We start from the raw sequence: 60,948 nt of genomic DNA, 5'->3' as shown, positions 1-60,948 counted from the left end.
CAACCATACCACATTCAAAGTCACTCAAAATCACCTTTCTTCCTCATTCTGATGCTTGGTTTGAACTTCAGCAGGTTGTCTTGACCATGTCTACATGCCTAAATACACTGAGTTGCTGCCATATATATATATATATATATTGAACTTGAAAATGGCGCCGCACTAGTGGCAGCCTGTTGCAGCAGCTCCTGCTCACCGTCGAGCCTTTTCCTAACTAGTTTTCGTTCTTTACTACTTTCTTACATTTATTCTTACGGGGTTGTGCTCCTGATTGATCGGTGCACAATGGAGACCAAAGTTGCTGTACTTGTTCTCGTCTTTCTCTTGCTTTTTTCACTGTTCTCGACCGGATCTGGGGACCCCGTACGCGGCCCTGGTCCCATTGTTTACAGTAGGGATCAGCTGCTGGCGCTCCGTGGCAACACGGTGCTGCCCCATGAGAGACCCGATGTTCCCCGCGAGTTGAAGAGGAGGAGGCGGGGTAGCCGTGCCGGAGCTGATCGCCGCGCCAGGAAGAGGAGATACAGACCCGTCCTCCCGTCCATCATCATGGGGAATGTGAGATCTCTTCCCAATAAGATGGACGAGCTATCGGCGCTGACCCGGCACCAAAGGGAATACCGGGAGTGCAGCATCATGATGTTTACGGAAACATGGCTGACTACGCCGATTCCAGATATGGCCGCGCACCTGGACGGCTTCAAACTGCTGCGGGCGGACAGGACGAGGGAGAGCGGTAAGAGGAAAGGAGGAGGGCTGGCAGTGTTTGTGAATGATAGATGGTGTAACTCTGGGCACATCACTATTAAAGAACAACTCTGCTGTAGGGACATTGAACTGTTAGCCGTTAGCATGAGGCCATATTACCTGCCGCGGGAATTCTCGCACGTTATCGCGATAGCTGCATATATTCCCCCCTCTGCTAACGCTGAGACAGCCTGTGATATCCTCCACACTGTCACAAGCAGGCTGCAGACAGAGCACCCACAGGCCCTGCTTCTTATCTCTGGGGACTTTAATCATGCCTCTCCATCCTCCACTCTGCCCACATTCACCCAGTATGTTACATGCTGCACCAGAGACAATAAGATTCTGGATTTGTGTTATGCCAACACCAAGGAGGCATACACTGCATCACCCCTCCCTCCTCTGGGAAGATCTGACCACAACCTAGTCCAACTTCTGCCTGTGTACAAACCTCTTGTGCAGAGGCAACCAGCTGTGTCCCGCACAGTGAAGAGATGGTCCGTTGAAGGAGACGAGGCTCTGAAGGACTGTTTTGACACAACTGTATGGGAGGAACTATGTGATTCTCATGGAGAGGACATCGATAGTCTCACAGACTGCATAACTGACTACATTAACTTCTGTGTGGAAAACACTGTACCCACCAGGACTGTACGGTGTTTTTCCAACAATAAACCGTGGATAAATCCCGACATAAAGGTTCTCCTTAAGGAGAAGAAGAGGGCCTTTAAGTCAGGAAACAAGGGGGAGCTGAAGGTTGTGCAGAAGAGGCTGAGAAGGAAGATCAGAGAGGGGAAAAACACCTACAGGAGGAAGATGGAGGAACAACTGCAGCAAAAGAACGTCAGTGGAGTCTGGAGAGGCCTGAACACCATCTCTGGCCACAAGGAACCTGACTCCCAAGCTGTGGGGGATCAGAAGTGGGCAAATGACCTCAACATATTCTTCAACAGATTTGATCAGTCATGTGTCCCTCCCTCAACTCAGTCCTCCATGCTGCAGCCCCCCTCCTCCGCACCCAATGCACACTGGCCCAGCCCCTCCCCCACCACCCCCATCTCCTCCTCCTCTCTCTCTACAACACTCAACTCACAGCCAGCCCCCTCTGCTCATCTCACAAACCCAACCCCCCCACCCACACCCTCCATCACACAGCCCCACTGCTCCAACCTGTCAGTCACAACAACCCAAGTGAGAAACCAGCTCCGGAGGATCAAGGAAAGGAAGGCCGCAGGTCCTGATGGCATCAGCTCCAGTCTCCTCAAATCCTGCGCAGATCAGCTGTGCGGGATTGTTGAGCACATGTTCAATCTGAGCCTGAAGCTGGGGAGAGTGCCACAGTTGTGGAAAACATCCTGCATGGTACCTGTGCCCAAGACTACGCACCCCAAGGACCTCAGCAGCTACAGGCCAGTGGCACTTACATCCCACCTGATGAAGACCCTGGAGCGGCTGGTCCTTGTTCATCTCCGCCCCCTGGTGAGCCCATCGTTGGATCCACTTCAGTTTGCCTACCAGCCCGGCATCGGGGTGGATGACGCTGTCATATTCCTCCAACATCGAGCTCTCTCTCACTTGGAGAAACCTGGGAGTACTGTGAGAATCATGTTTTTTGATTTCTCCAGTGCTTTTAATACCATACAGCCTGCACTTTTGAGGGACAAGCTAGAGCACACTGGGGTGGACCACCACCTCATATACTGGATTGTGGATTATCTCACCAACCGTCCACAGTATGTGAGGACCCGGGACTGTGTGTCCGACATGGTCATCTGCAGCATCGGGGCCCCGCAGGGAACAGTCCTGGCTCCGTTCCTCTTCACCCTCTATACTGCAGACTTTTCATACAACACATCCACTTGCCACCTGCAGAAGTTCTCTGATGACTCTGCAATTGTTGGCCTCATCACAGATGGGGATGACAGAGAGTACAGAGAACTGACACAGAATTTTGTGGACTGGTGCCAGCGGAACCGCCTCCAGATCAACGCAGGGAAAACCAAAGAACTGGTGGTGGACCTCCGCAGACGAGCACACTGCCCCCCAACACAGATGAACATACAGGGAACGGACATTGAGGTGGTGACATCTTATAAGTACCTGGGTGTTCATCTGAACAATAAACTGGACTGGACCCACAACACAACCGCACTTTACAAGAAAGGCCAGAGCAGACTTTATCTGCTCAGGAGACTGAGGTCTTTTGGAGTGCAGGGGGCACTCCTAAAGACCTTTTATGACACAGTAGTGGCATCAGCCATTTTCTATGGGGTGGTCTGCTGGGGGAGCAGCATCCCGATGGCTGACAGGAAGAGACTCAACAAACTGATCAAGAAGGCCAGCTCTGTACTGGGATGCCCCCTAGACTCAGTGGAGGTGGTGGGTGAGAGGAGGATGATAGCTAAACTGCTATCTATAATCGAGAACGACTCCCACCCCCTGCAGGACACTTTAACAGCACTGGAGAGCTCCTTCAGCAATAGACTCCTTCACCCAAAGTGTGTGAAGGAACGTTATCGCAGGTCCTTCCTCCCTGCAGCCGTCAGACTTTACAACCAGCAGTGCTCACAGTAGACCACACACACACACCAAGTCTTACAAACTGACTGCACTATAATGTACCTCAACTGTGTGTTCCTATGTGCAATATCAATACTCCAACCAGGTGTATTATCATCCAGTGTGCAATATCTGTACCAAAATCCCTAACTCAATGTGCAATATCCATAATCCCCCTATGCCATGGTGTAAATTGTAAATAATGTATTATTTGCTGTTACCATATATACCTTATATATTTTTCCCAGTTATATTTCCCTGTTTATATTGCTTGCTGCTATTTATTGTCTCTTTTTGCTGTTGATTTTACTATTTTTGCTATACACTTTGCTGCTGTAACACTGAAAATTTCCCTACTGTGGGACTAATAAAGGAATATCTTATCTTATCTTATATGTATATATATACATATATATATATATATATATATATATATATATATATATATATACATATATATATATATATATATATATGTATACACACACACACACATATATACATATACATATATACATATAAACGCAGGGCTCAACAATAAGGACTGACCAATAGCCTGGAGTAACAACTCAAAACACTGGGAGTCCATCTCTGGCCAGAAGGCTCTTTGTTGTTACTTATAACTGCTAATAAATAAAACTATTTGTATGAAGGCACGTAGAATTCTAATTCATTTGTGCAACCCTGTCCGTGAAAACAACATAACATACCATAAATGTTGAATCCTGCCATCTGATGATCTTTCAACCATTGAAATATTTGTCTTTTTAGTCTCTTAATGTGACATAGCTATACTGTACATCTGTAGTAACAGCCAGAATAAAATGGTGTCTTCCATACTGTATGTTTAAGTGTACTGTTGTTTAAGTAAACATCTGTTTGGACTCTGGCTGTATTTGTGCATACTAAATATTTCAGGATGAGGAGAATTACATGTTACTGGGCCATCCTTTTACTGAGCCTTGTTACTTTCCAATGCAACATGTAAACTTCAAACAGAGGCTGTAGCTTTGGGACCCTTTGAGCTCTCTGGCCCCTGGCCCTGTAGACTTTTTAGTGATCTATTACTGCTGCCTGATGTGAATTCAACCTGATGTGGGAGAGATCACCGTAAGGAAATGATTTCAATCTAAGCAGGTTTCTGAACTTCACTGGGTTATGTGTTACCTAAGCACAGACAGTTCATTAATTTACACAAAACTACATGTCACACTTCATACAGAAGAGGAAACCTACAGTGCTAGGTCAAACTGAGAAGTCAGATACAGTACAGTATACTGGACACATACAGACATCTTTATCTGTGTTCAGGAAAAGAGCATGTGAAACAAATTTTGGTGTTGATGGCTCTGTTCAGCTTCTTCTGCCATGATATGCATAACGTCAATCATTTAAAAAAAAACACACATCTGTTGTGCATCCCTGCTCACTGACACACATTCATGACTTACTGGGATGCTTAAACAGAACAGAGCATTTGTAATGATAACACTAATACTTGCTATGCGTGCCTTTCCTACTCTGAAAAATCAAAATGTCTGCATTAACAAGTAGGAAGGCTTTTATAGCTGCAGAAACACTGCTGGTCCAACAACCCTGTCTCCTGGGAATTATATTTATACCTTACTATGGAAGAAATGTAAAAACAGGCCAGATTAAGTGTTCTATTAACATCATAAGGAAATGTTCATTAACATATCTGGAAAGTCGCAAAAATGTTAATAATCAACACTGAAATGTTCATCCACAATGTATTTCATTTATTTCCAGCAAAATATCTGATGTAGCTGTACAATATTTTCTTGTAGTATCAACTGCAGGACTTAACTTGTCATGGTTCTGTTCAGGCACAAATTTTGGGTAAGATTAAGGAAAGATTGTGGTCTTGGTTTAATTCAGAAAACATGCGCCATGACAAGGATGAGACATGTTTATTAGATTAAAAAACTACCAGGCTTTCCTAACATTAACCACACTGCAGACAGGACTCAGGATACTAACCATGGTATCTGACAGGCCTTTTCCACCAACATGGAACCGGCTACATTACTGTTCAAGCATCTAATTTTGACAGTTCTGAGAATTTCAACCAAAAATAACTTGGTTTAGAACCAGAAAAGCTGGTTCCCAGCTAGAACCAAAAAATAGCAGTTTTCCTTGGGGACCAAAGTGGGCATGCCATATTCTAGTGGTTGCTGAGCATTGTGCAACGCCCTCTGTTGATGACACCCTTGATTACAATGGTTCCACTCAAAACTGTTGCAAATATGGGCAGGTTCATTAAACAGCACAAAGGTTCAAAGAATCGTCAGTGGAACCAGTTCAAGCTAATTTGGGGGCAAAGGACCCACTGTGAGTCCTGTACTTTGTACAGCGACCATCCAGCCTCCTCACTACAACTTCTCTGAATTACATAGAAGCAGCACTTATTTCACTCAAAAAAGAGTGGACATTATTCAAGCAGCAATGACATTTACAAATGTATGTATATGGAGTTCAGGAACAAATTGTGCATTACTTTTAAAAGCAGGCTACTTTCTATAATACTTATCATACTAGCCCTCAAAGATTCTGCCCACCTGTAAAACTGTCTTATTGGTCAAAACATTCACATAATCATTCAATTATAACACTTTACTTAAAATAAATAAATTGATCAATTAATTTTTAGGCATACTTCTCTATTTTCATATTATCAAGAATATCACCACAGCAGATAGACTTGTGTGCCATCTTGTAGAGGAAAAATGCAGACAAGGAATTTGAAAATGGAACATAGAAAATATGCGCACATTAGCAATGGTATTGAGGAAGACAAATGTGCAGACAAAAATAGTTCACTGGTCGATATTTCAAACATTTAATTAAAAGATGACACCAGGATGTGAGTGCATAAGATATGCTATGCAACAGATATATTCATTGTCATGTAAAAAAATATGCAGGAAGCCACTTAAAATATAGCAACAGCCAAAGAAATCTTTATCATCAATTTAATTTGTCTGCATCCAGTAGAGATCAGTTTAGGATGTGTTGGACCTTGGTTGACACAAACACTGGAAAATTTTGTGTCCAAGAATGTAGAACTTCCCCCCCTTCCAATCTTGATGCCAACTATAGGTAAGGTGCATCTCTGCACTAGATGCACAAGATAGAATTGATATTAATCTTCTCTTTTGACAATGGTTCACAGCAACAAGCACCTCCTAACATGTTGGACTGTTCTTCTTTGTGCAATTTATTACTCCTTGAGGCCTTCCTCTCCTAAATACACCAACAAAAAAGAACAAACATGGAAGGAAAAAGCAATGAGGTTCTCTAGTGTGCAATGAGAAAACTGCAACCTTTAAGTGTACAAACTTGTGCAGCAAGAAGCTGCAAATACCATGTCAGTGATCAGTGACAAGAACAACACAACAATTAAGTCTTAGTCCTCTTCTCTTTCTCTTTCTTTTTCTTTTTCTCCTTCTTCTTTTTCTTTTTAGGTGATTTTGTTGTTTTTCCTTTGTCATTGTCACTACTATTACTACTTTCATCTTTTACATCTTTTTCTCTGCTGTCCTCCAAAGACTTTCCCTTGATGTCTGTGTCCTCTCCTTTGACTTTGGCCCTGGTCCCCTCCTCCTTGACTGTGATGTGTGGAAGAGGTGTCAGTCCACGGGACACTGTTATGAGCATCCTCTCCTTTCTCATCTCTTCTTTTAAGGAGATGTTTTCCTGCCCGGGCCTGTGGGTTCTGTCCTCATTGTTGTGTTTGCTTCTGTGATCACGCTCATCTCTCCAGTCTCCTCGGTAGTCTCTGTGACTGTTGTGGTCTTCTGAACCTCTATGGTAACCACAGTCTTTGTGACCTCTCCTGTCTGAGGGTTGTGGCTGTTGGTTACTGCTGCTGCTACTGCTAAAATGGTACAAGTGTCCTTTACTGTCTCCAGCATGCTTGTCCATCTGCTTTTTCTGCTAAAAAACAAAACAAACAAAAAAAAAAAACACCACACATTTAAGTAGAGTGTTAAAGTTAAAGAAAGTTAAAGAAACCAAAGAGTCTGTGGACACCATGAAAATATGGTGGTGCAGTGTAGTGCTACACTACACAATTAGTTTTTTATAGGCAACCGTAAGTAATGGAGCTAAAATGTAAAGTTTGTTTTTGTAAATGTTTGTCCCGGGAATAGAGGAAAGGTCATGGGGTTGATAAAAATCAAAAGATTTATAGCAATTACAGCGTCAATTTGACCAGCAAATTTCCTGGCAAACAGCCTTTTAAAGGTGAGGCTCTGTAACTTTGTACAAAAAAATCTGCCTTTTACAAATTCATAAGAAATAAAATACTCTCTTGCACAGTTCAACACTCTGAGGGCTTCTTATGCTATGGCATCACTCTGTCTGGTCTAACTAGAAGCTCATGGTAGCTAATGTTAGCAAATAAGCAGATTTAAGAAAATACTGCTAACTGTGTAACTGACTCTACCAAGTCAGTATGCTAACTTTAAGAGTAACACTACATGTTAGCATTTGCCATTATCCGGCCTCTTGCCAGTGGGCACTGTTAGGCATACTTTCGATAAATAAGGACTAAAAAGTGGACATTCTGGCCATACAACTCACACTATTGACATTTACATTCAGATTCATTTTGCACTACTTTTGCGAATATGACAGTATTCTAAAATTGATACAGGTCATCCAGTCTCAACTGGGGTTTTTAATGCAGTTTGTGACACAGCCTCTTGCCTGTTTACAGTCAGCTCTGTGCTGTGAACAAAGCAACAAGCCAACAATTTGTAAGGCTGGGGTAGAGATGCATGCACAAGCAAAAGAGAAACAAAGCTGACATTTTCAAGAAGACTGACTGAATGAATGAATGAATGAATGAATGAATGAATGAATGAAGTGTGGGGCTGTATTCACAAAGTCTAAGCCCACCACCAGTGGAAAACTTTGAAAAAATAGTATTTTGTCACAAAGAAGCAAACTGGAAGCATCTCCAGCTGTTCCACTCTCCATGACTAGAGTATGAACAGCTACATGTAAACAGGAATATTGGTGAAATATTAACTTCCATTAGCCTCATGCAAGAACCTTTTCTCTTACTTTTTGTATACAGTAGGTGTGTACAAACTTCATATAACTGTGTAATTGAGCCACCTCTGCATATTGGAATACACACGAATAATTGTGAATAAGCATAATTAATGCCACAATAATAATTAATAATAACAATAATACCACAGTATGCTACCAATGCTATGCCTCAGGCCCCATATGTTAGGAAGTGTTTATCTTCTTTTTGCAGAGATAAATAAAGAAAAGTAGGATTTTAACACCTTCAGCAGTGGAATTAAGGGACCTGCTAATAGTGCTATTAATACTGTGTTACCTGATGACTGTGCTGTCAATAACATAAATTAGAAATGGTTCGATATTAAAATGGCTTAAAATTTCTTGCCACAGAAAGGTGACTACAATGTGAGGAGGGGGTCAAAGGAAAGTCTTCATCACAGAGATGGAGGACAGAAAAAGTGCCATAATAGGTGATGCTGAACTGTCAGTCATTCTAACAGAGGATGTTCCCTGTAACTTCATAAGCCTGCATGTACACCAGACAGTAAGTAACAGTTTTCAAATTCAAAACATCTTCAAACTGATGAAATTTAAATCTTTGGTTTGGATAACAACATACTAACACACATGCACATGACTCTGAGGTTATACGATTATTATAAAACTTTGTTATATATTGCAGTAGATTGTACATATTTTTACATAATTCCATTTTCTTATTATTTTCTATGCTCACATATTTTCTATACCTAAATGGAAGCATCTGTAACGTGAACAATTTCCCCACAGGGATCAATAAAATATTACTCATTCTGATTTATGAGGGACACAGAGGAAGAACGTCTGCAGAGAAAGAAAACTTCTGTGGAAACTAGAGGCCAAGCTGGATGAAAAGAAAGAACACAAGCTGCCTACTGATGCAGATGTGTTAACTGTAAGCCCATGCTCATGCTCCCACAGAGCAACTCCTGCTATGAGTAGGACTGCATTACAACAACAACACAACCGGAGGATCTTTGAGAATCAGATGATGGCAGCACCTCACATACAGTCTGCATCACCAACTATCCAGAGGTCCCTGCTGCACTGAATGCTGCTGTCCTATGGACTGTCTTCAATTTTCCAAGAATAAATTGGAAAAAATGTCCCAGACCAGAAGGGTCCAGTGATGGTTTATCTTCAAAGCAAGTTTTTGGCTCCGACTTAATTTTATTGCAATATGACTATTAGACAACCTCAGTTTGTATTCAGTGTTTACTGTATAAATTGTGACTAGGACACTTGTTTGTTCACTTAAAATATACATGCACCACCTTTGAAATCTTTAGGACAATAAAGTTTGCTTTCAGTTTGATCTCATAACTTTCTTACCAAAACAGCTGGTTTGCAGTATGATACAGTTTGCAGTACAATCAGGTAGTCTTATTTGTAGGAATATGGAAATGCTACTGTTGACAAAATATAGTGCCAAAATAAAGGGCTGTCTGATGGCAAAGTAAAGCAGTGATGAAATTAAAAATATAGAGTATACATAAAAGGATATTGATGTTTTAATAGGCTTTTACTGTTGTGGCTAAAATGTTTTTTCTGCTGAATGTCTGCAATAGTACAATGTTGAGCTTCGATGCCAGGACTTGTCTCTCCTTCTAACTGGGGCTGCATTGACTGTTATCTACTGCAGCTAATACACAGACATTTGGTAAGTACCTGATAGAATCCCACTTAAAAAAAAAAATCAGAACTATCAATTATATTTTCAGTATACTTCAAATGAACTAGTCAGTGTTCCTTCTGTTGCTAAAAGAATATGCTTTATATAACTATATTATATTTTTGTTTTTGGCAACATTTACTATAAACACCAAAATCATTATTCCATCTTATTTATTTTCTGATGTTCCAGCTTTCAGCTCAAAGCCCATTGGTTCATTTACATTTTTTCACATTTACATTTTTTCATCAGTGGATTAATCCAGATTTGGCATTCCAGTGAATATTTTGGGCAGCAGGTTGGTGTATGTTGGATAGAGTCAAAATAATCTACAGTGTGTATTACTGGCAATCAAGCATATGTGAGCCAGTACAACAGTGTGGCTCATGAATGTGTTTGTAATATGTTTCTGAACAACAATGGAGCTCTATGGTCCAGAAGAAAAGCACTATCAGGCTTGGATGCACAGGGATTTGCTGACAATTAAAAAAGTAAAACTAATATCACGTAACCTGTCCACACAGAGGTATGTAGGAAGTATACTTACAGTGCTAGAGTTACTATGGCTGTGGATGGCTGCATGATTTTCAGCACTATTTAAATCTCCAATGAACTCCTCACACTTCTGACAGTAAAACCCAATTACTGGTGTCAGAAAACTCAATCCTGGAAATGGACAAGGAAAGCAGTGAAGCATATAGAGTATTTTAGCATGTGGAAGACAATAAAGAACACTAAAGTACATGACTGGCAATGGACAAAACTGCTTTACCATCCTGTGTCAACAATCCCTCCAGTTCTTTCATCAAGGATTCCATTTTACTCATTCTGGCTTGTTTTTCTCTCTTCCTTTCCTCATCATTACCTGCCTGGAAAACACAAAAGACAATTTCAAAGTTAAAGGTTTTTATATGTTTATGTCTCTTTAATATGTTCAACTTTCTATCTCTGATGTTGGATAGTCAACGACAGCTTGGAAATTCTTTACCTTGCGTTTATCAGCTGATGTCTGAGATATACCACTGTCATCTCTTTTTGCCCGCTTCTGCTTTGTAGCTTAAGGAGGATAGAAAAACAACATAATCCTGTATTCTACATGAAAAGCATTTAATAATAAATACAGAGAAATCATCAGCTCTTTTACAATTTGAGGTATTGGGTACACCTCCTCATTCAGCTGTCACAAAATCTTATCTTTGACAGCTGTTGAGAAACAGATCCAAAATTAATTTAAACATTTTACATACACTGATACATCTTATAATTCTAAATGACTATTAGGCAAGTAAACACAACCCCAAATAAAATAGATTAGAACCATGTGTCCACACCTTTTACAGATCAGAACTCTTTATATCAGGTGGCTGTCACCATGTTGTGAGGCATTTGTTCTACATTTTACATACTTTTAACAAATCTCATGGAAAGACCATAACCAGCAATGTGTTAGGCCCTGTTCAGACCTCGTATTAGCATACTTTGTGGGAGATGTGATAACAAGAGGACAGCTCTTGAGCGCAGGTGTGAACGCACTCTGAATGCATTTAAAATCCGATCCCTCAGACCACATTCGGAGGTGGTCTGGCCACATGTAGCTCCATTCTTTTAGCAGTGTAAATGCATGTGTGGCCTGGGCCACACTGAAAAATCGCATACTCAACTGGACTCATTATGTCTCATTATAATGCAAATTAAAACACACTAGAAAGCCCAGGTTCCCTTAAAAATTAGACCAAGTGTACATTTGCATATATGCATGTGGAGACACATTGTGACGCCAATTGTGAACTCACATATTTGAAGCAGTCCACTTGTGATCAGATCACCAAGGAGGAATGGTAATATTAGGTCTGAACAGGCTCTTAGTCTTCCCAACACTGTGGTACTCAGGCCCAAGTCCATTCACAGGTACAAAACGGGTCACAAATATACAGGATTGTTTCATTAAAAAGGACCTTATGATTTTGTAAAACAGCTGGTTCCTTTTTAAACAAAAATGACTTCAACAAGCTGATCTTCAGGTTCTGAATAATGCACAGGATAATGTAGGACTGCGTAGTTTGGATTGACTCAAAATAAAATAGTGTTTGTGCTTGTGGTAATGAAGAAACCTGCCATCTAGGATAGGTGTTGTTGGTTTTGGTCTCTTCATGAGACATTTTGACAACTGGAAAAATATTGCCAGCCTTATCCTTTTAAGGTACAGCTGCAAGAAGAAGAACATTACACTTTGACGATGATAAACTATGGTAATTTTTACTCGAAATGGATAAACCTATATAGATCCAAACAGCGTGTCATGCAGCAGAAGTTAACAGACAGCAGTCATAGTACACACCCACTTTGCAATGTTTGTTTGTGCGGAGGTGAGGAGAAGTTGAAAGTAGCGTGGACATAACAAAAAGAGTGGAAGATGAGTGGAAGTGAGGAGAAAAGCGGTGGGGAAGGTGAAGAAGAACTCATGTTATCCTCAAAAACGGATGAAATTGTGGATAAAAAAGGTTACACAACGTCAGTCATTTGGAAATGGTTTGGCTACTTGAAAGGTGACAACGCACAGACAAAGACGGTATGCAAAATATGTCGTCAGTTGGTGCCAACCATCACTTGAAAAGGTGGCATCCCAGCGACTACACTGAGAGCATGAAAATCCGGCCCAAAACTGCAGCACGTCCCCCAACAAGTGTTACTCAATGGCCTAGCACTAATGCTGCTGGTTGTTTTAATTAGTTGTTTAAAAAACAAAGCTAGAGGTACCACTTCCCAAAAATGTAGCCAAAACTGGTGACTCAGGCATAAAAAAACAAAACAAAACTGGAGAATGTTTGCACTAGGTGATAGAAGGCGTACTGCTTCACTTTATTTTCCTTTTACACTAGAGGCCAATGCACAAAGCATGTTTGCTTGTTTACAGTGTTATTACAAATTGTGTGCACAATTCTTTACATTATATTACCTAATTTTATGTTAATAAACTATATTCTAAGTTCATCTAATGAATCATTTGGTTTCTTCAGGTGTCAGACTTTATCAGGATACTTTTCGAACTCACAGCATTATCAAATTATATATCGTGATAAATATCGATACCAATCATTACAGGAAAAATTATCGTGACAATATTTTTTTCCATATCGCGCAGCCCTATGCACAAATGATGACAGCCTGGCTGTCTTAGAAAATAATGAAACATCTTTTAACTCAATGCAGAGCACATTAAGACAGCAGTCATTAAAAAACATCAAAAATGTCATGATTATGTTTTTATCTTAAGCACTGTGTTGCATTTCCGAATGTACTGTTTGAGCTGATAATATTATTATTATTGGTTATAATAATAACAACAACAACAATAATAATAATAATAATAATTATTATTATTATTATTATTAAGTGTCCCTTTTCTGACTTCCTCCTCAGACACGGGCACCGCAGGTGTGTGTTTGCAGACTGATGAATGGGGGAAGGCAGCACTCAGCGCTGGTAGAAAGCAGGTGAATCAGAGAAATTAAAGTTATTCCCCGATTCTTTCACAGCAGCTAAGCTCTTAACGCAAATACACACCTCTGCACACCGCAGCAACACCTTATTCTATCTGAATGTGAAGTTACGACTTCACCGCTTCCTCCACACTTTTCTATGCAAACTTATTTCCATATATAGAAAAATGGGGGCATGGCAATATGCAGATTGTGGACAGTGGGTATGAGTCTGATAGTTTAGAATGATTCTGATTCACTTACATAGGCACAGTGGTAAGAACAAACTTGGCTGTTGGGTATGTTCCTTGAACATCAAGTTAGTGAATGAGGCCAAATGTGCTTTTGAAAAGCTTTGGCAAAGGCACATATTTGACAGATGCAATTTAAACGTAAAAGTAAAAATACATCCACTATTTTGACAATAATTGTTTGGATCACACCAAAAGGGTTGGGAACATGTCAAATATTAAAATCTATAATTCAACAAGTTCAATGATTAAGTGTTCTACAAGAACTTTTTCACTGGTTATATGTAACTGTCTTAATTTCATACTGACAACTCTATATGACTATCAGTCAACAAGACCATCAGCAAGATGACTGGCTACTCCTACATAGTTATTCTTAATACCTGCCACTGGGTCAGCCTCTGTTTGCATTTTCCAAGGCAAAGTTACAGTGAGTGGTATGTTAAAAGGTTAAAAGAAGCAGGAGTAGATTTTTCTTTAGATAATTTTTATTTTTGACTATATTTTTGAGTTGTGAAGGTGGAAACAACTACTTTCTCCATATGTGCCTCTAATATCTACAGAATATGAGTGTTTCTTGCAGCAGTGAATCTTTCATTCAATCTCACCTTTGATCAGTGACTGTAGAGACTCCAGAGCTTGCCGTACATTTGGGTCACTCAGTACTGGCAATGCTAAGTTTGCTGCTGTTGGGTCTAAGCCATGAATTGCAGGAGACAGCTGCTTCCCCTCCTTCTGTGCCTGCATCTTCACCATGAAATCACTGATGTCTGTTGTGCCCAGCCTTTTTAATATGTTCTTGATCTTCTCACACTCGGTGCTGTCCAAATTGGCAGAAACTAAGCTTGAGGAAGCCACTGGAAGGGGTTGCTTCAGATCAAGCAGATCGTCAAAGCTGCTGAATATGGATTGGTTCTGATGATGCTGTTGGCTGCCAAGAGCAAGACGATCCATTTCCTGTAGTTTGGCATGTTCTCCAATTGGTGAAAATGCTGCAAAAAGTGCTGTAGAGCACGTATTGGCTTGTTTTCCTCCATTGTCTTCATTCCCATATAAGAATGACTCTTCATCTTCAAGATCATCAGCTTTCTGCACTGTGGAGTCTTCTTGACTTTGTGCCTGGAGCCAAGAGAAGTCACTGCCTACTCTGTCATGAGGAAGGAGCATACTGTCGTTTTCCAAAATTGAATTCTCCTGACTGTCATGCTCCTGAGGTCTGTGCTCAGTAGACACACACTCCACTTTTTTGTTTTCATCCGAGGCCTGTGTAGATGACAACAATGACATACAATTAACATGGTAGCTCCTTCACTTTTTATTGTGCTTAACTACTAATGAAATGAAGGGAAACAGGAAAAAAAAAGGGGGGGGGGGGATAATGAGGTACAGCCAAGTCTATGGGTAATTATTTGTCATTTCCTCCCTCCTCAATCCTCACTCTAACTGAAACTTCTACTGGTCTGACATTTTGCTGGCCATCCCAAGTCCCTTTGGCTTGGAGGAGCGATAATAACCAGATAAACCAGAGCAGCCTTCACAGAAGTCCAGATTTTCATTCCAGAGTGTATCAGTCCCAAGTTTCATATTTTATTTGTTTTCTGATTCATCATCCAGTTAAAAATCTGTGTTAATTGCATGAATGTGATACTCAGGTTTCAGTTAATTTGCAGATTTGGTGGTCAGTTCATAAAAATTAACTTTATAATTAATAGCAGGTGGAAGCGTCTCTCCCTCAGGAGATAAGTGGTGCGCAGTTGCACACTTGGCATAGAAGCTGCACACAGGGAAATGTCTGTAGCATCTTTTCTAATCATTAAAGTAAATGATTAAAGAAATACTCAGACTTAAATACAACACACAGTAAAGAAAACACCTGGCATTTCTATTCTGAAATCTGAGAAAATAAATGGTTCAGATGGAGGCAGGTGGATGATTTAGGTAACACAAGGCGATTCAGATGAACTCTGCTCATCACTAGGGGTGAAATGACCCACGATTCAATACAATTTCCGATACTGGCTTCACAATACAATTTTTTCACAATTATTTTAATAGAATGAGCTTGCAGATATGAAATGAAATGCAGAAATGAATACAAATAAATGAAATCTCTTCAAATAAACTAAGGCTTGTATGTTTTCCTAGTTTGAAAATCTGCTTGTCAGTTTGCTTAGGCGGTGTTGACTTCCCACTATACTCCCAGGTGAAATGCTGCATCATGTTGGTTGTGCTACTTGTGTAGGTCATCACCCTCTTGCCATATCTGCACACAGCCTTATCTTGTCTGTGATCTTCTGGCCCCTTCATTTTTGAAGACAGGGGGCCCTATCCAATGCTGATCTAATGCGCAAGTGGAAAGTGCGAGGCGCAGTGCATTTGATTTATTCAAAGCGTGTCCAAATCCACCTTTGCCAGCTTGCGCCAGGGGTGCAGGGGTATCCTGTCCTGTCCCTTGCACCACCAGCGCACAACAAGATACACCTATCTGATGTGCTCAAGTGCTCTCATAAATTTGCCGAGTTTAGGCTGAACATGCAATAAGCTGTCCAGAAAGTTGGCTCTCATCACCTTTAAGAAGCAGGTACGCCAGGAGCGCAAGCGATGGCAGCATGATGACGGATTTACCAAAATGAAAAAAAGAGAAAAGATTTTCAAAGCAAGGAGACACATCTGATTCAAGGAGTGAAAGTGTGACAGTATGCAATACATCATCCTCACCCCTCCATCCCGCTACCACTACTGTGGGCACAGGAACCAGAATTTGAAAGTGTTTCTGAAGTTTGAAGTGGGCAAAATTAAGCATGGTATATCCAACCAACTCTGTCAGAAGCACACATACCTTTTTCTCTCCAGGTTCAGCCTGTTTCGCAGTCTTACACACTCTGCTCTTTAAAAATGGTATTGCGATTCATTTTTCATTGCAGCCGATTTCAGTCATCACACATTTGTATCGAATTTTAACTGTCTCACATTGTTACATCCTTACTAATCAGTAAAAATCACCATAGAAAACCTTCTTCTTTCGTTTAAAATAATTTTCTTCTCATGATTTCCCTCATTTTTTTATGATTATAATTTAAGGCACAGAGAAGAAGAGAGACTTTCTGTCAGTGAGAAACACTTACATCCTTTATCGTCATTTCAGTGTGAAGCTGATCATTCCTGAGCCTAGGGTTTGATGCAAGTTACATGATTTTAATATTCCTTGAAAGATTTAACTTGAACTAATGTGATCACATTCTGAGTTATTCAATAATGAATTCACAATCAGCATGTAAATAAACACAGGAATAAATACAGAGGCTTTCTGTCTCTGATCGAGAGACAGTCAGTATAAATACAGAACGCAGGTTGTTTTTCACATGTGCTAGGTTAGCAGGTTACAGGCTGCTGCTCTGACACTGACAACTGTGTGTCTTTATTAGTATTATACAAACTCCATCTGAAGTCTGTAGAGCTGTTACAACTGACTGAGACCTGATCCAGCTGTGATCAGCTGTCATTACAAACAGACGTCACTTCACGTTAAGCTTCAGAGGAAAGGATGCCTCGTGCCTCCTCAACCTTCATAATGCCACACTCAAGCCTTCAAAACCGTAGTCCACAAACATGTGAATGACTTCACAGCTTGTGCACACTTGGATGCTGTCCTTGACATCATACCACCTTGTCTTTATCCCACCCCCTTAGAGCTGCAGCCATCATGTTTTGAAGACAAGTAAAACAAATTAGGCTGCAAGCTCATTTGTAGCGCTGGATTAACTTTTCAATGACACTAGAAGCACTTCTATTTATGGCTTATACATGCTGATAGCTTGTATGGAGTTTTATACTAATAAGTGACTGAAACAGGACATTATGTAGAATGAATGATGAGCTCTACCTGAATAGTGAGGATGGCATCTTTCAGCGTGGGTAACCGCTCCTCCAGTTCTTTGCTGTTCATGACCAACTTTAAGCCCTCCAATAGACTGTTCCCTGTCAGATGGTTACTACTGCCAACACTGCTGCCACGGCTGTGGCTCCTCTTTCTTTTTTTGTCTTTGCAATAGCTCTTTTCAACACTGCTACTTCGTGACTTGGACCTCCGGACTCTGCTCTTGCTCTGTACATGACTCTTCTTCTTGCTTCGGCTATGGCTCCGACTTCGACTCCAATTGCGAGCCCTGCTTTTGCTTCTGACCCTGCTCTTACTTCTTCCTCGACTCTTCTCACGAGCACGGCTTTTGCTCCTTCCCCTGCTTCGACTGCGAGCTCGGCTTTTGGCTCGAGATCTGCCCCGGCTTTTGCCATGACTTCGACTTCGACTACGGCTTTTGCTCCTGGTAACATGCTTCTGGAACTCAGGGTCTGATTTGACAGCTTCTTTTAGGACACTAGCAGACTTAAATGCATCAGCCAGGTTGTATGCCATGTTCCCTTTGAGATAGGCTGGAAGAGGCTTGTTGGCTGCAATGCATCTCAGGAATTCCTCACCAGCTCGGTCACTGAAAATCAACAATGCATGTGTTTCAAACACCAGCAAAAAACAAAAAGTACATTCATGTTACTGTTCCAGCTTACACTTGTACAAAAAATTAACACACACACATATACCTGTTGTCTGGAGAATGATGTTCCACAGGAGTGGGATTCCACTGTGGGACCTGAGTATGCGACGGTTCTGCAGGAGGGCCGATCTGCTGCCTGCCTCCCACAGCAATCACTGTACTACGGTCTATGGAGAAGCTGCTACACTGGGGCTGAGAGTATTCAGAATTCATGTTATAGTTTTGTACAAGACATAACTGCAATAGCATGAGATAATATCTGATTCAAAATCATAAATAGTTTGTAAATGCAAGGGATAATTTTATGCCTTTAAAGGCTTTGCTTTTTAAATCTTTTTAAATCTTTGAGTATTAAGTGCAGTATATATGACAGTTCTGTGCGTGAACAGAGAATGTACGGTATGTTCTACAATTTGCAAGAGTCATACTGCCACTAAATGTAGCACTTTAGAGTAGTCAGTGTACAGCTTGTATAGCAGTATAGCTTTTCTATCCACTGAAAATTACTCAACACACAGCCATTATTGTCTAAATAGCTGGCAACACAAGTGAGTAAACCCTTAGTGATACCTGTACATGTCGTTCAAACACGCAAAGCCACCTGTCCTATTCATCATGTTCATGTTTTTGCCTGCTTGACTGGACCATACAAATTTGTGTGTCATGGATTAGAGCTGTTAAATTTGGTGCTTTGGGTACAACTCTCTCATATTGGCCAATGGATGTTCAACATGGGACCTCATGGCAAAGAACTCTCTAAGGATGTGAGAAACAGAATTGTTGCTCTCCACGAAGATGGCCTAGGCTATAAGAAGATTGGTAACACCCTGAAACTGAGCTACAGCTCAGTTGGCTTCAAAAAACAGATGCATGAGTGCTGTACACATTGCTGCAGAGGTTGAAGAAATGGGAGGTCGGCCTGTCAGTGCTCAGACCATATGCTGCACACTGCATAGAGTCTGTCTGCATGGCCATGGTCCCAGAAGGAAGCCTCTTCTGAAGCTGGCTCACAAGAAAGCCAAGAAGTTTGCTGAGGACAAGCAGTCCAAGAGCATGAATTACTGGAACCATGTCCTGTGGTCTGATGAGACTAAGATAAACTTGTTTGGCGCCCTGGTGAGGAGTACCGAGATAATTGTATCTTCCCTACAGTCAAACATGGCGGTGGTAGCATCATGGCCTGGGGCTGCATGAATGTTGCCGGCACTGGGGAGCTGCAGCTCATTGAGGAAAACATGAATTCCAACATGTACTGTGACATTCTGAAGCAGCGCATGATCTGACCTTCAGAAACTGGGCCACATAGCAGTTTTCCAATACGATAACAACCCCAAACACACCTCCAAGATGACAACTGCCTTGCTGAGGAAGCTGAAGGTGAAGGTGATGGAGTGGCCAAGCATGTCTCCAGACCTGAACCCAATTGAGCACCTGTGGGGCATCCTCAAGAGGAAGGTGGAGGAGTGCACCAGCTCCGTGAAGTCATCATGGAGGAGTGGAAGAGGATTCTAGTAACAACCTGTGCAGCCCTGGTGAACTCCATGCCCAAGAGGATTAAGGCAGTGCTAGATAATAATGGTGCTCACACAAAGTATTGACACTTTGGGCACAATTTGGACATGTTCACTGTGAGGTGTACTTACTTGTGTTGCCAGCTATTTAGACAATAATGGCTGTGTGTTGAGTTATTTTCAGAGGACAGTAAATCCATACTGCTATACAAGCTGTATACTGACTACTCTAAGTTACATCTAAGTTTCATTTCTATAGTATTGTCCCTTGAGAAGATATAATAAAATGGTTGCTGAATGTCTTCACGTGGCCTAGTGTTAAAATAACAACCAAAAAGTGCATTACATTGCCAAATATCATCTTGCAATAGTTGGGAGAATTCAAATGCTTAAGATTCGCAACATATATCAAAAGTGGAATCCAACTATCACGATTGTATCGTAACAGGAGAGAAATGTATCGTTCCAGTCCCAACGGTACTGGTGTAAAACTGAGACTGACCTCTGGTGGCATGAGCTGCTTACTACAAGACAGTGTTTCCCTACTAGTTTAACAGAAATTACTATCACAAGATATCTTAATTAAGAGCTGATAACCTTACAGAGCTTCAAAGCTACAAAAATGTGGAATTTATATTCTGTTTTAATGGATGTATATCATGTCTTCACTGTCACAAGAGAAAATGGTTCAAGGATGAGAAAACTTTGCCCACAGGACTAAAAGTGTTTATCTTCAAAAATTCTATTGTCAAAAACCTGGTGTTGGAAAAGTAATTGTCATCTTTTAATCAACATGGTCTTATATTTGGGCCCATACACATTTAAATTACTGATACTTAATACAATTCCAGTTGTTTCTCTCATATGTTGTACATAGTATACAATCATCATCTCACTGTGTATATTGTCTATAAGGTAAGCAATGTACTGCGGTGGTTAGCAACAAAATGTATCTTAGCCACTTGAAAAAGGACCAAGAAAAATTAATAACAGTTTAAGCATAAGCTATAGTTAGAATATTTTTACTGCTTTACCTTGCTATGAGCCAGCAGTTTATCAGCTGTGATGCAAGTCAAATATCATAATCTCTTGCTCAACCAGACTCACACAGCAAAAAGCAAAACCGGTTATTTTACCTCACTGAATAGGGAGTTGCTGGTCTTCTGCTGCCTCAGTTTGTTTGTGTTATTGTGTGACTTCACTGACCCCAATTAATCTTTTAAAACACTGAAGTCACACAATAACAAACAAACTCACCATTCAAGGCAACTCCCATGTTTTGCAAGGTAAAATGACTGATTTCACCAATGGAGTCTGGTGGCTTAGGTTTGAATGATATTTGGTTTATATAATGGCAGTTTCTTGATGGAAAAGGGTGTCTGACAGCATGATGAAGCATTAAAAATATTCTAAATATAGTGTACTCAGTATATGTTGCCGCTTCTATCTACAGCTTCTCAAAACTGTCAACCACCACCATTTATTTTAGGTAATACACTGACTACTGATCAAACCCTTGTCATTCATGCAATCCCACTTTAAAAATTCTGATCTATTATTTTAAAATACAGCTCTTCTGGTATATTGCGTTTACAGAGAAGCTCAAAACTAAAGAGATACTCTCCTGCTATCAAGGAGATATACTCAAGCATTTGAGTGTTTCCAAATATAGCTGGATTCAGGGTCACAGCAATGTTTTTATATAGTTTAATTTATGGTCAAGTAATACAACCATTGATAGCACCACATAATACTGACAGATATATTGTACATGAAGAAGCAATATTGTGCTATAACAGGACTGAAGACCAGCTTCTTCCCTCTGGCTGTGACACTGCTTAATTCATCTTCAACACTCTACCATATAAATTGGTTTGTTCTATATTTTGTATATATCTTTTCGTCACCAATCCGAGCAATGATAGAAGATTTGGCTTGTAGGGGACTATTCTGTGCAATTACCATGCTTACAATCTTTGAGTCCTGTGATAGACAGTAGGGCTGGGACAATACATGTATCTCCCGATTCGATGCCATCACAATACTTAGGTACTGATTCGATTTCACACGTGATATATTCAAGACAGTGTTGGTATAGAAAACAATAGAACTGCCTTCATTTTTTATTGTGACAAGCATTTGTAGCAGAGCAGTGGTACAATGTTCATGCATGAGACCAGAGAACACAGAAAAGACAAAATGGACCAGAGTAAAGAAAGACAGCAAAAAGGTTTTCTTTTCATTCTTTAATATATTTTGTAGTAACATTGTTGCATTCTCCTTGTGAGGTAAAACAAAACGCAGCCAAAGAAAGGTACTACCATAGGTTACGCACAGTATTCATAGTACATATAGTGTAAATGAAATAAAATATACAATGCATACCATATATGTGATGTAAGGCTGGGCGATATGGCAAACCCAGGATGCAGCAATGGGCCCCTGCAAAATGGTGCTAGGGTAAAATTGTTTTGGTGAAACATCTGCATGTGGAGAGACAACATCATATTTCTGCAAGTTTCTGTTTGTTTGATTAATTGACCATACCATCTCCCTTTTGTTGCACTAGATAATGAGCATTTTTGTTGTTAACAATGATCCTTAAGTCTGTTTCATTACCTCTGCTGTACTCTCAAATTACATTGCTGTCCAGATGGAGGAGCTCAGACCCACCCTCATACAAACAGACAGTGCTGGAGACAGGCAACAGGCAGACTACCCAAGTTTGTTTTTTTTAACTATGTGACAGACCAGATCTGTCCACAGAGTAAGAAATGTTTATCATCATAACTGAAACGGAGATCCTTTTATTGCCCACCCCTAATATGATACATTTGAAATTGTTAAGAGGATGTGCAAAAAAAGTCCTTATTTCATCAATAGTTAGTGTCATGAAAAATATTTAATCAACATTTCATATCCTGATTAGATCTGTTTTGTCTTTAAATACTGATTATTTAGAGTAAAATGATTTACAACTGTGCCTTTTTAGCCAACACCAAGTCGAAGATCAATGACATATCAATGAAGACCAGGGCGGTTTAAATAGACACCAAAAGTTACATGCATTATAAACACTGAAACCATGTCGATTATAAAACACAAACAAAAAATTTGAGGGGCAATTCCTCAATCAGGCTTTCAGCCAATCTGAGAGACCAAAATATCAGTTCTTAAAGGGTCAATTACACTTCAGCTTTGGTGAAATCCAATACAATGCTGATCAATAGCTATTCATCTTGACAGTGCTGGTTTGATCAGGACTTTGGGTTTGTAAAGCAAAATGGAAGCTGTGTTAGAGACATTATTTCCGACACTGATTTTACATATGACAGGGGAACAAGTGTGTCTATCATTGTAAACTTATTTCTTCCCCACACAGAAAATCAAATTGATTAGAAGCCACAAATCAAATCACATACATTTCTCCATGTCGGAATCAGTAATCACCAAATAAGCCTGAAAGTGAACCAGTCGTCTTTCTGTCCCTCTTTTTTCCAGCTCCAGAGGAATTCTGCAAACACCTTTCTGCATGGTCCACTGGCTTTGCTAATCCTTGATTCCTTTTTTACTGCAAAATACGGGAAGCAATGTAAAGGGCATTGTCTGTTAAACATTGTTGACTAGATATTAAATTAGTAAAAATATGTATCACATTATTATTGTTACTACTAAATTAATCACATAAAATAAGAGGTGGTAACTTGCAAACTTTTACAATAGTAATAGTAAAAAGTAATAATCTATACTAGAATCCAAAAAGTCTTTAAGATTGCGTAAAAGTTCACCTACATAATATGTGGAATGGAAAAGGCATAGCTCACAAACAATCTAGTCAATGTTTCTTCAAAAAGAAAAAAAAAGCTTTTACTGACCTTTTTGATGTAAGGCAGGTATATAAGCCACTGTGGCCAATGCAAGTAGTTGATCCATACAATACAGTATCTGTCGTATGCAACTGAAATGACTTGTGCTGTAGGGCTGGGCGGTATGACAAAATTTTCATATCGCGTTTTTTTTTTTTTAAATCATCGGTTTCACAGTATTTGAGGGTTGTTGTTTTTTTTCATGCAACAGTGTTCTTACCCACATTTTCTTCTAATGAGAACAGAAATACTGTTGATTGGCTTTAAATAGTTCATTTTACTGTCATAAGGATTGTATCATGTTTTTATTTCATGTCCAGACAGGTAAAAGCATGACCCCTTCAAAGTATGGTTACCATCACATGGACAACTATACTGTTAAACATCTCCACCCACGCTAGTTGACACCAGAAAGACTAGTCATTTAAAATATTTAAAAATGAAATATTTGTCAATATTTCATTCATGCATGATGCCAGTTATCTGTTGCAGCATGGCACTAGTCGGGGCTGTGGCACTGTCAGACAGCAGCCCCTCTCACCGAGCACGTATGAACCGATCGTCGTGGCAACACCAGATGTTTACATCAGCGAAGTCAGACAGATGAATGTAGACTGTGACAGAATAAGCTGATATATATTCACTCGACTGGAGAAACGTGCCCGCATTAAGCACATCCACAGACATAAACCTGCAGGTGGAGATGCTGCTGCTGCTACTAGCTGCTAACGTTAGCCACACTGTGTGTCAGGCTGGCAGCTAACGTTAGCTCTGTGTCCTTTACCTGCAGACACTGTGACCGTCTTCAATCTGAAAAGGTGAAGCGTTTAGTGAGTTGTTGTCATATTTTGTACATTAATGTGTAAGGTTTGTATTGCACAGCGCGAAGTAGCGTGCATTTCAGTGGCATTTAAAGTACATATTGGTGATTGTAGACTGTGATTAACGTCTTCAAATGGCTCTTTATACACAGTATTTTTTTCGGGCAGTGTTATTATAAATGTTATATGTTATTATAAATTAATAAATTCTGCTAAACTGCTTTTGTGTTTTCTTAGTGAGTAATCTAAATTAAATTTTGCATGTAATCAACAGGGAAATTAGTTTCCAGGAACATCCCTAGTGCACACGCTCAAGCAAGCACGCCTGTGGTGTTTGTGTGCAGCAGTTTAATGGGTCCCCACCGAATCACTTTCCTGCTGCGCACGTTCCGGACATTGTTTGGGCTATTCACTGGTATGGCGGTATATGAAAAATTCATATCATAACGAAAACAAAGACTGGTTTTCGGTACAAACCAGTATACCGCACAGGACTGTTCTGCCTTATGGTTGTCAGGAAAATGGCAAGACCGTACCTGCATGGTAGGCAGGATGCACTGATGAGGTCAATGCACAAGAAATGGTTCTGCGTTCCAACAGGACCATAATTCAGTTATTACTGCAAACAGGACTTGATAGCTTTGTAGTCACTTTTACATGGCTTGTCAGCTGGGGATCTTCTTAACAACTAATTTCCCGTAAACAGATTAGTAGAGTAAACAGTAGGGATGTAACGACACATTCAACTCATGATTCAATACAATTTTTTCTTTTTTCTTTTTTTTACATAATGAGCTTGCAGACAAACTATGACTGAAAAATATTCCTGGAATTACTTCTCAGAAAAAAAAACGTGTGAGGTAGGGTGTAGCTGCAAATCACAAAATAATGATGTATATTTAAAATGCATACATAGATAGATTATATATATATATATTTAAATATATAAAAACTACAATATATATTTTCTCTTATCTTTAACAAATTGAAGAGAATCCCTTTTATTTTTCATCTCTGTGGTAAACTGAGCAAAACAACCCATGTCCTCTTCTTTAAAGTGCAACTGAAATTATATTTTAATCTTATATAACAAAAAAGAAATAAACTCACATCAGTACAACTAAATGAATAACACAAATAAAATGAAATCTCTACAAATAAACAAACTAAGGCTTGCATGCTAGAGTGCAAATCTGCTTGTCAGTGTGGATTGTCCTTTTAACAGTTTCTTTGCTCAAGCAGTGTTGATTTTAGCTTCTCACTATGCTGCCAGGCGATATGCTGCATCATCTTGGTTGTGCTACTTGTGTAGATCACCACCCTACTGCAATATCTGCATGCAGCCTTAATCTTGTCTATGATCTTCTCGTCCTCTCCATTTTTGAAGACAGGGGGCCCTATATTACACCGATCACAAGCACATGTGGAAAGCATGAGGCACAATGGATTTAATTTATTCAAGGTGTGTCCAAATCAAGAAATCCAGAATTTGAAAGTGTTTCTGAAGTTTGTAGTGTGCAAAATTACACACGGTATATCCAACCAGCTCTGTCAGAGGCACACATACCTTTTTCTCTCCAGGTCAGGCCGGTCTGGCATCGTATTTCATTTTTCATTTCAACTGATTTCAGTTGTCACACATTTGTATCGATTTTCAACAGTCTCACGATGCATCGTTACTAGGGGCGTGTATCTCACTGACTGAGACGATTCGATACGTATCTCAATATATGTTCAATGATACGATATATTTTATAAATCTTTAAGTGGCCAACGATTCGGTTTGATATGATTCAGCTCTGTCACAATACGATACAATATGATGCAATACAAGACAATGCAATGTGTCAGTCTTTACATTTTGATTAAAGTAATGCTACATTTGTAGAGTGCTGTTGTTAGTTGCCAAAAAAATCCTGATAGTTTTACTAAATATAGTAACAGTAGAGACAGAGAGGGAGACTTTACAGTGATGTTTATATCTTATTATGAGTCTCATGTGTAAATGAGATTAGATAAATGAGAAACTTTAAAACTGTTTAAAACATCAGTATTTTTGCAGTAAGATGATCTGCTGCTCTGTTTCATATGAAGAGTGGTGTGGTTTTGATTAGTGTGGAGGAACAGTGATGCTCTGTGTTACCTGCTCTCACAGTGACATGACGTCTCTGTGGGTCAGACTTGTGTCTCTGCACTTCGCTGTCTGACACGTTTTGCATATACGATCTGCAGCATTGTTTTCTCATCTTTCTTATCAAACTCAAACTTAGTCTACACTTAAGCGTTACAAAAGTTTGGTGGCGCGCCGTGGTACAATGTTTTCAGCGCTGACTGTTATGAGCAAAAGAAGAGGAGACACAGGAGAGGGAGGAGGGAGCGCTTGTTTTGTGAGTGCAGCAGCAGGCGTCCAGCAAGAACGGTGCAGACAGAGACAGCGGGAGAGAGAAGACAGAGGAAAGATAACAGTGGCGGCTCCCTGATGCCAAAATTAAACGCATGCACATCCCAATGAGATGTATCGATACACTAGTGCTGCATCGATTTGTTTCCGATTCATGTTCAGCTTTTTACTGATGCAGGGCCGTCTGAATCGATGCACTTGTATCTAACACATTAAAGTCTGATGCATTGGACGCATGAGTGAATCGTTACACCCCTAATCGTTACATCCCTAGTAAACAGAATTATAAATTTAGACTAGTCCACTAGTAAGAACAAACATTTAAAACAATGCCTGTGCCAAATGTGGTCAGACTCAATTTAAATGGTTGTATGCCAGTTTCTTCTGACACAGCCTTCATACAACCTTGTCCTCATCTTCTGAACCAAAAACTGCCAAACATCTTGGATACAACACTTAACTGTACATTAATAAAATATCAATAACTGAGCCTGACTGATATGGGATTTTTGAAACTGATCTGGCAATTTAGCCAGCCTCGAAGACATATGCCGAACCACAGCCTCAGTTAAAGGAAAACTGTCTGCACTGATTTCGCGGATGGTGGAATAGGAGAAGAGGGTGGAATGGTTGGAGGATGCTAATAAGAAAATGGAGGTGTTGCTGGAAGCTAACCCTGCAGCCACCAAAGCAGAGATGGAGGACCTCTGTGATAAACTTGAAGATATGGAGAACTGCAACAGACAAAATAATCTACGATTTGTGGGTGTCCCAGAAGGTAAAGAAACCGGGGACATGACAGCTTTCATGCAGGAATTACTGTCATCGATCCTTGGATGGGATGAAAGTGTGCAGCCACCAGAGATCGATCGAGCACACAGAGCCCCGATTCCACGGCCAAACCCAGGGGAGAGACCCTTCAAAATCCCTCAAATTCAGGGAATGTAAGAAGGCTCTGTGGGAGCATAACATGAAGTTCGCTCTCCTCTACCCTGCTATCTTGAGGATTGACCACAATGGGATCCAGAAGTGCTTTGATGATCTGAAGCAAGCAATGGAATAGGTTCAGAAGACTCCAGTGTAAGGGTGGTTTGGAAATGATCAAGACCAAAACGAGAATACTCTCTGGACACTAGTTTAAGTGATGTGACACGATAATTAGGAGGAGGTATCTGGACTAAGCGGACAGACTCAGACTTAAGGTAGGACTATATCAATATATGTTTTCTCATTCCCCCTCCTCTCCCTCCTGGCTTTCATTGGACTTAGTGAATGCAGCATTTTATTTGAAGGTACCTCCTCATAATTTATGATGTACATAGAATTGATAAAGATGCTGTTGGTTTTCTGTAGGGTAAGTCACTGGTCAGTTGACGTTCATGGGCCGTAGGTTTTGTTGTGTTAGAAGGGGGAGCTCAGAGTTCAGTGTTAAGTGCTATATTTGGGAGTTAGGGTTCCTTAGGCTGGAGGAGTCTACATAGGCTGGCTGTTTTTCACATGTCTATTTTCAAAACTTGTTGATGATTGCAAAACTTGACAATTTGTGTATTCCTACTTGAGCCATGATTATTACAGTGTAGGATCTAGCCAAAGCTGAGGGGTTTTAACCCTTATTAATAAAATATTACAATTCAAATGCATCAGGCAAATTAAAGATGCCTCGCCACATACAGTTCGTTTAAAAAAACACCGATATTTTTGCTCGGCGGGGCGAACGGTTGGGGAACCTTCGGTCGTTCATTTACAATTTTGTCTGTTTGCTGTTGTATTTTTTACATAACGGTTGGAAACTCTCTCTCCTCCGCTCTCTGCGTTTGGGTGGGTGTGTCTGTACCAGTTCATGGGTGTCTGCTGTGAGAGAGGAGCGAGGGGGGAGACCCGCCCGTCACAGAGGAGAGGAGAAATGCATTGTAATGAATGCAATGAAACGATAGCAACGCATCCGATAAAAAGAACACCTGTTATAGGCCCTTTTAAAATATAAATTAAATAATGAAATTTAAAAAAATCTGCAACTTGAATTTCTGTGTGGGGGTCCTGTTGGCAGGGCATCTATTGGGAGGGCAGGGCGCCCTGCCAAATACACTATAGGGGAAACACTGGGAACTGTCCAATTTCACAAAAGACAGATCTCGACCGCCAGATAACCAATTATGAGTAATTTCAGAACTACCGAATGGAAAAGCCCCGGGGCCAGACAGCTTACGGGTGAATGTTTTAAACACTATGCCACTGAATTGACACCTTTACTACTTAGTATGTACAACGAGGCACTTGTAAAGGGGGAGCTTCCAGCTACTCTGTCAAAAGCTTTAATAACACTTGCTCTTAAAAAGGATCAAGATCCAGGTTACTGTAAGAACTATCGTCCGATTTCCCTTATTTCATTAGATACCAAGATTTTGTCCTTGCAAATAGGCTGAAGAAAGTAATGAGCTCAGTAGTGCATGAAGATCAGGTGGGGTTCATTCAAAAATGCAGTTCTGCAGACAATATTAGACGTTTTATCAATTTTATGTGGGCTGTCTCAAATTCCAATTCGCCGACTGCGGCTGTTTCGCTTGACACTGAAAAAGCGTTTGATAGGGTGGAATGGAGATTTTTGTTTACAACTTTACAAATTTTTGGATTTGGAGAAATTTTTATTAAGTGAGTATGTCTATTATATAATCATCCAGAAGCAGCAGTACAAACTAATGGGTATATCTCTTTATATTTTGAGTTGGGAAGAGGTACACGCCAGGGGTCACCACTTAACTCTCTGTATGTTTGGTGATGGAACCTCTTGCAGCTGCAGTAAGGGGTGATGATAATTCTCCAGGAGTGACGTATGTAGCACCCAATAATGTAATAATTTACTGAAAATGTAATAACGCCTGAAAATGTAATAAGTTTTGCACTTAACTCAATCGAAAATGTAATAAAACCCAATAATGTAATAAAATATTCTGACTGATATTGTAATAAGATTTTTACCGATAATGTAATACCTTAATACATTATTGGAGATTTATTACATTTTCAGGTGGGTCTTTTTAAAAAAAAAATCATAATGTAAAACTTGACAGATAATGTAATATAGAGGTCTATATTTTGTGTTTTGAGAATATAAGACTGTTAAATACACTGACTTTGAAACAAGAGAATAACTATTGCTTCCCTAAACATACTTTGCTCTCCACAGCTTTCCAACGAATGACTACCTCGTGAAAACAACCACAAACCAACAAAACAAATTTAAGTAACACTTCATTTGACGAGGGTATGCATAAGTATTCATAACACCAACACATTATTTAAAATTTGACATAAATATATCCTCTCATAAATGGTTATTATATCACTTTGAATGACGGGCGGCATGGCTCAGTGGGTAGAGTGGCCGTCTTGTAACCGTTGCTGGTTCGATCCTGGCCTGCAGAGCTCATGTTGAGGTGTCCCTGAGCAAGACACCGAACCCCTAACCGCTCCTGATGGGTCGTGGTTAACGTCTTGCATGGCAGCTCTTCCGCCATCAGTGTGTGACTGGGTGAATGTGATGTATAATGTAAAGCGCTTTGGGTATCGTTTCAGGTAAAGTAAAGCACTATATAAATACGGACCATTTACCATCTTCCTCTAGCCTATGTCAAGTGATAGTGGTCAGCTGACATACTGTGAGATTTACCTCTATAAGTACAGGTTTAATAAAAATGTCAGCATAAAAATGACAAAACATAATGACAACTGACTTGGTTATTTTTTAACTTTTGGGGTTTATATAAATTTTTGGGGTTTACACACACACACACACACACACACATATATATACAAGATATATACATATACATATATATATATATATATATATATATATATATACATATATATATATATATATATATATATATATATATATACATATATATATATATATATATATATATATACATACATATATATACACGATTTGCCATTATACAGTCACTATATTGTATAAATGATGCTTTTGATGTAGCTTGGACGCCGGCATCCTGGGAGAACACGATCAGGTCCTCTTTTAGGTGGTGGCTAGCCAAGAGAGACATTTCTCGCTTTATGTGACCACTTGGTAAGTGAGTACGCAATGTCTCAGCATCATTACCTTCAGATTTCTGTGATAACGTTTGATAATAGTTGGGTAATGGTAGGCTTTAGACGTTTTTTCAATTTTCAGTTAAAATAAAATTGAAAAATTATACATTTTATTGACCATGTGACTGCATATTAGCCTAGTTCTTGATGTTAACTTCTTGACACTTTAGCCAAGGCTTGGCTACTTCTATAAATAGCTTAAGACAGGGGTTCCCAACCTTTTTGTCACTGTGGTCTGTTCACAGGTGGTTCACAGGTGCACGGACCACAAGTTTTATTAATAAATTTATTTTTTCAATCATTATTAATTTTTCTAACTTTATAGGCCTAATGGTTTAGGTTAAGAAGCACTTAAGAAATCTGTTCACCTTAGTATGTTACTAGACTGTTTCTAGAATTGTTTGTCCTGTGCAATCACCTGTTGACTTTACACTTAATATAGAAGTGCCCGCTTCAGTTTTCAAGATAATTTAATCTTTATTTAAAGCCTACAGGTTAATCTCATAATATACTTTATGACTGACCACTTTGTCACTTGACATCTTACTGATGATAAAAGATAAAAGACTGATAAAAGTGAGACCATTCATGAGACCATTAATGAGTGAGGCCTATATTTATGTCAGGTGTCACATAATGTGTATGTGGGTGTTAGGAATGCTTATGTTATATCTTTACAAATGAAGTGTCACTGACTTGTTTTCATGAGGTAATGATATGTTGGAAAACTGTGAAGTGAAGAGGTACGTTTAGGGAAGTTACCTGGAGTCTCCAGTGCTGCTCAAAAACTATACCAGAATTCCAGCTCAGATATATCTGAGCTGGAATTCTGGTCACCAAAGGAGGTAAGTCCATCACACACTCAGCAGGACCAGGATGTCCCTGAGTATCTCCATGTGCATATAGCTGTATGGTATAGGTCTGCAATTCAGTCATTCTGTTGTTTCAAATCCAGTGTAGGCTATATAACAGTCTTGGATTCTCAAAACACAAAATATAGACCTCTATATTACATTATCTGTCAAGTTTTACATTATCATTTTAAAAAAAAAAAAAAAAGACCCACCTGAAAATGTAATAAATCTCCAATAATGTAATAAGGTATTACATTATCGGTAAAAATGTTATTACAATATCAGTCAGAATATTTTATTACATTATTGGTCAGGCCCGCCACTCCTAAATCCTAGCCGCCACTCCTTAAAATTTCTTTCTTTTTTTTCTTTCTTTTTTTTTTATTGTTGACGCAAATACACCACCGCCGCATCTCTCCACCTTCAAAACAGACTCCTGGCGGGTACTTGCGAGCACCAAGGTAAACTGCAGATAACTATCTTGCTCAGTATGGAAATATACTTGCGCGTGCTCATTTGCATGATTTTACAAGTTAAACAGACGTTCACAATATGTCGATGACCAGCTAACGTTACGTAACTTATCGGTAGTTTAAGTTAATTTGCCCCGGTGCCAACTCAGTGTCGCTAACGTGAGTAAACTAATTGATAGTATTAGGCTAACGTTAATATCTACACACCATTATGTAACAACTGACTGCATTTTTCAGATGAGTTTATTGAAATATTTCTATAAGAAGAGAAACGGAACGCCTGCCCCCGCTGCTGAAAAAAATCCTAGAGGAAACAATGTAATGGCTCTGTCCACAAACTATTGATGTTCGCAGGTGATATTCTTTCACTGGTTTCAGACCCCACAGTATCAGTACCCTCGTTGATGAACATAATAATTTTTTGAAGATCTCAGGACATAAGGTCAACTGGAATAAATCTGAGGCTTTACCATTAAAGTATTGTCCGACTACATTTTTCCAGGCTGGCAGATTCAAGGGGGCAATAGATTGGGGAATGACATGCAAAGCAAAGGGCCACATTTACCAGTCTTTTCCTGTGTTACAGTAAAGTCACATGATCTTCTGAACTTACCATACTGTTCTAGCCGGTCTGTTATTTGCCTAATATCAGAATTTGTGTAGCACCTACAATATTGTCACAGTACAATAGAGGTATTTGGCAGAGGTGGGACCAAGTCATTGCTTTGCAAGTCACAAGTAAGTCTCAAGTCTTTGCCCTCAAGTCCCGAGTCAAGTCCCAAGTCAAGAAGGGCAAGTCCCGAGTCAAGTTGCAAGTCCTACACTTTGAGTTTCAAGTCCTCATTTCAACAACAAAGTAATAATATATCAAATGTACACATGTCCTCAAAATCCTCATCTTTTTTTCAAGTCCTCTATATCAGGGGTGTCAAACTCACTCACAGAAGGGGCCAAAATTTAAAACACAGTCTAAGTCGCGGGCAAAAAAGGATTAACATTTATTGAACAGTCTAAAACTGACTGTTTTATTCAGAAAAATGAATTTGAACAGCCAGACTGCAACAACTTTTTCCTCAATAAAATAAGATTTTAAATATTTTTTTTCTTCAACAATAAAGGAAAGCAAGAATATTTCAGCTCAGAATATTTAAACTCACATATCCAGGTGGGGGTTACATTTGAAAATGCTTGCTTTTTGTCTGGACACAAGATATCGCACACTTTAATCATGCAAACCCTCAATGGCACTGCATTTGGCATAAAATATATGCTCATATAATAATATTACAAACCCATCAGCCCATCGGGTACAGATGAGCATATTGACCTGCTCAATTTAACATTAAGGCCAAAACGCACTGAGAACTTCAATAGAAAAGTCAACTATAGCTTCTATGGCGAACTGCAGGCTTCGGATTTAAAATTTAACACCACAGAACCAGCAGTATTTTAGGAAAAGGTTAAACTGCACACTGACGTAGGGGTGGGCGATATGGCAAAAATATCATATCACGATTTTTTTATTAGAAAATCATGATTTCGATTTTATCACGATCTTACATGTATTTATATTATGTATTATGCTATGTATTTAGATTTACATTTACTGTTTTTACTTTCTACTTTTTTTTTCAAGCACAAAGGTAAAAGTAAAGGGAGTAATGTCTGCAGAAACCACAAACAGAAGATGGAACTAACTCTTTTAACTGAAACAGTCACCAGAATGCTTTGTTAACATGTTAAAATCACAACACTTTTCTTCTGGAGCAGGACAGACGCTCCCAGACCCCCAACAGGGGACTGGTTTACCAACATGTGATCTTTTTCTCCTCTTACAAGTTTGCAGGTCTGTATTTAGTAATCAAAAAATACCAACAAGAATACCATTAAAGTACAACAACAGCAATAAAAATGTTGAATTTTCAAAAAAGGAAACAATAACATGCAAGACTTTTAAATTGTAATTAAGTAAAAACACTAATACCACAATGTAAAAATACCTAAGTAAAGAATGTGAGTATTTTTCCATCACAGCAGGTCAGTGATCAGTGTTTCAGTGACTCTCTGTGGATCAGTGAATAGTGTTTTATTTATGGCGGCCCGCCACATTAAAAACATCGACACCACGACATGATTTTCTATTTTTGGAGCTGCGCACCTTTTTCGCTCGTGTCTAGAAGGTAACGCTTTATTTGCGCAACTCTCACGAGATTTGTGTCCGTTATTTCTACTAAAATAATCAAACTCGTGCGATCTTTCGCAGGTCTAAGGTTCCCTTCTAGACACAACCCTCTCTGTCTCTCTACCAAACTACTGACAGCAGACTGTCTGTAAACAGCATGATGTTACACTGACTTTACACAGACTTTATTTGTGTGGGTTTGGTTTGTCACCAACTTTGGCATTTTTATTTTTTTAATCAGTCCAAGAGGACGACGGTATCAGTGATTGATTAGTGATCAGTCTGCCCTCCTCTCCTCCCTCACCTGTTCACTCTGCTGTGAGAAGATCTGAAAGTTTCTCACAGAGAAACACAGACTCTCCTGTTTTACGTATAGGCCTCCTTATACAGTTGTTTAATTTTATAAGTGCATCTGGTTGGTGTCGATGTCATCAACCATCACGTTAGTTTCTATTGTAATAAACTCCATTAACAACAGTCTCCTCCACACGCAGCTTCTCTGCAGTTGGTCTGTGCATTTCCTGATCAGCTAAACCAGCGGCAGAAAGACTAGAAAAGTTGCGCCAGTTAAAATAGAAGCGTCCTGTCAAAATTTAAAAACTCTTAATAATTTATTGGTTGTAAGTCCGGGTCCGTATAGGACGGCGTGTGGGTCTGGACTTGGAATGCGGTCCGCCTGTTAGGGACCCCTGATCTCCTCACTTTGGCAGATCGTCTACATCATGTGTCAAACTCAAGGCCCACGGGCCACATCTGGCCTGCGATTCAATTATATACGGCCCGCGAGCTAATTTCATGTGTCTATTATGAATGGCCCGTCGGTAAATAGCACTCCCACCACTCGTACTACAAGTCCCACAATGCACTGCGTCAGCTGCCGCGCAACTCGAGAAATAAATCAGCTTGCAGTCGCGAAGACGCGAGCTTCTGTCAAACGACAATGTAAACAGGTTTGTCTGTTTAGACAACTGAACAATTTTAATTTTAATTTGATTGGATGCTGTGCCTGCAGCTCGCACACACACACACACACAAATGCGCAGAGAGAGAGAGAGAGAGAGATGCAGAGCATTCGTAAGTGATAAACATTTTAATCTTTGTGTTTTGGTGAAAGTAGCAAGTCTTTTCAAGTCAAAGGGCTCAAGTCCAAGTGAAGTCACGAGTCATTGCTGTTCAAGTCCAAGTCATTTTGTCAAGTTGAGTCAAGTTGAAAGTCATCAAATTCATGACTCGAGTCTGACTCAAGTCCAAGTCATGTGACTCGAGTCCACACCTCTGGTATTTGGTCAAAAATAGTGTTATTTGATTTTGACAACATTGCCAAACCTATAGATATTCTGTATATTGCCGCATAGCCTAAAAATATTAAGATATTATTTGTAAGCAACTTGCCCAGCCCAAGTATGATTACAAATGGACAGCTACATTATCAGCAAACATCACAGTTTTATGATCTGTTTCTTTGGTGATAGCATAGTTACATCAGTGAAAAAAGTTATGGTCTGGATTTCACTCAAGGCGATGTGACGGCTTTTAAATCAGTTGCTCTTCACAGAGATGTGCTGCACACAGCAGCATCTGTCCTGTCTTTTCACTGCAACTCTACATTGAGATTTCGGGTTTTATAACTTATACAAAAGTAACAGTGACAGTAAAACTATGATGCTCACATGTGGTCCGCGGATCACATGCATGCTGAACCATAGAGGGCGATCCGTATGGGACACACATGCCCAAGATGCATGAAGGTCTGGGAATTTTCTCCTTTCTCCAACAAAGAAGTAGCTGATGTTGGTTACTATACTCACTATGTCACTATATTGTTTACTTATTTGTAAACTTTGACATGTTTGATGTCAATAAAAAGTCGTCTTCTTTCATAGACTTAGTGTAAATGGATCAATCTATTGAAACAATATATTCTAACATCTGCCAAATGTTGGCAGGTTGATGTACTTCACACATGGACTAGTCACCAGTACAGCAATGCTGCAACAAACTGACACAAAGAAACAACGTAACATATTGCATTTAAAGCTAACGTTGTGAGAATAAGATTCAAGACATTACTCACTTTTCTGATGAGTAATGTCAGTACAGTCACACAAACACACACAGGGTTTTTCCACTGGCATTTTTGGTCAAACTGTGTCACACTGATTTACATTTCAATTACTGCCTTTATTGCACAGAGCTGTGCCCAAGATGGACCTTCTCTTCTGCAGCTATTGATTTTTTCAGTAATCGAGTAATCAATCAATTATTCTGGTGATTAATCAAGTAATCAGAAAAGAAAGTGCGCAGTCCGCATTTTTTTCTATTATATTACTTTTGCATTATTTAAGAGCAATGGCAATACACAAAAGAGAAAATAAGAAAGGTCTCTTAAATTAACAACTATAAATTGCTGAAGTCTCTTTATGTTCAGCTCTCTACACCTTAACATCCTAAACTAAATCTGTATAAATGCAGTTTCTTCCCTCTGTAGCTGATTGTACTTTCAGATATCTGCTTTATTACACACAGCTTATTCTGCTAATCCATGCTCACTCATGATTACCTTGGTAAACTGTTGCATGCACACATGGAGGGTGTGCTGCTTGCAGGGCTGTCACTTTTCATTCGAGTTTTGGACATTCATTCGGACATGAGGTGAAAAGTTCATGTAATTACCTGTTCGAAATGTTGGCTGCAGACTCTATAGGTGCACCAGACAATCTGATGTAGTTTACCTTATGATCCAACAGAGGGCGCTCTATGAATTCACTATCATGTTGACCTATTGAATACTCTACTGACCTATCACTACACGAAGCTAATGTTAATGTGTTGTTTTGCTATGAAAATGGAGGCCAATAGTGAGCAAAGCCGCCCTGAAGACGATCACGATACCAAAACATCTGAGAAGCAGCTTGTGGAAGTATTTTGGGTTCTACACCGTGGATAGCAAAGTCACGGACAAAGACAAGGCTGTTTATCCACTTTGTAAAAAGCAGCCGTCTTACCCAGCATTTACACCAGGCGCGGCTGTGCCACGGAATGGCTGTGCCGCGGCACGCAGAGAAATAGATCCCATTCTAGTCAATACTGTAATTTACACCAGAAGCGCCGCAGCGCGTCTCAGCAGCGTCACAGAAGTGGCTCGGCGCTCCGCTCCGTGGAGAATACGCTCCGAGTCTATTTTTGCCGGATGGCGCGTCAATTGACACAGAGCTGGTCGATTGGGCAGGAAGTCAGGCACGGAAAACAGGGGAGAATCCGGTTGATTTTCAAAATAAAAGACCCCGTGCAGACTGGCGATCATAAAGACAGACAGAAAATAAACAATTTAACTATGTATCCTGCTTATCCATGCTAGAAGCACAAAGAGCAAGGAAAGAGGACTTAATCAACAAAATCAAAGCAAGTAAACATAATCAGACGGGCAAAATGCTTCGCTGCTGAAACGCTTCTGAAACGCTGCTGGTGTAAATTGAAGTCGTGTGCATGACGGAGCAAAACCGCGGCGCAGCCGTTCCATGGCACAGGTGCGCCTGGTGTAAATCCCGGGTTACTTTTCAACGACAACAAACCTGCAGGCTCACCTTCTAGCTTACCACCCAACTGAGGCAGCAGAGGCATCAACAATCAACTGTTTTTAGGCTTTCTACCTACTACAGCTTTAATGCTACATTTCCAATGAGGCACAAATGATAAATAATGAGTAGGCAGACCTTAACGTTGGCCAAGACACTATGCGCTACACTCTGCTAAAAGAATGTGGTCACCTGCAGCCCAGACAACCTCAAAATATGGTGTGCATGTTACTTGTGACTAGATCACCCAAGACACATGTTAATACCAGGTGTAAACAGGGCCGTCGGTGCAGTTAGACTGTAGGTGTGCTATCCTATTTTGATATAAAACTTAGTCACTATATTAACTGATATAACGATTGTTTATCTTGCTAGACAGAGAGGGCAGTGGTGGAATAAGACCTCAGAGCTTTTACTTACGTTTAAGTACAAACACTACACTGTAAAAATAAGCACAAATTTCTGCATTATTATTACATAGCTTTTCACTACCTTCAGATTGTCCAAACAGTACTTCTGATGAACCATTCGTCTTTCGATAGTCATAAATCATCTGATTTATAAATCATTATTATTATATTAATCATACTAGTGTCACAGGAACAACTATGACATTACTGCTAAGCCACAAGTCCCAATGAAAATACTTCCAAAACCAAATACAATCTTTAGGACACTTTTGTGATGTCATGTTACCTTTCTTGAGCACATGATCCACTTGGACCATGGTCCCTGAACAGGTTCAATTGCTGATATATTGGATAATTTTACTTTTGCCCACATATTGTAATGTCAGTGTTGGCACAAATAGGTAACCTTCCACCAGTGCTTCTCAAACAGTGGGGCAAGCCCCACTAGTTGGGCATTGTGCCACTGCAGAGGGTGCATTGATGACCAGAATATATGCTGTGAAACTAAGTTGCATGAATATGATTTATCTAAGAAAGATTAACAAAACAGAGTTTTCTGGTGCTACCATGCTGTCTTTTAACTCAATAAATTCAGCTTGGGCCCCTTTATATGAATTGATTCCTCTATTATTGCTAAAGGAAAAATATGTGGTATATTTACTGCACTAGAAGCATACAGGAGCAAGCTAGTTACAGTTGTTATTATAAACTAAAGAACCATCATTTACATATTAAATTTTGCAATAGTGATCTAACAATATAGTCATTTTTAGGTCCCTAAAGACAATGGACTTTTGGAGCTGGTGCTAGGGAATTTAAAAGTTATTACATCAATATATTGGCCAATAGTCGTCATTTATCTAGATGTAAAATCCAAAATGACATCAGGGTACTGAAGCAGTCAAATTTCACTGGTCATTTTAAATAATTATAGGCCTAAATAACTAAAAGTAAACTAAGCATAAATAGAACATCTTCAATTTATAAAAATAATTGTAGGCTACATAAAATGCAATAAAAATAGAAGGGGGAAAAAAAAAACTAAAAAAAAAAATCTACATTATGTTCTGTAAAACTATATCAGACAACATATATGCCAATACAGCACTAGGCCAATATTGGGCAGATATATCAACTGGGCTCCAATACTTTTGTTCATGAATTCAACGATGCAATATTCTGTGCAACAACAATTCAATGCAATATGCACTGCCATCAATACTGCATTTATGTATTTACACCTTACATTTCAATCAACCAAAACTATTATTTATTGTTGTTTAAGACTCTTGCATCTTACACGTCTTCATTAGTATACATCCATACACTTTAGTATTGCGATATTATATTTTGTGACACTGTATCAATTCTCAAAAACACTGCAAAACATGCAAAGATTGTGGCAGTGGTTCATTCTATTTAGTTCTTAAACCCTGACTGCTTGATGGCATCAGACCTCACTGCTATGTTCTAAACTCTTTTTTAAACTCAAATCATGTGCATATGGTGTTGTTCTTTATAATACAACAGGTTTCCTAAAATTAAATTTAAAAAATGGCAATATATCATCATAAAGTACCGCAATATATTGCTTTGTAGCTTGCTTGCCAATACACAGCCTTATTTTTTATGTCTGATCTCCATCATTATTGTTTTTATTTACACTGTTGTGTACACTGTTATGTTATATATATATATTATTGTAAATATATTTCTAGATACTAACTAATACTAATAGAGTACCTGGAACGTGACTCAATAATGTTCTGCTAGCATACTGCTAGCTAATCTATCCGTGAACTGGACCATTAGCGAGCACTGTCGGGTACGTACCCTGATGAAATGCCCTGTTGGTGGCCTGTTATGGAGAAAATCCGTGGCTGAGGCCGAAAATGGTCCACAAGGTCCATGGGGTCCAGGGAGAGGGATAACACAAGGCCCTCGGTGACTGAACGGTGGGCCATGGGGTCGTGGAGGTCCGAAAGGCGGCGGCCCGTGTGCAGGTTTACGCGGCCCATACATGTTGGTAGTGCAGACAGCCTGCTGACTCCGGAAGCGCAGAATGAAGAAACCAGCATAAAATTAAAACAGTTTCCCAGCAAATGTGTTCTGTGCGTGTACTTCTACCGGTTCCACTGGTTCCACTGTCCGCCCGTAGCTACCCCGCGAACACAACAGTACCACAGGAAGCAATCCTTCTTCTTCTTCGGTTTAAATGGCGGGCTACAAACCAACGTTAGGGTGCATGCCGCCGCCTACTGTATAGGAGTGTATAACGTCATGACTTCATATTAGGTTAATTTCAAGAGTCAAAAAAAAAAAACAAAACAAAAAAAAAAACCCATTATATTCTGAACGTTGAACCTGTTTCATATATGTACTTAAGTAAAGCCCTCTGAACCTGTGCCTGGTTCTCTCCTAACTCACCTAAGCCCTTTAGTGCTCCATTCCCTTCCCAATTTGACCACACTGTCCTTCAACCTTTTCCTTTTTGTGATGAAATCCACAATCAACAAATTTCACATTTATCTGATTCTACCTTTTTCATGATAAACATTGGACTATTTAATCCTGTATGTCCTAGTCTTATCCTAGAATAAGTGACATCATCTTTCCTACTCATTCCCTCTCAGCTTTTTAACTCTGACAGACTTTTGAATTTTGTAATTGTCCCTACCCTTTGTATCATTGTTCCATATTTCCTGCCATTTTGTCATAATTCCCTGACTGATGATTGATTTTGCTTCTCCTCTCCCAAAACAAAGTTCTAACACATTATTTTCCTTTTTGTTTAATGCACTTTTAGCCAGTTTGTCCACTGTCTCATTTCCCTTGATTTCCATATGTGCCGGAATCCAACAGAAGTGGACATCTATACCAAGATGCTGTGAATTCAGTAAAATCAAGCACACTTCCAGTAAAACTGTATACACAGATAGCTTGTTTGAAATTCTTTTGATGATGCCTATATCAAATTCAGGTGATGAATATGTCCACTCCTACATGCTCATTATTTGGGTGTTTAGATCCATCTGTAAAAATATGTAGATAGCTGTAATAATTGTTCTTAAGGTGCTTTTGAGCCAGATGTCCTATGTCAAGATTATTTTCTATTCACTCTGTTTTCTTGTCTAATATTTGCTGGTCTACTTTGGGTTGCAGATATATCCATGGAGGAATGCAGCTAATTATCACTGCTGGACTGTGTTGTACAGAATCTAATTTGTACTGTTTCACTTTCTTATTAATTTCCTACCCAAACCCTTTGCCGACAAATGTCATATACTCCCAACAATTCTGCAGAACAGATGAAGCTACATTTCAATTTCCTTCTCTTTGAATTCTTATCCAGTATGTTAAAGATAGTTTAATTCTTCTTAAATACAATGGCAGTTCACTGGATTCTACAAGCAGAGAGTTGATGGGTGTGGTTTTAACTGCTCCAAGACAAAGTCTTAATGTTTTATTTTTGTAAGTGACTTTTTGCAGCAACGTCATACATCATACATCCATAATCCAAGGTAGCTCTCAACAGAGCCCTGTATATTTGCAGTAATGCCTCTCTGTCAGCTCCCCATGTCAGGCCGGTCACACACCTCATGAGGTTTAACACTTTTTTACATTTGGTCTCAACTTTTCAAATATGATTTTTCCATGGATATTTATCATCAGTCCATAAACTGAGATACTTACACACTTTGACTCTTTCCATGGGCTTACTGTATAGGGTTAACCCCTGCTTGTTATCCATTTTCTTTTTAGTGACCAGCATATAACATGATTTTGAAACAGAGATTTTAAATCCCCAGTCATAAGACCATCTCTCTATCTCTCTATGCTTATTATTGCTTTCTGAATGCATTTTAACACATATGACAAGTTTTTCCCCCTTTTCCAGATTGCTCCATCATCTGCGTACAGCGAAGACTGTATACCTAACCCTGTATTCTCAAATATGTCATGGTCCAGTTGCTTGCTTAGTCCAGCCTAACATATTCATTTTAATTAACAGGCCTTCTCACCACATGGAATCATAAGCCTCCTCGAAGTCAAAGAAAACTATTGCCATCACTTCCTTCATATTCAGGGTCTTCTCAATGTCATTACTCACTTTAATTAATCTGTGGATCTTCCTTTCCTGAAGCCACTCTGATTACTCATTTTAACAGATGTTTAGTTTCTAAGAAATATGATAGCCCTTACCTCACATTTATGTAAATGGATGGAGAAAATGATTGTTTACAGGTTATTGGTTTTCAGCATTAGCTGCATCTTTTTCCGGTTTAACAAATGGTAAGATCAATGCCAACTTCCACTCATCAGGGAGTTTTCCTTCTGCCCAAATCTTATTGAAAAGTTTTAACACGATTTTTAGTGCTTCCTCGGGTAATTGTCTGAGCATGGCATAACTCAACTGGTCTGGTCCTGGAGCAGAATTCCTGCTGCCTTTTAATGCCCTCCTCATTTCCCTTAGTGCATAACAAAAATGTGGAATGTAACTCAGCTACACATATGGAATTCTTTCTTTTTCATTATCTTTTAACACTTATTTCTTCTTTCTTTTATGTATGTCTGGGAGAGACTTTTGCTCTCTATTAGAATATTTGCAAATGTTCATAGTGGTAACCATCTCAAAGTGTTTCTTTTAGCAGTTTTAATTATTTTACATGCTATGGCTCTTTTTTTTTTGTATTCAATCAGGTTGTCCACACTCAAGTTGTTTCTGAGATTTCTAAGAGCAGTATTCCTTTCTTTAATAGCTATACTATGTTCGTCATTCCACCATGGTACAGCTCTCTTATTTCCTTTTGTCATAGTTTTAGGAATACTCTTTGAGGCAGCTCTAATAATCATATTTGTAACTTCAGTAGTACATTCATCCACATTACCATCCATCTTAATGCTGCCAACCAATTCCCAGCAACATACTTTGAATTTATTCCACTGAGTCTCTGTAAAACACCATCTATATAAAGGAGCTCTTTCTTGGGTACATTTATCAGTTTCTACAGGTAAATATGATGGGAAAATGATCACTCCCTATGTGATCTTTGTATATTTCCCAGTCACATAAGCTAGCCATATTTGCAGAAACCAATTTTAAATCAATACAAGACATCTTATTCCTATTTATGTCTATTTGTGTCCCTCTACCATTGTTTAAGCATACAAGATTCCTTGTGTCTATCATTTCTTCCATCACTTCACCATTATTATCAGTATGATCAGTTCCCCATAAACTATTTTGTCTTCTCTGTGATTTTCTTCATCCACTGTTTCCTCAAACACTGCTGCAATTAGAGTATAGCAAGGGTTGTAGTAATTAATTATTTTGATTGGGCTTTGTATATTGTACACCTCAACAACTGTACATTCATGTTCATATGGAGAATTTATACTTCTAAATGCTAAATTGTTTTTAATGAATGTGATACAGCCACCCCCTTGGTTATTAGCTCTGTCACATCTGACTGAGTTGTATCCCATCATAACAAAGTCTAGATGGGGTCTCAACCATGTTTCCTGAATACAAATTATGTCTGGTTTGTCATCAAAATCTTTAATGACTTTCTTAAATTCCTGTCCATTTGCGATTAAACTTTTACTTGCTAGCCACATCATAGGTGAAAGGGTTTATCATTTCTCGTATTGTTTTGCACTTGAGATTCCAAGATATTCTTTAGCAGCTTCAGCAATTGTTTCAGTTCTCTCATTCCTATTGTTTTGTTTCAAACCAATGTAAGCCACTTTGCATATGAATGCAACAAAGTTCCTTTCTTTACCTTACACTTGTGGGAGAGCTCATGCTGGCCTGTCTGGTGCATCTCTCTGCTTCTTACAATAGGAGGACCAGTACTGTTAACAGTGTTACTCCTTTCAGTTCTGTTTTCCTTTGCTACTTGCACATTGTTAAGGCAAGGCAATTTTATTTATATAGCACCATTCATACACAAGGCAATTCAAGGTGCTTTACAGAACTTGAAAATACATTAAAATAAAAAAATTAAAGGAACATTAAAATTGCGTTTGAGATCATTAAAAACAAAAGCTAAAAGCAGGACAATAAATAGTTTAGAACATTACAGAAAATGCATTTAAAGAGCAAACAAAACAAAAGCAACAGGAGATAAATATAAAAACAATAGCTACAGATTATCCTAAAAATATGTAACATATCCACTTCACTGGTAAGCTGCAGTAAACAGTATTGTTTTAAACCCTGATTTAAATGAGCTGACAGTTTCAGCTGACCTCAGGTATTCTGGAAGTGTGTTCCACAGGTGGGGAGCACAGAAACTAAAGGCTGCTTCACCTTGTTTGGTTCTGATCCTGGGAACACTGCGTAAACCTGTTCCAGATGATCTGAGGGGTCTGGGTACTTCATAACGTACAAGTAAATCAGAGATGTATTTAGGCTCGAGACCATTTAGTGCTTTATAGACAAGTAACAAGATTTTAAAGTCTATCCTCTGACACACAGGAAGCCAGTGCAGTGATTTAAGCACTGGTATAATGTGCTCTACTCTCTTGGTGTTGGTGACTCTAGCAGCAGCATTCTGGACGAGTTGCAACTGTCTGATTGACTTTTTACTCAGACCTGTGAAGACACCGTCTGCTACTCCATTCATGAATAATCCCAGCCTTCATCCTCACTACCAAAAGTCATGATTATTACATTCACGATACAGTTGTTTGTAGTTACCCACGCGATCAATCCACTTCCTTCTTCCGACCAGTTCGCCCACTGTCCCAGGAAGCAATCCTTCTTCTTCTTGGTATTTTATGGCAGTTGGCAAACAATGTTCTGGTGCATTACCAACAACAACTGGTATGGAGTGTGGATCAAGGATCTAGCTTAAATGTACTAACTCTGATTGAAAAAAAACAAGAAAAAACTAAGAAAATTAGCCAAATAAACACAGCAGTTATATTCTCTTTATCAGATTTGTTCTCTACGGAGCCCCTCTGGTGACATTGGATGAAAAAAAAATAATGCGTGCCCACGCATTATTATCTCGTGGCCACGAGATAGTAATGCGTGGCCACGCATTTTTTTTTTTTTCATCCAATGTCACCATAGGGGCTCCAAGTCTCTCGCTAAGAATTACTCCATGCCTTGCCACAAGTGACTGAAGTATGTCATTGTAATTCATTCCTATATTAAAATAAAATGAAATTAAATCAGACTTGTCCATGATAAAACCAAGAGTCTGCATGGGATGACTACAATAACTATCTCGCGACCACGCATTAATTATCTCGTGGCCGCGCATTAACTATCTTGTGGCCACGCGTTATTATCTCGTGGCCACGAGATAGTAATGTGCGGCCACGCATTACTATCTCGTGGCCACGAGATACTAATATGTGGCCACGCATTTTTTTTTTTTTTCATCCAATGTCACCAGAGGGGCTCCGTAGTTCTCCTAGCAGTGCTTGATAACATTTCTCACTTGAACTTCTCTGTAAAATATCTCTTAAGTCCAAACTCAACTTAATTTCTTTAAGGTTTGATACAAGTTCCCTTCTCTCAACATCAAAACTTAGACAATAAAGTATAACATGTTCTCATCACTCCTACTTTTCAGTGAATTCTATAAAACCATCTGCCTGTTCTTTCCTCTTCCCATTGTTTTTGCCACCTTTGTTTTAACTTGTGCTTAATTTTGGTCTGTTTTACTAAAAGGAACTAATATGTCGATGTGGTTATTTGTTGTTGCTTCCTTTGCACACATGTCAGCTATCTCATTTCCTCTCAGTCGTAGGTGAGCTGGTATCCATATAAATGTTATGCTCAGTCTCATCGTTTGAATTCTGAATAATGTTTGTTGTATTTCCAGTAAAATATCCTGTCTGCTGTCGGAATGCCTGTATTTCATGCTGATGACTGATGAGCTGGAGTCAGAACAAATTACTGTTTTTAAACGTCTCACCTCACTGGACTGCTGATAATACAGCCATCATCTCCCCTGTGTACACAGATAACATGTCACTGATTCTCTTGCTTACTTTAATGTTGAATTCTGGAATTATAAATGAAATCCCCATTCTGTTATTTTCTAAATAATCTTTTATCAACTGTGGATGCAAAATAAATCCCTTCTCTTTTCTCTTTTTGTTGAGCAGTGTGAGGTCAACACTGGGTTCTGGAAGTATCCAAGGCTGTATCACTGAGAATGGAACTGTTGAACTGATGTTTATTAGGGCCCGAGCACTGCAGTGCAAGGCCCTATTGAAACTGCTTGGATTCTTCTTCTTATTATTATTATTCTGGCAAAAGTAAATAGCTTATTTGGAAGCTTTAGCATAAAATGTAACTCACCAAATTTGGCGGGCGTGACAGTCCCGGCGAAAAATTTCGTATTTTAAGGGTCTCACAAAAGGGCGGGGTGAAATGGCTCAATAGCTGCATGTTTCTCCGACATGCAAGAAAAACTTGGTACACAGATGTATGACACCAAGACGCACAAAAAAGCCTCTTAGAGCCATGGGCTAAACCCTACAGGAAGTCGTCCATTTTGAATTTTGCGGCTGTTTTTGGCATTTTCCACGTGTCGTATTTTAACAAACTCCTCTGACATGATTCATCATAACGACTTCAAAATTGCTGAGTACCATCTAGACTACTTTGTGATTAAAATTATTAAAAGCTAGACCTCATGTTAAAGGGCCTGGATGTCAGGTGGCGGCAAATTTTGGCGTTTCGCCATGAAACAGGAAATGGCTATAACTTTGGGGTACATGGTCAGATCTGCACCAAACTTGACATGTTTGATAATAGTCCTGCCCTGAACACACATATGACAATTATGGAATATTTTCATATATCACCCCCTGGTGGTGACAGGAAATGCCTTTTTTTAGGTTTTGACGTGCTGCTCTAACTGCATTGATTACTTCCAACTCAAATTTAGTCAAGAATACCTTAACAACTGGGTAATGCTATATTTTGAAGATTGTGACAGTTTGTCGAAGGGCGTCGACGTGAGAGTGCGGCGAAGGACCGTGGTCCGAAAAAATAGTATAGATAATAGTCATGCCCTGAATACATCTACGTATGTGACGGGTGTACTTTGGACCCAATAGCAGCACTCAGAAATTCTGTGACAGTTGGTAATGAACCTTTATTTAAACAGAAACAGAACAGGAACTAGACCTGACGAAGAAACACAGGTTACAGTCACTCTACGGGCTGGGAGCCCAAAAACAGTCACAGGGTGTCAGACTCGAGTAATGGGAAGAGCCAAACTTGGACGTGGGGACCGAGGGAGAAGACGTGAGCCCTCAGACCCGTACAGTTCCGTTCTCTTACAGGCAGGAGTGACAGAGAGAGGCTTGCAGCAGGCAGCAGCCACAGGGACAGGCAGGCAATACAAAGAACGTAGAGAAAGATCTCACGGTCAGGAACAGAAGGCTGTGGTGAGTATCCGGGAACCAGGCGAGGCAGGAGAGTCAGACGGGCAGGGAAGATAATAGAGAAACAATCCAGGAAAAGGGCTGGAGAGTCTTGCAGGGGTATACTGAAGAACAGTCTGGCAAAGAGTCAGAGTGCAGGAGAGGCTTATGAGCAGGACTGATTGGGGATGAGCTGCAGCTGTGCCAGCAGGTGAGTGGAGTTGAGCTGATGAGGTGGGAGTGGCTGGCAGGTAAAGTGGAGCAGAGGCAGGGAGAGTGGAATTTTACTGGGGCAGAGGGACAGGAGGGAAACTGGGGGAATGGAGAACAGGTGAAGGGAAACTGGGCAGAACTGTGACAACGTAATACTGGGAACAGGAAACAATATTTAATTCTTTAAAGTAGTTCACCCAAAAATGAAATTGCACTCAATATCTACTCATTCCTATGGTGATGTGAGGATGGATTAAGATCTCCATTTAAAAACTGCTCACCTTTCGCTTCGAATGTACCGGATTTGGCTGTGCAGCTGTTTCACACTGAAGCTCCAGTGGTGTATTGTGCACTTGAGGTCTTCACCCGTCCTCACATCACCACGGCAGTGAGTGGGTATCAAGCGCTGTTTGGTTTTCGGGGCAGACTGTGGCTTCAGGACGACGACGCAGAGCCTCTCCGCCCGGGACGGGTCCGGCCGCCGGGCAGCAGTTGCTGGCCCCCCCGAGTGGCGTGGAGGTGTGAGGGCCCGTTCACAGCTGCTTGCAGCTTTAATTTCTGTTGTGTCTAGTTCTTTTGCTTTTTCCCCTATTGTCCACCCAAAACTTTTTGTTTCTCTCCTCTCTTTTTCCAAACAGGGCTTCAGTGTATCTTGTGTTGGATGATCTTCATATTGTCTAACTTTTTTAAAGACGTATGTGCTGCAGATCCAAATGCGATACTCCTATAATCTAATACAGATCTTATTAGTCCTGTGTAAAAGGTTTTTAATGCTGCTCTGTCTGTCTTTCAACAAGACATCTCATCACATTTAAAACTTTCTTAGATTTGTCAATTACTTTCTGACTATGCACTGACCATGTTATTTTCTCATCAAGCCACAATCCTAGAAATTTAAATTGTTTCACTCTTTCCAGCTCTTGTTTATATAATTTCAGTTTTAAGTTACTGCCAGCTCTTTTTCTTGTAAAGAACATTGTCTTTGTTTTCTCTGCTGAGAATTTAAACCCCCACTTAAATGACCATTCTTCTATTTTAACAATAGCCTCTTGTAATTTCTTTTATCCCATCATCTGCAAACAGAGAAAATCTGATCCCATTCTCCAAACTCAAGAAAAAATAATTTATCATGATAGAGAATAACAAATGACTTATACTTAACTTAAACTTATATACAACAACATAATTTGTTGAAAAACACTTGCCTATTCTTACTTGGATCAACCTTGCAAATAAAAAGTCCTTGATCCACCTGTATATTGGGCCATTGACCCACATCGTGCTTTTTCTATATATAAAAAAGACAGCCAGAATGCTTTCCCTACTAAGTTGTGCTCTCCTTATTTCATGTTCCAGACATAAAGCAGGATTGGAAGCAATCCTTTTTTAGATTTTAACGGCAGCTGGCAACCAGCGTATTAGGAGCATTACTGCCACCTTCTGGGATCAGAGATTAAATTCTATTGTGTAATCCAGTCCGTCTAATAAATTAAAAAGACTCTAGTGTTTAGTCCACTAAAGTTTTAACATTAATTTCATGTACTCCAATCTGTACTCCAATCTGTCTTAATTCCCCCTATGCTGTCTTTCCCGGCTGTACTGCATTCTGTGATTACATGGACTATTGGGTCCTCTGACTGACAGTGTTCATAAATATAAGTTAGTACACATAAGTTTCAGTCAGCACCAAAATCTCAGGGTCTGCTTGAGAAATCTGAATCTTAAGGTGATCAAGTTTTTGATGTTGAAGCAGACTTCTCATGTTTCAGTGGATTAAACCCAAACCATTTCTGTTTTTAAAAGTATGTGGATTAAGTGAGGAGGGTGGAGTTGACCCAAGTTCATACAATAAGGGGGTAGCAGTATTAGACTGAAGGGGAACTCTAATTAAATTTGAGACAACTGCAGTGCATTTTGAACATTTCAAATAATGTCGAAGCTTCCATATGACAGGTATCCTGAGTAGAGGAGTTGCTGGCATAGAGGATATCAAGAGGAGAGTGTTACAGCAGGAGACTGGAAACTTGTGGTCACCAAGCGGAGCTAGTGAGTAAGTGACTGAGTTTGGTGTGGGGAGTGAGGTGTGGGGCGGAGCGTGTGACCGGTGACTGAAAGCGGCCATCTCAAAATTTGAACATGGAGTGAACTGGAGGCTTCCGCGCTGCGGTGAAGTTGGGCTCAGAGTGGTGGGTGTTGGGCAGAGTAGCTTGGCTGAGCTGGTCCAGCTTGCTCGGCATTCCTGAATGGGCAGCCAGTGGTAATGCAGATGGTAGAGACCCAGATGTCACAGATGTTCGCGCAGGAGGGGTGGAGAATGCTGCAGAAATCTTCTGACCAAGACGGAAACAGCTCTTGCAGTTGGCAGTGGAGATGAGTGGAGCCATGATGTTTGGTGCAGATTGTTGTTGGTTTTTACTGCGGGCTGTAGCCCACAACACTGATAAGGACCTCACTGCCAAGAGAATTTGTAGCTGGAGAAGTCTGTGTCCAACTGGCACGGCCCGGTTACTAAATAACTGTTTCAATTTGTGATGCTAGGGCTTTGCTGATGTTTTTCATGTCTGTGTTGATGGGAGATAGGGGGCGATAGCTTGATGGAGAAGTGGGATCTTTATCAGGTTTTAGTAACAGACAGATGGAAGCTGTGTTCATGTCAGTGGGGATTTTGGATCTTTGTTTAATATCAGCTGTTGATCTATTGAATGCTGGGGCTCAGCAGGGAAGCTGTCTGGTCCTGGTGATTTATTGTTAGTCATAAGTTTGAGAGCATTGTGCAATTCTGTGATTGTGAATGGTTTCTCAAGGCCATTTACTTGGTTTACAGAGAGTGACTTGGTACAGCTGCAGAATCTGAATATATGACTACTTTTAATGGTTTAATCTGTTCTACCTAGAATACTAATGATTATTATTTCTTCTGTGTAGACTGATAACCTGCTTGCAATATGCTCCTGTATTAGTTGGGTGTTTTGACCCATCTGTATAAAGCTGATGCTACATTTCCATTTGCTTCCTCTAAATCCTTATCCAATATTTTAATACTTCAGTTCTCCTCAAGTACAATGACAGTTAAGAAGATTCCACAAGCAATGTGACCTACTTTCTTTTTAGTGACCATCTTGTAACATGATTTGTAACTGAGATTTTAAATCCCCAATCATAAAATCATCACTCTACATTGATTATTCCTTTCTGAAGACATTTTTAACACATTTGACAGGTTTTCCCCCTTCTGCTCTATCATCTGCATACAGATGATGACTGTATACTTACTCCTGTATTTTCAAATATACCATTAATCATGATATTAAATACAATTGGACATATGGCAATACCTAATGGTATTTCATTTATAATGTCAAACTGAAATTTCTTTCTTTTTTTTTTTTTACTTTTAATGCCCTGTTTGGCAGAAAATCCATGATCCAGTTCCATGATCCACCATGGTGCTATTCTTTTTATTCCCTGTTTTCACAGTTTTAGAAATACTTTTTTAGGCAGCTTCGGTTATATTTGTAATGTCACATTCATCCACATTACCATCCATTCTAATGTTAGCCATTTGTTCTACTGAGCCTTTTGAGCACCATTTACATATAGCAGCACTTCCTTGGGTACATTTTAAAATGGTCACTACCAATGTCATCACTGTATATTTTCAGTTCACATAGGCTGAACATATTTGCTGAAACCAATGCTAAAAAAATACATGACATCCTATTTCTATCTAGTCTTGTTCCTCTAACATTGTTTTTGTATACAAGATTCCTTGTTTATCATTTCTTCAATTTGTCAGTGTGTCAAAATAGTGGACCCACATATGCAAACAGTGAAGCATAAACAGTTTAAAATAAAGACAGAACAGATGATTAAGAGAATACCACAGCTCATGTAGACACTAAATGTAGTCACACCTGCCTGGTAATCCCCACATCCCCCAAGTATGTTCCTCACCTCATAAACCAACATCCCTAGCCCTCCCCCACAAACAAAACATGTGAACAGTCATACAAAAATCAAATAGTCATTAAGACAAATTCCATACTAACAATAAAGACATAAAAGATACATTTTGACAACAAGATTTTGTTGTATTTACTCAGTCTTAATTGCTGCATTTGTCTTTCCAGTTTAGCTATTTTAGCAAGAACATTATACCAGTCCTGAATACTAGGAGAGCAGACGTCCTTCCATTTAAATTACAGTAATTTTTATCAACTGTGAAGGCTACAGCCAACCACTTGTTATTATAGTGGTTTACAAATCTGGAGAAGATGGCAAGTAAACAGATTGCAGGGTCTGGATCTATTTGTATTCTTGTTATATCACTAACCCTTTGACAGGCCTCAACCCAGAAGCTTTTAATTGTAGCACAATCCCAGACCATGTGCTTGTAGGTCCCTACCTCACCTGAGCATTTCCAACAGGTACCTGTTAGTCTAAGGCCAACTCTGTGTAGCTTGCTAGGGGTCCAGTGGTACCAATGTACCATTTTCAATTCTCCACAGTCTCTTGATGGCATGAAAAGTTTGTTATTTTGCCAATAAATTCTTTATAGATTCCAGGTGAGTTTATTTTAGATTGCTGTCCTTCTAATAAATATTTGTCCCAGTATGATGTCAGTGGAGAGTCTTTACTATTATTCCTAAAGGCTTCCACTGCACTTCTTAATTCGAAGTACTTCCTCCAGGGTAATAGAACAGGAGAGGTTGCTATGCTCAGTTCAGTATAAATCCAACACGTGTAAAGATCAGCCACTCTGGAAATGCCACAATATAGTTGCTGAAGAGATAGACCTAATGTTATATTCAAGATAACTGTAAGTTTCAGTTTTAATAAACTTGCACAGCTCCTTGTCCTGCAGCGTATCCCTGTACATACACCAATTAAAGCTTTGTCTACATTTTTGTAAAGGGGAGACAACAGGTTCTACTGGGCTATGGTCAGAGATATGTCAGCTTCCTATACTACAAGACAGAGTAATGTCCACCCATGGCTTGTTCACTAGGAAATAGTGCAATCTGGACTGTGAGTTATGGGAGACTGAAAAAAATATATAGTCTTTCTCTGTTGTGTATTAGTCTCCATATATGCCTGGTCTTAGATCAGTGTATTCAAAACTATTTCAGCCTTATTCTGACCTCTGCTTGCAGTTGGTGTTGATTTGTCAACAACTTTGTTCAAGACAGTATTAAAATCATCCCCCATCACAATAGGAATATCACCCAGCATAGAGATATGATTATTAATTTCATGGAATACAGCACCATCTGAGTTAGAGGGAGGGTACAGATTAACAAATGCTATTTGAATGTTGTTAAGGGTACCAATAGTAACGACATACACCAATCAGGCATAACATTATGACCACTGACAGGTGAAGTGAATAACACTGATTAGCTCTTCATCATGGCACCTGTTAGTGGGTGGGATATATCAGGTAGCAAGTGAACATTTTGTCCTCAAAGTTGATGTGTTAGAAGCAGGAAAAATGGGAAAGTGCAAGGATTTGAGCGAGTTTGACAAGAGCCAAATTGTGATGGCTAGACAACTGGGTCAGAGCATCTCCAAAACTGCAGCTCTTGTGGGGTGTTCCTGGTCTGCAGTGGTCAGTATCTATCAAAAGTGGTCCAAGGAAGGAACAGTGGTGAACCAGCGACAGGGTCATGGGCGGCCAAGGCTCACTCATGCACGTGGGGAGTGAAGGCTGGCCCATGTGGTCCGATCCAACAGACAAGCTACTGTTGCTCAAAATGCTGAAGAAGTTAAAGCTGGTTCTGATAGAAAGGTGTCAGAATACACAGTGCATCATAGTTTGTTGCGTATGGGGCTGCATAGACCAGTCAGGGTGCTCATGCTGACTCCAGTGCAGCGCCGAAAGTACCAACAATAGGCACGTGAGCATCAGAACTGGACTACAGAGCAATGGAAGAAGCCTGTCTGGCCTAGCCTGGTCTGATAAATCACATTTTCTTTTACATCACATGGATGGCCAGGTGCATGTGCGTCGCTTACCTGGGAACACATGGCACCAGAATGCAATATGGGAAGAAGGTGTAACCCCGGGTTAGATTTAGAGCACTAGGAGCGTGCCCTGAATGCATCACCTGCAGCTCTCGGGGTGTGTGAGCAGTGTTGCCAAGTCCGCTTATTATAAGCGACTTTGGGCTTGTTTTTCCGTGAAGTCGCTTATTAATATTTGTAGTCGCGGGTCACGGTTTTCTTGGGCTTGTTTCTAAAGTGTAGTTGCTTATTTGGGCTTGTTGCCAGCTCTGTAATAAGTTGTCAAGCAGAAAATTTCAATATGTTATTTAAATGTAGGATAATTTGTCCTGCCTGATATTCTGCCTGTTCCCTCTGCCCCCAACCCCCGCCACGCACAGGCACACACACACACATTCACAGAGGAGACAGCAGAGTCTGTTCCCACCCACACCCTGCTTCTAATTGGCTCTGATCCTGATGGCAATGAGTACTAGCCAATCAGTGTCAGACTGAGCAGGGCAGTGTTTTTTTCTGTTACTCTAAAAACACGTCGGTGAGGTTTGAATGAAAAAGTGCGACTGAGTTTTTTTTTTTTAAGCAACAATGCCCTGAGACAAAGTGGGTGAAATACGGGAAGAAATACAACAAAGACTGGGAGAAAGAGAGCGGGTTAAAAGAATGGATTCAACCTGTCGTGGGGGACGACTCGAAAGCCCTGTGCAGAGTATGTAAATGTGAAATGATGACATGGCATATTGTTTCAAAGTCATGTAGCTAAAAGAAAAAAGGAAGATGCATAAAAGCAGCAATAACGAAATTGTGAATTCAGGATATTTATTTGTGGGGGGTTACTATGTATATAATGTACTTGCATCAGTTTATATTTGTTATCCCATCTGTTTTCTAATGGTAAAAAATGTGAAAAGATGGTTTAACTCCCTCTGGTCATTATCCTGAAGCTCAGGGGAAGAAAAATAAACAGTACCGTCGGTACAATTTTCCAGAACTGCACACAGTTCACCAGTCTGTCCATATGAATGTACATTGGCAATATGTAGTACCCACAGTTTACGATCCATCCACACAGATTGTAAGAATATGCACACAATTTCTGTATTTTTCTCTCCCCAGAGCCTAGGGGGGCTCCTTAGAAAAAGTCGCTTGTTTTGGGCTTGTTTTTAAAGGCCTGGTTGCTTATTTGTCTCGCAAGATCTGGCAACACTGTGTGTGAGGTGACACAGAAAAAACAGGGAGAAAACAGAGGAGGCAGGAAAACTCCATGCTGTTCTCCAGTTAGCAAGATTAAGAGAGTTTCTTATGAACATTGGTGGAAGCCGCTGTTAGCAGTGAACCCCGAACGAGCGCCTACCTTGTTGAAGTCAGCCATAGGAGAGGCTCCATCGGAGTGTTTTCCTCAACTTCTAGAACTATTCTGGTGAGTCTGGTGAGCATTGAAAAAAATAAATAATTAACCAGTCAGAATAGTTGGTAGATGGTTCATGATACTGGAGATGTGTTTTCATAGTATTGTGACGATGTGACAGGTTTATATTGATTGTTTTGATGAGTGTTTAGCACTTTTTTTTCTCCCGGGCTGCTAATTCAGCTGCGGCCTGCCAATGAGGCTATGCGCAGCTCACATACAGTGGCTGTTGCTGTAACAGCAACTGCAAGTGATGCAGAGAAATGCTATATTATGGTGTTTACATTCAATGTGTTACAAAGTATGGTACAATTTTCATAGTTCAAGTTGCATACATTATAATTCATATGTTTAAAGCTAGGTATACATGTTTATTCAATTAATTTCATATACTCATTTCATGTGTTAAAAAGGAGATGTTTAATTCATATGTATGGGTTAACTGGTAAAATGCTATTTACTTTTTTTTATTTTAAAACCAAGGACATTTAAAAAGTGTGGAAGTCTAATGGTTCTGCATACTTGTGTGCACACTGTGTTTTTTTTTGAAGGACAATTCTGTCTGTGCCACATGAGGAACTGCTTCGCCGTGGTCCAGGACTTCATTGCTGTTCATTCAATGCCTTCTGCGTGTCAGGATGTCGACATGAGGATGCTTGCCATACCAGGAGGGCGGTAGGAACCAAACAAAAGGAAACTCACCTGAGACCTCTTTATCCATTTTTTTGCTACCTTATTCCGCCTGAGACTCAGGTTGTTTTTTGTTCTTGGGCCCAAGACTAACCAATAAATGACAGCTGACTACCAAGAGGAACTGATAACTGGAAAAACTGACATCGTAAGGAACTGAGGGTTGACAACCAATTAACATTAAAAGTAAAATGGTTCAAACCAGCAGGATCAACAACCTTAAGGGAATTTAAGAGAGTATAACTGGGAAACAGTGAAGTGGTACCACATTTTTTTTTTTCTTTTCCCTAAACAGAGTGCACTTATCTTGGGGAAGGGATTTAAATATTCTATTTTTTCTGTTTTATATCCATTTGGTTGGTTACAGTTATTTTTTGTGGTATATTTGAGTTATTTATTTTTTACACAAAGATATTTATACTTTAACAGAAAGGTAAATGGAACTGAGTAGGGTATTTACATAAAGATACTTTTCTGTTTCATAAATCTGTGTTCCTGTGCGTTGTGTGGGTTGGAGGTTTTATTTACTCCCTTGCAGAGCCTGCTACTGCCAATCTCCTTTTCCAAACCTAGAAGATCAGTGAGCGTGAATCTGAGTAACCCTGTGATAATTCTGAGCTGTATGGTCCTAGGCCTAAGATTTTTGATACAAACCCTAGATTTAGACATTGTAGATATTACACCTAGGGTCTGCAGTATAGATCTCTCCCATAAGAGGAAGGGACACACGTCCAGGTTACAAAGGCAAACCGGCAGAGGAAGTGTGATGCTTTGGTCAATGTTCTGCTGGGAAACCTTGGGTCCTGCCATCCATGTGGTTGTTACTTTGACATGTACCACCTACCTAAGTATTGTGGCAGACCATGTACACCCTTTCATGGAAACAGTATTCCCTGATGGCTGTGGCCTCTTTCAGCAGGATAATGTGACATGCCACAAAGCAAAAATAGTTCAGGAATAGTTTGAGGAGCACAACAACGAGTTTGAGGTGTTGACTTGGTCTCTAAATTCACCAGATGTCAATCCAATCGTGAAATGGAAAAATTCAGATTTTTGTGAAATAGCATTGCCACCCCTCTACATTTGGTATTGTATGTGCTGAATGAAATTTGACCAACCCATTCCCATCCTTTCATTGCTTACTGCTGAGATAAATGAATTTCTTGCAGGAATATTTGCCATTTTTTACTTTAAGCAAAATTCAAGATTTTCTTCTTTTAATAGGCTGATGTATCCCTCTTACATTCCATGTCGTAAAGCTAATTGTACTAGCTCTGTACATGACTTAATATGGTATGAAACTTCACACCAGTTGACCAACCCATAGCAAAACAAAAATATACATAAACAATGATATTGAGGCTAGCAAGCTAACAAAAATGACAATCAAATAAACATCACCAAACGGCTATGTAGTTATCTTACATGTGATCACATTGACAGAATTATAATAGTGAAAGCAACCACATGTTCAGTAACTTCCCGAACAAATAAAATTAGCTCTAAACCATTGTATATGGTTCAGTTGACCCTTAGTTTGAGCTGAGGTCATGGTCAATTTATTTAGTGAAGTTAAGTGTTACTTGCTACGGCTTGAATGAGAGCAGTCGCCCGTTTTTTTTTTTTTTTTGTTTTTTTTTTCTTTTACTTTTTTCAAGGACAAAAGCAAACAGACAAAAAAGAGAACATACACACGTATAAGGAACAGAAAAAAAAAATAATAATAACACTATAAATTAAACAATGTGAGCTCTTGGGATGATCAAGAAAACCTAATTTAAGATAATACAACAAGGTACATACAACAATTATGAATCATCTATCTCTTTGGCTAAATATGCACATCACTTTTGCTATCGCTTTTCTCCCAAATCTTTTTAGAGCCACAAGATGTAAGTCATTTGTTCTAATACATATATATTTTTAACAATATTAATAAAAATTGTGGGGAACTTTTTCTGGAGCCAGTGTTTTGTGATGGCCTTTTTGCTGGCTGCCAGCAAAATCTTTACTCAGTCCATCTCCATATTAAGACCCAGAACTGTCAAGATAATATTTGCCACTTCCTCCCAGAAAGTCTGAATGGGGGGGGGGGGGGTTTGGTTTTTCTGATGACGTTTCTGTGACCTCGAACGCTACGTTGACCTTCCGTCACCACTGGATGTGACTGTCAGCTGTGCCTGGTCCTGCTGGTCTCTGATGGTCAATGACACCCTTCTGGAGGAGAGCCCACCTTGTTTTATTAGCAGTCACATATAGTTGGAAGACTTATAGCTTGGATGGGTATATCACATGTTATTTCACCCAAAAGTAACGCAAATGAAGGCTGCCACTGGTGTGTCTCTTCAATATTTTGACTAATAGGTACAAACAACTACTTTCTTTAGATTGCACAGTTACACACTGTTTATGTCTTCATCTTGCTTTTGTTGGCCGCATTAAATCTTTCATCTTGTAAGGAAGATGCCTACAACCTTTTCATTTTCCACTGTCGGTGTCAACATTAAAATTAAACTCTATGTTGTAAACAAGAAGTCTTAGCAGAATAAGCAACACAATGAAATCTCACAATGAGCAGCCATATCTTATACCAGGGGTGTCAAACTTACGGCCCGCAGGCCAAAACCGGCCCACCAGAGGGTCCAATCTGGCCTGCGGGATGACTTTGCAAAGTGTGAAAATTACAGAGAAGACATTCATTTTAGGGTTGAAATAGGGCTGAACGATTTGGGAAAATAATTTAATTGCGATTTTTTTCTCCAATATTGCGATTGCAATTTAACATGCGATTTTTATTATTATTATTGTTATTATTTTATCCTCTTTTTTCCCCAACAAAACTTCATGAATTATTTTAATATGGCCAACACAATATTAGATACATTTGGTATAAAATGTTCTTTTCCATAGACTGGGTGTCTTTGTTAGAATTAAAAGATGTCAAATAAGATGCAGGAGTTGAAATAAATAACATTTTTATTAACTGCTCATTACAGAAACATAATAGCAACAAATCTTTGGCTTTGCCTCTATGTATGTATGTATGTATGTATGTATGTATGTATGTATGTATGTATGTATATATTTAAAAAAAAACCTCACGGTTCGGATCGTATCACGGTTTTGAGTCACGGATCGGATCATTTTTCGGATCAGCAAAAAAGAAAAAAAAGTGGTGGGATTAAGGTTAAATTATTTTAAAAATGCACTTGTCTTTGATCTTTGTCTGTCTGTAATTATCACCATAGTTATGTAATGTAATAATAATGATAATAGTAATGATAATGGCAATAATATTAAAAACTTCAAACTTATACAGTGCTGTACTATGTATATACTATACATATATTAGATCATTATACACTGTACAGTATAATACACAACTACGCTCTGTAGTCTGGCTCAATGTCCCGCCTACAGCACAGCACATCTGATTGGTTAGAAGTCATGATCAATCAGCAGACACACTGTGTCACAGACGGGGCGAGACAGAGCTGCACCGGTGAGCAGAGAGGAGCTGTGTAGAAGTTAAGACAGCTGATATCACCAAAGTTTCAATGAACATCACAGTTTTATGATCTGTTTCTTTGGTGATAGCACAGTTACATCAGTGAAAAAAGTTATGGTCTGGATTTCACTCAAGGCGATGTGACGGCTTTTAAATCAGTCGTTCTTCATAGAGATGCGCTGCACACAGCAGCATCTGTCTTGTCTTTTCACTGCAACTCTGCATGGAGATTTCGGGTTTTATAACTTATACAAAAGTAACAGTGACGGTAAAACTATGATGCTTACATGTAGTCCGCAGATCACATGCATGCCGAACCGTAGAGGGCGATCTGTATGGGACACGGGTCAACTGCGATCTGTTGCACACCTATTTGTAGTGTTGCCCCACGAAGTAGCAACAGTAGCACAGCATGTTCTGCACAACACCTGACGCTGTGCAGCATCTTCCTTTTTAAAGCCGAAATAATTCCACACCGCTGATGTGTTGTTCCTCTTTGAGACTAAAGTCTCAGTTGAGTCAGTTTGTGTCTGTTCCATCGAGCCAGAGGCCATTGCGCAACAGGTTAAGGTGCAGCATAAAAAGTTGATGCAGTCCAGTGGTCTCTCTCTCTCGCTCACTCTCTCGCATCACATGACCACTTTTTTTTTTAACGTGGCCACATTGTAATTGCACACATTACAATTTGAAAATCGCAATTTTATTATATCGCGATATAATCGCAAACGCAATTAATCATAAATCTGAACAACTGTACAGCACACTGTGATTTGTATGTGATTATTAAAGATCAGAGTATCGATGAGTGCCGACATTTGAATTTTGATGTAATTTATTGAAATAAATTTTAGCTGTTGGAGATTAAGGGTAGCGTAATGTTATCACCACCTTTGTTCACCCGGTCTGGTCTGGTGTCGGAGGCAAGAGAACATTCACACCACAAGGACAGGTAAGTAAATGTAAAAAGAACCTTTACTGAAAGTATAAATTCATAAAAGCTAAAAGACACCCACACCTAGGAAGTCCCACAGAGTCAGTCACAAAAACTCAGACAGCCCTCCCAACCCCTTAAGCATGCGACACTGCAAGTGAATTAGGATAACTTTGCTCACACCTTACAAGGACCACTACACACAGCACTAGAGAACAAAATAGCACTCTGCACACTA

The 60,948-nt window shown here is 39.6% G+C and overlaps 1 protein-coding gene across 3 annotated transcripts; it reads right to left on the bottom strand.

Moving 5' to 3' along the window:
- Positions 1-6,142: 6,142 nt before the first annotated feature.
- On the bottom strand, positions 6,143-40,756 carry LOC146315949 (uncharacterized). Of its 3 annotated transcripts, none has more exons than XM_084735656.1 (8): positions 40,398-40,756; positions 18,405-18,550; positions 17,692-18,295; positions 14,417-15,071; positions 11,067-11,134; positions 10,851-10,947; positions 10,626-10,744; positions 6,143-7,260 (listed from the first exon to the last, which is right to left on the bottom strand). In XM_084735656.1, exons 1-8 carry the CDS (start codon positions 40,584-40,586, stop codon positions 6,727-6,729), a joined length of 2,412 nt encoding a protein of 803 aa, XP_084591782.1. In that variant the 5' UTR covers positions 40,587-40,756; the 3' UTR covers positions 6,143-6,726. The 3 variants fall into 3 exon arrangements, with proteins under 3 accessions (XP_084591782.1, XP_084591781.1, XP_084591783.1); XM_084735655.1 differs by having other exon boundaries at positions 6,143-7,263; positions 40,398-40,755; XM_084735657.1 differs by lacking the exon at positions 40,398-40,756 and adding an exon at positions 22,255-23,885 and having other exon boundaries at positions 6,143-7,263.
- Positions 40,757-60,948: the final 20,192 nt, after the last annotated feature.

The sequence above is a fragment of the Lutjanus erythropterus genome, chromosome 14 (assembly GCF_056507025.1).
Source record: "Lutjanus erythropterus isolate fLutEry1 chromosome 14, fLutEry1.hap2, whole genome shotgun sequence".
NCBI classification, from domain to species: Eukaryota; Metazoa; Chordata; class Actinopteri; order Lutjaniformes; family Lutjanidae; genus Lutjanus; species Lutjanus erythropterus.
This window is presented reverse-complemented; position numbering and strand designations above follow the sequence as displayed.

Coding starts and splice junctions, on each gene's coding strand:
- LOC146315949 (XM_084735655.1), bottom strand. CDS start 40,586: ATGTATGGGCCGCGTAAACCTGCACACGGGCCGCCGCCTTTCGGACCT. Junction 11,135..14,416: donor TCTACAGTCACTGATCAAAG/GTGAGATTGAAT, acceptor ATCCTCCTTAAG/CTACAAAGCAGAAGCGGGCA. Junction 10,948..11,066: donor CATCAGCTGATAAACGCAAG/GTAAAGAATTTC, acceptor TGTGTTTTCCAG/GCAGGTAATGATGAGGAAAG.